This window comes from Phyllobates terribilis, unplaced genomic scaffold, assembly GCF_046119375.1.
Source record: "Phyllobates terribilis strain yellow unplaced genomic scaffold, ASM4611937v1 Scaffold_11__3_contigs__length_659146591, whole genome shotgun sequence".
Taxonomy (NCBI): Eukaryota; Metazoa; Chordata; class Amphibia; order Anura; family Dendrobatidae; genus Phyllobates; species Phyllobates terribilis.
In genome coordinates this window covers 435807650-435879738 of record NW_027362771.1, presented here as the reverse complement: position 1 = coordinate 435879738, position 72089 = coordinate 435807650, and the positions used below count along the sequence as shown (strand labels likewise).

The 72089-nt window shown below is 44.7% G+C and overlaps 1 protein-coding gene across 1 annotated transcript; it reads right to left on the bottom strand.

Moving 5' to 3' along the window:
- Nucleotides 1–19782: 19782 nt before the first annotated feature.
- On the bottom strand, nt 19783–54431 carry ARPIN (actin related protein 2/3 complex inhibitor). Its single transcript, XM_073653223.1, has 6 exons — nt 54196–54431; nt 51368–51443; nt 45634–45766; nt 38757–38963; nt 30695–30861; nt 19783–20502 (listed from the first exon to the last, which is right to left on the bottom strand). The coding sequence occupies exons 1-6, from the start codon at nt 54285–54287 to the stop codon at nt 20494–20496; spliced, it is 684 nt and encodes a 227-aa protein (XP_073509324.1). The 5' UTR covers nt 54288–54431; the 3' UTR covers nt 19783–20493.
- Between the last annotated feature and the right edge of the window lie 17658 nt (nt 54432–72089).

Below are 72089 nucleotides of genomic sequence, written 5' to 3'. Positions count from 1 at the left end.
CTATGATGGCGGGAGGCAGTTCACATCTAAGCAACAGCTCTGGGAGGGTATTCTGTCCTCATGCAAAACAATTGAAGCAGAAACCTTCCAAAACCTGACAAATTCAACGGACGAGAGAGTTCAGAAGCTCCTTTTGAACAAGCGGTCCTATGTGCAAATGTTACATCACCTAGAATAAAGTTTTGAGTTGAAAACTGTTTGATTTCAGTTTGTAATAACCTGCTAATGCTTATAATTTCAAAAATGACCATTTTTTTGTTCTTTATTAAAATGAAAAGGTTGAAAACTCTGCTGTGCAGAATAATTTGGAACATGCATTTTGAGTGCAGTTTATTTTTTTTTAAATATACTGTTATCATAGGCAGTTTGTACAAAAACCTTTCAATTGTACTCTAATAGTTATTTGACTGGAAACTTACAATGACTGCAATTCATATAGGTAATTTGGGAAAATCTGAGAAAATATTATTTGCATAATAATTTGGAACACAGTGTAGTTTAGTGGACAAACCCTCTAAGAATAAATATATTGTTTTATGTAACCAAAAACTGGATTACACAAAAGCAAAATGCATAGTAGTCACATTGTGATTGAGGAAATAACATTCACCACACAGGCACTGGCTCAATATATAAAGGATGGACATTATTAGGCGGTAATGAAAATCAGACAACCTAGAACCATTAATCGGTCCAAGGCATAGTAGATGGCAGCCCACACCGATGATAGTCCAAACTTTCACAGTGTTTTACACTGACAGGCATTTTGCTGCACATCCTTGTAAGATTCAATGTTCAGAACTCTGCCTGGGGCTCGGAGATGGACTTACGCCAAGCATCTGTGCACTGTATGGCAGGATTATCTTTTTAATCTGTGACCAGTTTATTCAAGGAGCTTTTATAGAGTGGAGTAAAAGTCTGAAAAATAATAGTAATTTTCCCATTCTCCACTAACACCTTGAAGCAGAATTTATTGGATTCTTTGTGGATCTGTGACCAAATACCCAGGAGAAATTTTACTCAATTTGTGAACACAACCTTATCTGCAGTGTATGATTGGAATAGTTCCCACAGACCATATAGGTAAAACATATCCTTAGGTCTCCATTCACCCAGTGAAGGTCAAAGAGTGACCTTGTTTGCAGCAGACTACACTCTCCTCTACATAGGGCCACTGCACCCCAATAAAAGCCTCAGACAGTGCGCCCAGAGAGTAGTAATGTGTGATGAAAACGTATGACTTTTCAGACACTGAGTAGATGCCGCCATCTACTGGGCGATATGTAGACTGAACCGAAAGGCTTGCATTACATGTTAGGGGCTATTCACAATGCGATTTCCCAACCTATACCTCCAACATCAAACACCTTTGATGGCGGATTGTTTCATCTGTACATAGAAGGATCCGGCTTTTGAATCCAAATTGCTGCATCCTTCTCATCTCTGACATCATTGTGGGGATCAGATGACTTTAGTTAGTTTGGGGTCTTTATAATTGTGCTCAGAAAAAGGATATGGCAATTTTTTTTTTAACAAAGCACGTTATGTGTTAAGCTAATATCTATATTGCAGAATTGCACTATTATTCCACAAACCATTAAAGTCTTTAATATTATTTATTGTCTCATTTGCATCAATGACAACTTGAAATCTTTTGTGATAGTTGCTCATTTTACTTAGGCTGCATAGACATGTAGCAGAGATGCTGCGACTGAAAACTGCAATAGGTCAGTGCCACTGCGGACTTTCCACTGTATTGCTGCACAATCATTGTATCCTGAAGGGAAACAGCTGTTTCACCCGCAAAACCGCGGGGCCTTTACGGCCAGGTCTTGCTGTTTCACCAAAAGATTTCTAAGTGATAGTGCAGCGAAACAGTAGAAAGACTACAGCTGCGCAGGTCTGCTGCGGTGTTCAGGCGCAGAATGACGATGCATGTGAACTCAGCCTTCGGGCACGAGCGTATAAATTGTACGCGTACTGTCCGATTTTTTATCAGCTATCACACGGACAGCACACTAGACACGTTATTCAACAGGTCTGTTAAGATGAGTTTTTTCTCTGCCGACTTTCCATGAGAAACAGATCGCAACATGCACTAGTTTCTGCCGAGGCTTTGATGAAACTCACCCATTCAAGTCTATGGGTGTGTTAAAAAAAAAAGAAAAACGGATCCCACACGGAACATCTGAGTGACATCTGATTTTTAAGGGATACATTTCTATTATAAATCTAGAAAACTATTTAATCATGTACATTTTTAGTGCAGATGTACGAAAACAGATCGCTCATGGACGTAAAAACGGACATATGGATGGCATGCAGATGAAAATTAGAAAAAAATTGTCAAAAAAATATTTCTGGATGAAACTTGGACAATTTCTCATACACTCGTCTGTAGCCGACCTTAGGTTAAATTCCCATGATGAGTTTTTAATAGGAGTGGGTGATAAATGCAGAATTGGTGACTTGTTTCTATTATACCTTTTCTCTGATTGTTCCTCACCTGGTTTTGACTCCCACTCCTGAGAAAAAATACTGATAGTGGGACCGTATAATGCCCTATATTCTGTAATTGAGCCAGACTTTTGAGTTCTCTCTAAAGTAGCTCAGTGAAATTAGGAAAGGCCACATTCACACTTGTTCTTGCGGTGGTGTTTGTGATTTGGGTGGGTCTCCAGTGAACGGTTTCTGGACTACTCATGCTCTTTATGTTGGTAACTACAAGTTGCATTTAAAGCTGTATTTTTTTGTTTATCAAATAACTCATAGTTGGAATTGTGTCTCAAGACTCTTTGGATCACTAAAATCAATCTCAATCACCTGTGATAATTAGTTTGCCAGGTGAGGCCAATTAAACACTATCAGTATTTGGTCAGTATTTTACATCAGTATTTGTAAGCGAAAACCAGGAGTGGGTGACAAATACAGAAGTGGTGACATGTTTCTATTATACTTTTCCTCTGATTGTTCCTCTCCTGGTTTTGGATTACAAATACTGCTGTAAAATACTGATAGTGTACAAGTGGCCTTACTATGATATCCACTCAAGAACCTCACCTTCCTCAACTTCAGCTTCCAAAAGAACATCTTGGCTTAATACTTCGGATCATTGCCATGTTACTCCCCAGCTTTATAGCTCAGAATAATTTATTTACAGATCTTTTGAGGATTTTGTAGGTTGTGTTTGTTGTACTTTAACCCCTTTATGACCAGAGCATTCTCCATTTTTGCGTTTTCGTTTTTTGCTCCCCTTCTTCCCAGAGCCATAACTTTTTTTTATTTTTCGGTCAATATGGCCAGGTGAGGGCTTATTTTTTTGCGGGACGAGTTGTACTTTTGAACGACTCCATTGGTTTGACAGTATCGTGTACTGGAAAAAGGGAAACAAATTCCAAGTGCTGTGAAATTGCAAAAAAAAGTGAAATTCCACAGTTGTTTTTTTTGTTTGTTTTTTTTTACCACGTTCACTGAATGCTACAACTGACCTGCCATTATTATTTTCCAGGTCATTATGAATTCGTAGACACCAAACATGTACAGGTTCTTTTTTATTTAAGAGGTAAAAAAAAAAGGCGCCATTTTCCGAGACCCGTAGCGTCTCCATTTTTCTGGATCAGGGGCTGGGTGAGAGCTTATTTTTTGCGTGCCGAGCTGACGTTTTTAGTGATGCCATTTTGGGGTAGATCCGATGTTTTGATCGCGCATTATTGCATTTTATTGCAGTGTTGCGGCGACAAAAAAAAACAATTCTGGCGTTTAGAAATTTTTTTCGTTACGCAGTTTACCGATCGGATTAATTATTTTTTTATATTGATAGATCGTGCGATTCTGAACGCGACGATACCAAATATGTCTATGTGTGGGTTTTTTTTATTTTATTTTGAATGGGGCAAAAGGGGGTGATTTAAACTTAGTTTTTTTTTATTTTAATATTTTTAGAAACATTTTTTTACACTTTTTGCATGCTTCAATAGTCTCCATGGGAGACTAGAAGCAGCACTTATCCGATCACCTCTTACACACAGGCGATGGATGATCAGATCGTCTGTATGTGGCAGATTTGCTCACTTGGTATGAGCGCCGACCACTGGGCGACGCTCATAGCAATCTAGCAGTGACAACTACAGGGGTCTCCTGCAGACCCCGGGTTGTCATGCCAACCCATTGGTGACCTGGGATCATGGGACGGGGTCGCCGATGGGCGGGGTAAGTGACGCACATCCGGTTTGTGCAAGTTAAATGCCGCTATCAGAGATACAGCACATGTCAGCCATATAGATCAGCTGTCATGTGCCCGGAACAATGTGGGCTCAACACTGGAGCCCGCGCTGAAGAGGGGGCTATGACGTACCACGTCATAAAGGGGTTAAAGGGAACCTATCAGGTCCCCTGTTAACTCAAATCCAGAAATATTCAGTCAAGTGTGATAAAACCCCCTCCCTGACCAGCCCTGTGTAACATAATTCGGTTAAATACGGTAAATGCTTTAAAAAGGTATTTATAACCTCCGCTTTCCCTATGCTAATGAGAGATTTGACTAGTTGTTGTGACATTAGTTTCCCCAGACTAGTCAGCCCTCTTCCATGTTATTACACCCCTGTGATAATATAATTTGCACGAGCGGCGTCATCACAGCTAATGCAAATCTGTGCAGGCGCGCCACTCATTCCAGCAGCGTCACTGCGTCTCTGAAGCCAGGTGTACACTTCCCAGCTTTAGAGGTGCACTGTGCATGTCCGGAGGTTCAGAAGTTGGCTTCCGGTCATGCGCAGTGCACCTCTGAAGATGGGAAGTGTACACCTGGCTTCAGAGACGCAGTGACGCTGCTGGAATGAGTGATGCGCCTGCACATATTTGCATTAGCTGTGATGACGCCGCTCGTGCAAATTATATTATCACGCACAAAGGGGTGTAATAACATGGAAGAGGGCTGACTAATCTGGGGAACTAACGCCCCATCAGTCAAAGCCCTCATTAGCATAGGGAAAGTGGAGATTAAATGCTTTTTTACAGCATTTATTTAACCAGATTATGTTACACAGGCCTGGTTAGGGAGGGGTTTTATCATACTTGGCTGAATACTGCTGGTTTAGAGGCGACGGGGGACCTGACAGGTTCCCTTTAAATGGCAGTTTTGGGACATTTTTACAGCATTTTGTCCTTTTTCCTGGTTTAAAAAGTCCAACTATGTTTCCTCATAGATCATTTCACAGTTCATCTGCTTCCCCTACAATTCATTAACCAACATAGTCAGTGCTGTAACTGACAGTGCATAACTGTTCTACATCACCAATAAATGCATCAAAAAACTTCAAAACGTGTTTGTTTTTTAAAACCACATGCTTTTAATGTTTAATTGGTTATCCACTGCTGGACCCGGAGAGTGGAGAAAAATACAAATAATTGATACTAACCTCCTGGACCGGTGACGCTCTTCCCGGCTCAGTGCTGTGTTCCCCACCTGTTTCCTGGGAATAGCATCCGGCGGGGATGTCATGTGAGAGCTGCAGCCAGTCAGTGGCTGAAAAATACAGAAGTGGTGATGTGTTTCTATTACACTTTCCCTCTGATTGTTCCACTCCTGATTTTGTCTTACAAGTACGGATATAAAATACTGAACATGTGAACATGGCCTCACAATGACATACTGAAAACAAATTATAAAGTATCCTGTAGACACCTGTGAACAGGAGATATAAGATCTCATTCAGCAGGGACCGGCCACAGGTCTCCTGATCAGTGTCTGACAGCTTCATCTATGTCTATGAGGCTGTAAAAAGCCCCTGCATTACGGTCTGTCATGGACACTCACCTGTTGGAGCAGCGCCATTCCAACGATGTTGGCACTGCTATTCCGGGAGGGTGAGGTGACATTGTTGTCACATCACCACTGCAGTCAATCAGTGACCACTTCGGAAGGTGAGTATACATAGTTTTTATGTTGTATGGGGCCTTGAATTGATTAAGTTCAGTAGTGGAAAACCCATTTAACATACAGGACAGAGGTCTGTTCACACTAGTGTATCCTTCCAGCATCATTTGATCTTAGAAATATTTGTTTTACATTCACAGTGTTTGCCAAAATTTCTAAGTATGCAAAAAGACGCTGTAATATTATATATATATATATATATATATATATATATATATTATAATTTTAAGGGTAGCTTTTTGTTTTTTTTTCTGCATGAAAAAGCACATTATGACTATTTGTCCAACACGCCCCCATAGCCTGCAGAGTCTCCGAACAGTTCTCAAATCTGGGACGTCAGTGGTCGGCAATTGCAAAGGAAGCTGTCAGCAGCAGATCTTGATGATTTTTGAGGCCACATGCATTCAATGAGGCAGAACATTCCTCAGACAACATTAATAACCTCATTGATAACATGCCAAGGTGTGCAAGTGCATGTATTTCTGCATGTGGTGCTCAAAATCAATACGTTTTGAAATTTGGTTTACATTTTTTCATTATTTGTATATCATTAACATGTCTGTCCATCCAGTGATTTCCATAATTCCAAGACTTTTTCTTCTTGGTGTTGTAATTTCAATGTTATGGGATGTGTATATTAAACCCAGAAATATTTGGCATAATTGTATACGTATAATGCACATCAAAGACAGGGACATTATATTTGAAGTACAAGCTCGTCAAAGGTAGTGAAGGGGTTAATCGTGTAATGAGACAGATGGATATATCTATCTATCAAAACTTAAGTTTAGAATCACCATAATCGTACTAACCTGGAGAATCCTGTTGTCTGGTCATTGTTGTGCCCAGTAAGGGATATTCTCTTTTAAGGGTTCTTTAAAAAGGTGTTGTCCAGGACTTAGGATAGGTCATCAATGTCTGATCAATGGGGGTGCGACACCCGGCACCCCCGCCTATCAGCTGTTCCCGATGTCAGCAGGAACTGCTCAGTTATGGAGCTGCACAACACAGCTTCATGGATTGAATAGTGGTTGCGGCTAGGTACTGCACATTCACCCCCAATTGATTTGAATAGGAGGCGGATGTGAAGTACGCATCCGCGGCCACTATACAGTCTACAAAGCTGTGCAGTTCCGGCCGCCGTTACTGGGAACAGCGGATCGGTGAGGGTGACAACTAGTGATGAGCAAGCACTAAAATGCTTGGGTACCCGTTGCTCGGGTCGAGCAAATTGGAATACTCGGGTGCTCGACCTGAGCAACGAGCCCAATGTAAGTCTATGGGAAACTCAAGCATTTCTCAGGCGGCTCCTCCTGGCGGTCTGCAGAGGGCCTAAAAATTGCCCAAATCGATGGGAACAGTGCTCAAATGACATGGGAACAGCATGGGGAAGACTCCTGGAAGCACTTCTGACTCCCAGGTCACTGCTGTCAACAACGTTGTCAGAGTATTACGCCACTTTTACGGACTCACAATAAAACATACAAAAACGAAACCAAAATGGATTTTCCTGGGAAATATGTTAAGGAACATCCTTTCCAGGGTAATGACTGGTATATAAGGCAAAATAAATAACCAAAAATACTCCTCCACACCTTGCACTTTTGCATTGCTTTCAACCAAGACAAATACATTCACCAGGAAATGTCATTTTAACATTTTACAATCTTATCTGGCCATGTGGTGTGTGACACATCATCAGACACATGCATACAGTGCTGAAAAGACATGGGAACAGCATGGGGAAGACCTCTGGAAGCATCTCTGACTTCCAGGTCACTGCCTAAAAGTGTGCCCATCATAAGTGATCCTTGGCGCATGCGAAGATGCCTCCCGCCATGCACCTGTCGTTGCAGACTTGCAACAATCACCGTCCACGTCCTTGTCCCACTGCAGCGTTCAGTTGTCCCTACCCCATTCCTTGGAATGCAAGCGCAAGTATGCAGGCAGCCAGCAATACTATACTGCCAAATTTTTGACAACTGCTTGCACTTGAAATGTGGCCTACTAAGCTCGTGGAGGCTGAAGCTTTTCACAACCTCATGCCGGCGGCGGCCGGGTGTCCATACTCGGTCCCCAGCCGCCACTATATTTCATAGAATCATAGAATGGTAGAGTTGGAAGGGACCTCCTGGGTCATCTGGTCCAACCCCCTGCTCAAAGCAGGATTCACTAGATCATCTCAGACAGATGTCTGTCCAGCCTCTGTTTGAAGACGTCCATTGAAGGGGAACTCACCACCTCTCGTGGCAGCCTGTTCCACTCATTAATCACCCTAACTGTCAAAAAGTTTTTTCTAATATCTAATCTGTGTCTCCTCCCATTTAGTTTCATCCCATTGCTTCTAGTCTTTCCTTGTGCAAATGAGAATAAAGATGATCCTTCTACAATGTGACAGCCCTTGACATATTTGTAGACAGCTATTAAGTCTCCTCTCAGTCTTCTTTTTTGCAAGCTAAACATTCCCAAATCCTGCAACCGTTCCTCATAGGACATGGTTTGCAGACCAGTCACCATTCTGGTCGCTCTTCTCTGAACTTGCTCCAGTTTGTCGATGTCTTTTTTAAAATGTGGTGCCCAAAACTGTGCACAGTATTCCAGATGAGGTCTGACCAAAGAGGAGTAAAGACCGATAATGACTTCACGTGATCTAGACTGTATGCTTCTGTTAATACATCCCAGAATTGTATTTGCCTTTTTTGCTGCTGCATCACACTGTTGACTCATGTTCAGTCTATGATCTATTAGTATACCTAAGTCTTTTTCACATGTACTGTTGCTTAGCTCTATTCCTCCCATTCTGTATATGCTTTTTTCATTTTTATTGCCCAGATGTAGTACTTTGCATTTTTCCCTGTTAAAAACCATTCTGTTGGTTGCTGCCCACTGCTCCAGTTTATTTAGGTCTTTTTGAATCCTCTCTCTCTCTTCTCTATTTCTTGGTATCGCCTCCGCCTTCCACAAGCACGGGTCCCACAACATTACCAGTGCCCTCCCCAGTGCACTTACTGGGAAGGACCGCCTAACCACAAACACGTGGACAGGTGATTGTGGCCAGGGACGGTACGGAGCCAATCCACAACTTTTTTTTGCTGACAGTTGCATTTAGCTCGGTGAAAGGGCTGGCATAGAGGGAAACCCTATCTACCCTGCATGTCATTTCTCACAGGAAGTCCTGTAATGCAGCTTGTTGCAGAAGCAATGGCAGCCCGTCCAACATCAACTCGCCCTTGTCTGTGGTGCTTTGACACACACATATCTTTCTTTGCGCATTTAATTTCTTGAATACAGAGTTGGACAATGGCCTGATCTGTAATGCGGTTTGAGGAATAACATGCATAAGCATGGCCGATCCACATTTAAAAAGCAGCCATAGAGTGTCCGGGAAACTTCCCCCACACTTTTCTTAGCCAGGACTGCTTTTCGGCAGGGTTGGACGGTCCCACCAGAGAATGCTCTGTTGTGCATTGGCTTCAACCTCAGGAAAGTTCATGATAGCGCTAACTTTGCAGCTGCTATGGGGCTCTTGAGCGGGTGAGAGAGGTTAGCCCTCAGAATCAAATCCTCTGGTGGGCACAATGTTTTTCAATCTGAAACAGCTTCTCAGTGGGAGTTGTATTTCACCACAGCCATATTCTTTAGCTCGGTGAAATAATTGTGTTTTGTACTTGTATATATATACTGACTGTATCCCCATATTTAGAATGACGTCCATTTTGGCCGGAGCCGTGCAGTGTACATCTTGCGCAATGTATGCATTCCGTGAGCAACCGCTCGAGGATCCATACTGCTGCGAGAGATGTGAGCATATCGTGCACTTGGAAGCCCAAATTCTGGATCTAAGTGCTCAGATAGCGGTACTGAGGAGCATCGACAACATGGAACGGAGTTTGCTGCTCACCGAGCAGACACTCAATGGGTCAATACTGGGGGTGGAGCATAGAGGGGAAGTGCAGGCTGAACAGGCAGGGAGCTGGATAACAGTTAGGAGGGATAGAGGGAAGAAGTATAGGAAGGCTGGTTCAGAACCGGCATTATTGGAGCACGACAGATCCTCTGACCGCCGGGGGAGTGTATGCTCCAGTAATGAGGAGGAGGGGGGAAGTGTAGGGCAGGCAAGACAGGTTCTGGTAGTGGGTGACTCTATTATTAGGGGGACAGACAGGGCAATCTGTCACAAAGACCGGGATCGCCGAACGGTGTGCTGCCTCCCTGGCGCTCGAGTCCGGCACATCGCGGATCGGGTTGACAGGTTACTGGGTGGGGCTGGCGAAGACCCAGCGGTCATGGTCCACATCGGCACCAATGACAAAGTGAGTGGTAGATGGAGGGTCCTTAAAAATGATTTCAGGGACCTAGGTAGGAAGCTTAGGGCAAGGACCTCCAAGGTAGTTTTCTCAGAAATACTACCAATCCCGCGAGCCACACAGGAGCGCCAACGGGAAGTTAGGGAGGTGAATAAGTGGCTAAAGAGTTGGTGCAAGGCAGAAGGGTTTGGGTTCATGGAGAACTGGGCCGACTTCGCGGTCGGCTACAGGCTCTACCGTAGGGACGGGCTGCACCTCAATGGGGAGGGTGCAGCGGTGCTGGGGAAGAAGATGGCTAATAGGTTGGAGGAGTTTTTAAACTAGAGATGGGGGGGGGAAACCAAGGAAATAGGTGGGATGTGAGGCAAGCAAGGGGGAAGGGGAGAAGTGAATATAATGAGGGTGGAGAGGGGGGTGGGGATAGTACAGTTAGATCGTTAGAGAAGAATAGGATGCTAAATAACCCCAAAGTTTTATCTTGCATGCTGACCAACGCAAGAAGCCTGACCAATAAGGCGGATGAGCTGCAGGCGCTTATATCGGAGGAGAGGTATGACATCGTAGGTATAACAGAGACTTGGCTAGACGATAGCTACGACTGGGCGGTAAATTTATTAGATTATAGTTTATTTAGAAGGGACCGGAAACAGGGGAAAGGCGGAGGATTCTGCTTATATGTAAGGTCACGTCTAAAGCCCAGACTAAGGGAAGATATAGGAGAGGGAGAAGAGGGGGTCGAGTCCATGTGGGTAGAGATAGAGGGAACTAAAAATAATAAGAAAATATTACTGGGGGTCTGCTATAAGCCACCCAATATAACAGAGGAGAATGAGAATCTGCTATTAGGACAAATAGACAAAGTAGCAAAACATAATGAAGTGATTGTAATGGGGGATTTCAACTACCCGGATATTGACTGGGAAACAGAAACCTGTAGATCTCAGAAAGGAAAAAGGTTCTTGACAAATATTAAGGATAATTATCTCTCCCAACTAGTGCAGGAACCAACGAGAGGGAAGGCCGTGTTGGACTTAATATTGACTAATAGGCCTGATAGAATAACTGAGGTACAGATAGGGGGGCACCTAGGTAATAGCGACCATAATATTATCGACTTCAAAATGCCCTTCAGTAGGGTTATCAATAAGGGAACAACAAAAACATTAAACTTTAGGAGGGCGAAGTTTGATCAGCTGAAAGAAAGCCTTCAACTTATTGACTGGGACAAAGTTCTTAATCAAAGGAATACGAATAGTAAATGGGAAACCTTCAAAAGAATTCTGAATACTCAGTGCGAGAGATATATACCGTATGGGAATAAAAGGGCCAGAAATAAGAGGAAACCAATATGGTTGAACAAGAACGTAAAAGGGGCGTTAAATAGCAAAAAAGAGGCATTCAAGAGATTAAAACAGGAAAACAGTAAGGAAGCATTAATGTGTTACAAGGAAAAAACGAGAACCTGTAAAAAACAAATAAAAATAGCGAAGGAGGAAACAGAGAGACGTATTGCTAGGGAAAGTAGATCAAATCCCAAACTGTTCTTTACGTATATAAATAGTAAAAGGATTAAATCGGATAATATTGGACCGATAAAAAGTGAGGAAGGCAAAATCATAGAGAAAGATGAGGATAAAGCTAATCTATTAAATAATTTTTTTTTCGACAACTTTCACAAAGGAAATCGAACTAACAGGAGAAATGAGAAGTGACAAACTTAATCCTCCACTAAGTATGACAAATCTAACCCAAGCTGAGATACAGAAACGCCTCAGTAACATTAAAATAAACAAATCACCAGGACCTGATGGCATACACCCACGGGTACTAAGGGAACTAAGTAATGTGATAGACAGACCGTTATATCTTATATTTAAGGACTCTGTTGAGACTGGGTCTGTGCCACTTGATTGGCGACAGGCGAATGTAGTGCCAATATTCAAAAAGGGAGCAAAAAGTAACACCGGAAACTATCGGCCGGTGAGTCTGACGTCCGTTGTGGGCAAAATTTTTGAAAGCTTCATTAAAGAGGCAATTACGGAGCATCTTGATGCTAATAATCTTTTAATCCCGAACCAACATGGATTCATGAGGAATCGCTCCTGCCAAACAAACCTGATTGACTTCTACGAGGAGGTTAGCTCTCGAGTAGATCAGGGGGAACCAGTGGATGTCGTGTATCTCGACTTCTCAAAAGCGTTCGATAGCGTGCCACATAATAGGTTGGTATACAAAATGAGAATGATGGGGCTGGGGGAAAATGTCTGCAAGTGGGTAGCTAACTGGCTAAAGGATAGAAGGCAGAGGGTGGTTATAAATGGAATATACTCAGATTGGGTAAGCGTCACTAGTGGGGTACCACAGGGGTCTGTACTAGGCCCAATGTTATTTAATATCTTTATTAACGACATAGTCAATGGGATAAATAGTAAAATATCAATATTTGCAGATGACACAAAGTTATGTAAAACAATTAATACAAAAGAGGACAGTGCAGACCTACAGAGGGATTTGGATAAGCTGGGTAGGTGGAGCATTAAATGGCAAATGGTTTAACGAGGAGAAATGTAAGGTCATACATATGGGAAGGAAAAATGGAAGTCACCAGTACTCACTGAATGGGAAATCATTGGGGAATTCAGAGATGGAGAAGGACTTGGGCATCTTGATTGATAGCAAACTAAATTGGAGTGCCCAAAGTCAGGCCGCTGCTCTAAGGGCAAACAGGGTAATGGGATGTATCAGAAGAGGTATAGCTGCAAAGGATGAGAACATTGTTCTTCCACTGTACAAAGCACTGGTCAGACCACACTTGGAATACTGTGCTCAGTTATGGGCCCCAATATATAGAAAGGATATAAATGAGCTTGAAAAGGTACAAAGGAGGGCAACAAAATTAATAAAGGGAATGGAGGGACTGCAATACCCAGAGAGGTTGGCAAAACTAGGACTATTCAGCCTGGAAAAGAGAAGGTTGAGGGGGGACATAATAAATGTGTACAAATATGTTAGGGGAAAGTATAGAGATCTTGCCCGGGATTTGTTCAAAAGGAGGGATATTACGGTAACAAGAGGGCACTCACTAAGACTGGAAGAGAAAAGGTTTCAGCACCAGCATAGGAAGGGGTTCTTTACGGTAAGAGCAGTGAGAATATGGAATTCACTGAGTGAGGAGACGGTAATGTCGGATTCACTACACCAGTTCAAGCGGGGACTGGATGCATTTCTAGATACCAGGCAGATTTCAGCATATACTTAAAAATAAAATAAAATAGTAGGTTGATACAGGGATTTATTCTGACTGCTGGTTTCAGGGTCGGGAGGGAATTTTTCCTCAGGTGAAGATTGGCCAAATCATTTGGGGTTTTTGCCCTCCTCTGGATCAACTTTAGCAATTACAGAACTAACAGGTCGAACTTGATGGACGCAAGTCTTTATTCGGCTTTACAAACTATGTTACCCCGGCTGTCATTTCATCCGTTACCAGGTTCCGCCCATTGTCACACACGACCATGCCTGGCTGTTTGATCAGCGGTGAGAGCCACAGATCAGGCTGCTGTGTTACAGCTTTCAACAACTCTGCAGCGCTGGGCGGTTTGTCAATTAAGCATTAAACATGTTATCTTCAGCACAGCCTGTTGCCGCTTGGCCAAAGCAGTGCTGCAGTGCTGTCAGCTTGTGACTGATGTGGTCATTTCGGAGATGGAGGAGGAGGTGCATGAGCTGAACAATGTGATTACATTGTTGTTAAATTGGTGACGCTGTTTTTTATACTAAAGAAAGATCCTATTGTTTTGGGGTTTTTTTATTTATTTTTTTAAGACAAATGCATTCACTGGGAAATGTAATTTTAACATTTTACAACCTTAGCTGGCAATGTGGTGTGTGACACATCATCAAACACTTCCTGTTTTATTTATGATGGAGGGACTCTGAAAGTCATAAAGCCTATTTTTATAGGGACATCAGACGGCCCTTACTATTCTTAAAAGGCCAGCAGTCGGCCTTAGCTATTGTTAGAGAGCCATCAGCCGTCTATGCTTTGTTGTTCCCATTATTAACAAGTGGGTCTCCTATACTGTTATTGCGTATCCAGTGACTGCAAGGGCTGCCAAAAATTTGGACGCAACCCAATACCTCTTTGAAGAGACATAGAGGAGGGTCTCAGTAAAAAAATAATTTTCCCATTATAAAGGAGCGGGTCTCCTATAAGTGTAATGCCCATACTGTGACTGCAAGGGCTGCCAAAATTTGGGAAAAACCCCACTAAGAATTTAAAGACACATGGAGCAGGGCCACAGTAACAAGGTACGACATGTTCCCATTAGAAAGGAGAGAGTCTGCTATACAGTTATAGGGTATGCAGTGAGTCCAACGGCTGACAATTTTAGGAAAAACCCCACTAAGAATTTAAAGACACATAGAGCAGGGCCACAGTAACAACAAATTCCCATCAGAAAGGAGAGAGTCTCCCATAGTGTTGGCCTGTGTAGTGAATGCAAGGGCTGCCAAAAATTTGCAGGCACTTCAATGCCCCTTGGAAGAGACGTGGAGGAGGGCCTCATAAAAAAATGTTCCTATTAGAAAGGAGCAGGCCTCCTATACTTGTAATGCCCATGCACTAAGTGTATGGGCTGACAAACATTTACCCCTGGGGGGTATACATGAACATACTGTATCAAAAATTTTTTTACGGGCATCATAAACACCCTTTAAAAAAATGAGGTGGGTGTTGCATCACGTACCACGGTCACCCTGGTGATATGGTGGTGGAGGAGAAGGAGGAGGACAAGAGCAAATAGCCAAAATCAGGAAACGTATACCCATGTGTGGGTGTGAAAAGGTGCATGGGAATACACCTCTCAAGAAAAGACACTGGATTGGAGTTTGTTACGCTGCTATCATTCGGTGGTGTTGAGAAGTCTGGCCCAATCCAGCCCTTGTTCATTTTTATAAGAGTCAGCATTTTCAGTTGACAGGCAGATGCGCTTATCAGTTATAATTCCACCAGCGGCACTAAAAACCCGCTCTGATAAAACGCTGGCGGCAGGGCAGGCCAGGACCTCCAAGGCATAGAGAGCCAGTTCATTCCACGTATCTAGCTTTGATACCCAATAATTATAAGGCACAGCGGAATCACAGAGGACGTTGGTACGGTCGGCAAGGTACTCCCTCAGCATCTTCCCAAACTTTGCACTCCTTGTGAGAGTACCCCGGGCCTCAGGGCCTGTCCGATGAGAGGGTCTGAGAAAACTCTCCCAGAACTTTGACAGTGTTCGCCTGCCTCTGCTGGATTGAAGTTGTATCTCTCTCGCCTGTACTCCTTAGTTGTCCAACGAAGTATGCCCTCTGCCGCCAGCGTTTTCAGATGGGATTTTTTTTAATAGTTCCGCAACAAGGGCCTTCTGGTACTGCCCCATTTTTGTAGACCTGTCCGCCTCAGGAATAAGAGATATAAAGTTCTCCTTGTAGCGTGGGTCTAGAAGTGTCACCAACCAGTAATGACTGTCACCCAAAATTTTGAGAACGCGAGGGTCATGGGAAACGCAGCGTAACATAAACTCAGCCATGCGTGCCAGACTACTAACAGGCAAGACTTCCGTGCCCTCACCAAGAGGATGACTGACCATGCTCTCCTCCTCCTCTTCTCTGTCCTCTGGCCATCCACGCTGAACAGACGGTATGACAGCTGTGCAGGTAGTACCGTCTATAGTGCATGAAACTAGCTCCTGTCCTTCCTCCTCCTCCTCCTGCTCTTCCTCATTGTCACCCAATCCACATTGGGATGAGATGAGGCTTGGCTGTGTGTAATCACTCTGTATGGTTCCTTGCTCCATCTCATCGTGCTCCACCTGCAATGCATCCTCTTTGATTGTGAGCAGAGAGCGTTTCAAAAGACAGAGAAGTGGGATGGTGACGCTAATTATGGCATCATCGCCGCTCACCATCTTGGTGGAGTCCTCAAAGTTTTGGAGGATGATACATATGTCTGACATCCATGTCCACTCCTGAGGTCTTATGTGTGGAGTCTGAACTGAATACCGACGGCCTTGTTGATGCTGGTAGTCAACAACTGCCCTCTTCTGCTCACAAATCCTTCCCAACATCTGCAGTGTAGAGTTCCAACGCGTGGGGACATCACACACCAGTCTGTGAGCCGGAAGCAGCAAACGCTGCTCAAACACCGCAAGGGCAGCGGAAGTTGTAGCTGACTTTCTAAAATGGGCACACAGGCGGCGTACTTTAACAAGCAGATCCGGCAGCTCCGGGTAGGATTTGAGAAACCGCTGAACCACGAGGTTAAGCGCATGGGCCAGGCATGGTACGTGTGTGAGCTTGCCTCACCTCAGAGCCGCCACCAGGTTCCGGCCATTGTCACACACGACCATGCCTGGCTGTAGGTTCAGCGGTGTGAGCCACAGATCTGCATGCTCTTTCAGAGCTGTCCACAACTCTTCAGCATTGTGCGGTTTTTCACCTAAGCATATTAGCTTCAGCACAGCCTGCTGCCGCTTGGCCGAGGCAGTGCTTCCAGCTTGAGACTGATGTGGTCATTTCGGAGATGGAGGCTGAAGAGGAGGAGGAGGATGAGGTGCAGGAGCTGTAGACCATGGGGGCAACCCTGATTGACCTAGGGCCCGCAATCCTTGGCGTCGGGAGGACGTGTTCCGTCCCAAGGTCCGACTGGGTCCCGGCTTCCACTATGTTAACCAAGTGTGCCGTCAGCGAGATGTACCGTCCCTGCCCACAAGCACTTGTCCACGTGTCCGTGGTTAGGTGGACTTTACCGGTAACTGTGTTGTTGAGAGCACGGCTAATGTTTTGGGACACGTGCTTGTGTAATGCGGGGACGGAACACCGGGAGAAATAGTGGCGGCTGGGGACCGAGTACCGAGGGACGGCCGCCGCCATCTGGTTGCGGAATGCTTCTGTCGCCACGAGCCTAAAAGGCAACATTTCGAGCGCAAGCAGTCGTGAAATGTAAGCATTTAGTAGAGTGGCCTGTAGGGCGTTGGCTGCATATTTGCGCTTGCGTTCCAAGGACTGGGGTATGAACAACTGAACGCTGCGCTGGGACAAGGATATGGACGTGTTTCCTGATGCTGCTACTTGAGAGTGTGCAACGACAGGTGCAGGGCAGGAGGCATCTTCGCATGCACCATGGACAGGGGTGTATTGGCTTGCATCCACAACAGCGGAAGAAGCAATGGTGCCACCCGCAGACACTGTTCCTGGACCCTGGCGTTTGGCCCACAAAGTCGGGTGCTTTGCTGCCATGTGCCTGATCATGCTGGTGGTGGTCAGGCTGGTCGTTTTGCCACCCCTGCTGATGATGTCCTGGCAGGTGGTGCAAATGGCCTTTTTGGGGTTATTGGCAGAGTCTTTAAAAAACAACCAGACTCTGGAAGACCTAACAGTTGTACTGGCAACTTCCTTCGTGTTGGTGTTACGGGGAACGGTTGCTTGCCTTCTGTCTGCGGCCACCACACTGCTTCTTCCTGTCTGTTGGGGTGCTCTGCCTCCCTCCCCCTGTGTGCTGCTGTCCTCACTCTGCATGTCCTCCTGCCAGGTTGGGTCAGTTACTATATCGTCCACCACCTCGTCTTCCACTTCCGCACCCTGGTCCTCCTCCTCACTTTCTGCCAATTGTGTCTCATTATCGTCCACCTCTTGTGACACTTTCCCACCGTCGCCTTCGTGTAACCGTGGCTGTTCAAATATTTGGGCATCGCTACACGCGATCTCCTCTTGCCCCGCTTCAAGTTGACCGGGCGAGAGGCCCGAATCTATAAATGGAAAAGTGAACAGCTCTTCAGAGTGTCCAAGTGTGGGATCAGTTGTCTCTGGGTACTCGGCATGGTGGGAGGAAGGAGGATCAGGGTAAGGAATATGCGGTCCAGACTCACGGCTACTGAGACTTGACCGTGTGGAAGACAGGGTGGTGGTGGTGGTGGTGGCTAAGTGACTGGAAGTATTATCTGCTATCCAACCAACAACCTTTTGACACTGCTCTGGGTTCAATAGTGGTGAGCTGCGGTCCCCTAGAAATTGGGACAGGAAGGTCAGGCGAGAAGATGTGGGCGTTTGTTGTGGCACAATTTCGGCTTGCCCACAGCCTTGTCCTCGGCCTCTGCATGCACCATTACCGTCACGTCCAGTTCCCCGTCCCTTGTCACGTGCCTTGCCCATTTTAAATGGAGGACAGTATCTTCCACGCTCACTACAAATGACTGAGTTTGGAGCGAACTTATATGTGAGCCGTTTGACGGAGAAAAAAGTTGTTTAAATACCTGGCCTGTAGGTAAGTAGTTTGAACAGCAAACTGCTGTGAATTGCTTCACTGACACACTGAAAATTTTTTTTAATGGAGGCCAGAAATGGCAGTATTTTCTGACAACGTATATGTGATCCGTGTGACGGAGAAAATGCAGTTTTAAATAGCTGGATTTTTAGGGCTCTAATATGGAAAGGACCTGGCTGTATTCTGCAGTGCCAACAAGCAGAAAAATAGTGTTCTCTGGATTGCTTTTTAAGCAAATTATGAGGATTAAGATGCAAAACAATATTTCTAGAAATAGGCCCAGGAATATTTAACAGCAGCAGAAGGCAGAACTGGAATGGAGCCTCTTGTCCTATGTGCACTGCAGTCTGTTATATACACTGCCTGCCTGATATCTCTGCAGATGGATTAGTTAGTCCTCAAAAGGACTGTTTGTTAAGATGGATATGTGTAATGTACGGTTTTTCTCCCTACACTACCTAATACACGATTAAAACTCTCCCTGACACAGCAGCAGCTCTCCCTACACTGATCCGGAGTGACTGTGACGAGCATGGAGGCGCCAGGTCTTATATAGACCTGATGACGCTGTGCGGCCAGCCAATCACTGTAATGCCAACAACCAACATGCATGGCAGGCAATCCCTGCATGTTCATTGGCTCTCTAAAGAGCGCCAAACATGCAGGGAGGGGACCAGAGTTCCCGTCCGAGCAACCCGGAAATACTCGCCGAGCACCATGATGCTCGGGCGAGTACCGAGTAGTGGCGAGCGCGTTGGCTCATCACTATTGACAACCCCTTTCAGATTTATGAAGACTTGAATTCTGTACTTCAGTCGTAATGATTGATGTACTGGAGTAAGATGCGCCTAACTGAGCAGGCGCATCTTATCACTGGCGCGCACCTCACCTGAAATGTTACTCTAGTCAGGGTCTGGAGTATATTTCTGGCGTACGTTTTGAGGCACAACTTTTGAAGAATTTGCCGGGTGGGCTTTGCCATGCCCGTCCATGCTCTGCCCACTTCGGTGAATCTGGGCAGGACTGGCATGAACATGCCAAAGTCGCAGAATGTTTGCACAACTTTGAATTGCACAAAACTTTTGCAACTTTTCAAAGAGCTTAATGACAGAAATCTGGCAAAAACACTGATTAATCACGGCCTATATTTAACAGAAATCAAGGCAATAAGCATTATAATGAGATTACCACAGGATTTGTGCAGCAGCAAACTCTTCTCTCTGAATAACGAGACGCTGAAGTATACAAATGATTTATTTACCTTGTATAAAAATATTACAGATTATCATCACTCACGTACATTTTAGTGCAGATAGTCATTTTTTTTTCCAGAACCGTGTAATTATAAAATCCCAAATTTAGAATACAAAGAATACATTTCACAAAGCTGAAATCCTTATTACAGGGTAGATTAACTACAAGTAAAAACATTGTATATATGAAAGCCTATGGCCCTTATACACTGGGCAGGGCAATGCAGAGCCACTATGCTACCAAAAATGCCTCCTAGTAAAAGGAAAGGTCTATTCCATGAAAGACTGGCAGCAATAATGCAAAGTGAGTGCAGCTCTAAATGTAATTACCAAGGAGGAGAAAGCACCTGGGCACACTATTCTGCACTGTACGGACATAGCCATAGTCTATGAGCCTGAGATTCGCATATAAGTCTGACTCAATTATATATCTATACATACAAAATGCACAAGGGAGCATAAAGGTGTATATAGACAGGCCAAACACTGAAGGATCGGTGCAGGGAGTGACCGCACCTGTCATGCCAGTAACAATATGGCAGGCCAGGTAACACGTAGTGTCAGGCTTCAGAATTCATAAATGGTCATGAGAGAACATAGTAAGAAAAGAACTCCTCCATGAAATGCTTGTCCGCCTTGTTCAGCCTGGGGAGCTGGGTCGTATCTTGGAGCTGTACTCACCCAGCAGCGGGTACTTTAATCATCCTGGAAAGTATACAAACATTAGACCAGAGGCATTAAAGGCGTCGTCCCATCAAGAAAACATATGTTCTTATACCACCAAGCTGGTGGACTCATCTGAACAGCCGCCATGTAATATTCCAAATCCCCTGCAGCACTAGCGGGGAGCAGAACCTGGGGCGATCTGATGAGACAAACCGCTTAGGTTGTCACAGGGAATGTGTTATCAGAAAATGAGCTATTGCATCAGATTTTTGTTTTACATTTTCTTGTTTTTTCCTCTTTATCATTTGTTTGTTAAAAATATAACAAGTAATATTGTAATTTCCACCACTGACTCTTAGACTCATGCTTCCTGTCCTTTCAGGAAGTTTTCAGCAGGCTCATTATCATCAGAGGCAGGATTCCAACGACAGGTAACACTTCTATACACGGCTGATTACATGGGATCCACCAATCACAATAGGTGATGACAATGACTTCTATTGCTAATAAGGTACATGTGGATTTTCTAAAATAAGTTAAAATTTAGAATATCTTCATTGGCCAGTGTTCAAATTGCAACATTTACCGTGTTTATTTTTAATACAGATTGTGATATGGGAAAAATATCATCATTTTTTAGCCCATTTTCTGATTACTCATTCCCTTTAAGATGATGCAAAACTGCATTAATAAAAAGGGTGTTATTTACCTAAGCTAAAAACTAAACTATTGCTCATCAATGTTGTCACTATATTCTGAATATGTTCCTTTTTTTTCACCCTTACTAGTAACATAAATATTCTCTGTGTGTAAGGGGCTTAATAAATATGGCATTCAGTAACATTGTCACACTAGCTATGGGATATGTGCCACTGATCTTCATATACAATATTAGTCCACCCACAATAATAATAAATGGCAGGTAATATTTTTAGGCTGAAAGATCTGTGCTAGATGGCAGATTCTACAATTTTTGTTTGTTCACAGTGAAAGAAAGAAAATATAGTAGAATTAAAAGAAAGTTAAAACATTTAACAGCAGTGCACCTCAGAAATGTTACTCCAGTCAGGGGCTGGCATACATTTATGGTGTAAATTATGCCCCTATGGGCAGCACGGTGGCGCAGTGGTTAGCACTGCAGCCTTGCAGTGGGGTCCTGGGGTCAAATCCCACAAGGACAACATCTGCAAGGAGTTTGTATGTTCTCCCCTTGTTGGCATGGGTGTTCTCCGGTTTCCTCCCACACTCCAAAGACATACTGATAGGGAATCTAGATTGTGAGCCCCAATGGGGACAGCGATGATAATGTCTGTGAAGCGCTGTGGTCCCTTAGGCGGAGCTGGTTGGGACTTGCATAAAAATGCCATAAAGCCACAATTTTTTTTTTGCAACTAGATGCGCAAAATTTTTTCAATATTTAAAGTTTTTTTATGCCAGAAAACTGGCCAAAACACCGTTATGTACATATGGCGTCTTTTTCAGACAAATTCAGCTACATAAACTACTTAAAAAGCCGATCAGAAACGCTCAAAAGCATGAACATATGCTGTGTACATGTTCAGGCTTTTAAACATCTTTTAACTACTTTAGATTTCCAAAAACACCAAGCTGTTAAAAGAAGTGACAGATCCATTCTACAGGCGTTTTCTGAACGCTCTGTACTTTACAATACAAGTCAACGGGAAAGCTCAGAAGATGTTCGAATGTCTTTTGCAACGCTATGCCATAGTTTTGATTAAAAAAAGTAATGATTTTTTCATTAGTCAATGGTGTGAAAAAATAACAGTTAAAAAAAAAAAAACACACATCACAAAAACCATGGGAAAACCCTTCAAAAACCACCAGGAAACAGGAAAAACGCTCTGGAATCGACTGAAAAAATGACACAAAAGATGCCTAAAGAAAGAAAAACGCAAGAGATCCCTGACACCTATTCTGCTTGAAAAACTTAATGGGTTCCCTGAGATGAAAATACGTTCTGTGCATAAACCCAAAGACTTTTGTAGGAAAAGAAAGTCTGGAGGTTCCAAGAAAATCCATTTCTTCTACTGCGGTTTTTAAAATCTGGTTTCTTTAGGCAGTAACTAGTTCCGTGATTCTTGGAGCTGTATGATGGATATCACACAGCCATTTTTTGTAGGAGATCCTGACAAGGCCTATTGATTTACAATGACATTTGCCATTTTTATATTGGTTTTACAAAGTAGACTACACTATTTTGCTTATAAAATTGATTAATATAAGTCTCATGTACACGGCCATATCATAGCTTAAAAGGGTTTTTCCATTATTTTTTTTACCCCCTTTGATATGTTCCAACTCTTCAGAACGATCACTTTGTTAATATACTCATTACCGGTATACTCATGAGCGATATAGTGCACGCTGTTCCCAAGCGCCAGGTCTTACAGGCATCTGTCATCATTGTCCCTGGCTGGCACGGAGATCAGCGTGAGCAAGGGACAATGTTGAGAGTAGTAGTAGTAGTATTCTGCCCCCCCCCCCCCCCTCCCGCAGTATCCAAAACCTGAGCTCACTGAGTGACAGGACACCTCTTGGTGACCTCAGGGCAGATCAGGGGCCCGCTCGCTGGAGCGAATCATTCTCCTCTGCTCCTCAGCGGGTGCGGTCAGATGGATTACAGCATGGGACACTTAGGAGAGGTGAGCATAAGGATTTTTTATTTTATTCTTGTTTAGAATAGCCCCCCTATCAATTAATGTGACTAGAAGACATAAGATACAATTCACATTATATAAAAATGTTAAAATACTGTTATCTGCTACTCTGTATAAGTAGTTGGTGAGTCAGAAAGCATTCAATAGACAGAAAGTCGGAAAAAATATAAAAATATCTGTTGTTCCAAGTAATTCCTCTGCAAACAATGCTGATGCTGCAAGGTTTCTACAGTACAACTGTAGTGTTAGAGGATGGAGCATATAGTTATGACAGTGCTAAAATTACTTATAGGGTTAACTATTGAATAAAAAATATAGACAGTATACGTAATGAAGTTCAGAGCATGATACAACTGCACTACGTGTCACAGTGAGGCCATGGTGGCTCTCCGACAGCTGCTGTGTAACTGATATAGCTTAATCTCAGGATGGACATCCTCGGGAGACAGGTTCCACTGCTCTCACAGTAGCAATGATGGTTTAATCCAGAAAATATATATTTTTTTAATATTCAATGCATTTAACGGAGTCCTCTTGCACATAGTTGTATTACAGCTCTGTAATAAAGCTACATTATCTTTTTTAATTATTGTACCTATGTACTGTACAGACCAAAAGTTTGGACACACCTTCTCATTTAAAGATTTTTCTGTATTTTCATGACTATGAAAATTGTACATTCACACTGAAGGCATCAAAACTATGGAACACATGTGGAATTATATACTTAACAAAAAAGTGTGAAACAACTGAAAATATGTCTTATATTCTAGGTTCTTCAAAGGAGCCACCTTTTGCTTTGATGACTGCTTTGCACACTCTTGGCATTCTCTTGATGATCTTCAAGAGGTAGTCACCGAAAATGGTCTTCCAACAATCTTGAAGGAGTTCCCAGAGATGCTTAGCACTTGTTGGCCCTTTTGCCTTCACTCTGCGGTCCAGCTCACCCCAAACCATCTCGATTGGGTTCAGGTCTGGTGACTGTGGAGGCCAGGTCATCTGGCATAGCACCCCATCACTCTCACTCTTGGTTAAATAGCCCTTACACAGCCTGGAGGTGTGTTTGGGGTCATTGTCCTGTTGAAAAATAAATGATGGTCCAACTAAACGCAAACCGGATGGAATAGCATGCCGCTGCAAGATGCTGTGGTAGCCATGCTTGTTCAGTATGCCTTCAATTTTGAATAAATCCCCAACAGTGTCACCAGCAAAGCACCCCCACACCATCACACCTCCTCCTCCATGCTTCACGGTGGGAACCAGGCATGTAGAGTCCATCCGTTCACCTTTTCTGCGTCGCACAAAGACACGGTGGTTGGAACCAAAGATCTCAAATTTGGACTCATCAGACCAAAGCACAGATTTCCACTGGTCTAATGTCCATTCCTTGTGTTCTTTAGCCCAAACAAGTCTCTTCTGCTTGTTGCCTGTCCTTAGCAGTGGTTTCCTAGCAGCTATTTTACCATGAAGGCCTGCTGCACAAAGTCTCCTCTTAACAGTTGTTGTAAAGATGTCTGCTGCTAGAACTCTATGTGGCATTGACCTGGTCTCTAATCTGAGCTGCTGTTAACCTGCGATTTCTGAGGCTGGTGACTCAGATAAACTTATCCTCAGAAGCAGAGGCGACTCTTGGTCTTCCTTTCCTGGGGCGGTCCTCATGTGAGCCAGTTTCTTTGTAGCGCTTGATGGTTTTTGCAACTGCACTTGGGGACACTTTCAAAGTTTGCCCAATTTTTTGCACTGACTGATCTTCATTTCTTAAAGTAATGATGGCCACTCGTTTTTCTTTACTTAGCTGCTTTTTTCTTGCCATAATACAAATTCTAACAGTCTATTCAGTAGGACTATCAGCTGTGTATCCACCTGACTTCTGCACAACACAACTGATGGTCCCAACCCCATTTATAAGGCAAGAAATCCCACTTATTAACCACTTCGCACCAGAGCCTGTTTTTGCCTTCGTGACCGGGCCAATTTTTTCAATTCTGACCACTGTCACTTTATGAAGTAATTACTCTGGAACACTTCAACGTGTTCCCCTGATTCTGAGATTGTTTTTTTCATGACATATTGTACTTCATGATAGTGGTAAAATTTCTTCGATATAACTTGCGTTTATTTCTAAAAAATCGGAAATTTGGCGAAAATTGTGAAAATTTTGCAATTTTCAAACTTTGAATTGTTATGCCCTTAAATCAGAGAGATATGTCACACAAAATAGTTAACAAATAACATTTCCCACATGTCTACTTTACATCAGCACAATTTTGGAACCAAAATTTTTTTTTGTTAGGGAGCTATAAGGGTTAAAAGTTGACCAGCGATTTCTAATTTTTCCAACAAAATTTACAAAAACATTTTTTTAGGGACCACATCATATTTGAAGTCACTTTGAGGGGTCTTTATGACAGAAAATACCCAAAAGTGACACCATTCTAAAAACTGCACCCCTCAAGGTGCTCAAAACCACATTCAAGAACTTTATTAACCCTTCAGGTGCTTCACAGGAATTTTTGGAATGTGGAAGAAAAAAATTAACATTTAACTTTTTTCACAAAAATGTTACTTTAGACCCAATTTTTTTTATTTTCACAGGGGTAACAGGAAAAAATGGACCCCAAATTTTTTTGTGCAATTTCTCTTGAGCGTGCTGATACCCCATATATGAGGGAAAACCACTGTTTGGGTGCACTACAGGGTTCGGAAGGGAAGGAGCACCATTAGACTTTTTGAATGTAAAATTTGTCTGAATAATTAGCAGACACCATGTTGCGTTTGGAGAGCTCCTGATGTGCCTAAACAGTGGAAACCCCCCACAAGTGACACCATTTTGGAAACTAGACCCCTTAGGGAACTTATCTAGACAATTTAGAACAGAAAGAATAGAGCTTCACACATAGATTAGATAGAAACATGTCAGTCACATATATATGAAGTACAGTGACAGTTTTGCTTACTGTACTTGTCATTTAGTGTAAAGGATTTATTAAAAAAAATAATAGTGTTTTCATGCACCGTCTCTTTAAAAAAGCCGGCCGGCAATTCAGCATCTGTACCCGACAATTTAGAATAGAAAGAATAGAGAATCACACATAGATTAGATAGATAGAAACATGTCAGTCACATATATAATAAGTACAGTGATAGTGTTGATTACTGTACTTGTCATTTAGTGTTAAAATAAAGGATTTATTAAAAAAAAAAATTGGCGTGGGGTTCCCCCTAATTTTAGTCTCTAGCGGAGGTTAAGCAGACGGCTGGGGCAGATGTTTGAAGCCTGGGAAGGGGGTAATACCCACGGAGCTTCCCAGACTACTAATATCAGCCCCCAGCTGAATACCTAGCCTTTACTAGCTATTAAAATGGGGGACCCCCCCCCAAAAAAAATGACGTGGGGTCCCCCCTATTTTAATAGCTAGCAAAGGCTAGGCAGACAGCTGGGGGCTGATATTAATAGCCCAGGAAGGGTGCCATGAATATTGGCCCCCTCCCAGGCTAGAAACACCAGAAGTCAGCCGCCCCAGAAATGGCGCATCCATAGGATGCGCCAATTCTGGCACTTAGCCTCGCTCTTCCACGCTGCCCTGGTGCGGTGGCAGGGGGTAATAGGGTTGGGGTTCATGTCAGCGCCAGCTGCCATGAAGCCCAGGTTAGTAATGATGGGCGTCTATAAGACACCCCCATTACTAATCTACAAAGTGTTAAACAGAAAAAAAAAAACACTACACCCATAAAAAAATAAATTATTTGAAATAAAACACACCATTTTATTTAATTCTTAGTTTACTAAAAAAAAAATAGTTACCTGTCCACGTTCCTGCGCTGATCTCCCATGCACAGCTGTCACATCTGGAGATGGTGACAGCTGTGCATGGCTGCTGTAAGCTCACGCTGCCGGGAACACGTCCGCTCCCGGCAGCGGGAGCCACTGACTGAGGTCACCGGAGTGCATTCAGTCAGCGCAGCTCCGGAGACCTCCTTTACGGCACTGCTGTACCGTGGGAATTTCTCACGGTACAGCAGGGCCGTAAAGGAGCTGACCGGAGCAGCGCTGCCTGAACTCCGGCGAACCCGCTTATGCAGTGACGGGGCTGCTTTACGGCCCCATCATTCTAGCGGCGGCAGCGGTTCAGAGCGGTCACATTCTATGTGGCTGCTCTAAACTGGAGATCTTCGTGGGACACTCGTGGACTACTACGGAGGGGTAAGGATAAGGTTGTGGTTTATTATTTTATATTTTATTACAGGAGATCGATGGCTTCGGGGAATTAGGTGTCTAGGTGAGTATAGGTGTAGTTTTTTATTTTTTACTTTATTTTAGGTGGTGATCGGCGGGGACAGGCAATGTATAAACTAATTTATTTTAGGTAACCACTGGCCACCAATGACATGTATTTAAAATTTATTGGCGACACAGTAGGGCAATTTAAATAGCAGGATCAGGCTGATGGGAACTACTGCTCCCATCGAGCTGATCCTGCTGGCACGAGTGGACGGGGGACAGACATAGGCCAATGGGAGTAGTAGTGTCACATCGGCCTATGTCTGCCTGCACGCACACACCCGCAGACATCGCACAGACACCGCGCACACCCGCAGACATCGCACAGACACCCCGCACACACCCGCAGACATCGCATAGACACCCCGCACACACTCGCAGACATCGCGCACACACCAGTCATGACGGGCTGATGGTCTGCGAGGTGTGGCTGACCTGTGCGGCCGTGGGAAAGTTCATGTGAGTTCATGCAATGCAGTCAAGCATGAACTCACATGAACCCTCTGAGGGCACCGCGGCTACTTCAAATGAACAGCTGATCAGCATCACCTGATACCTCAGCTGTTCATTTGAAATAACCGGCGGGAAAGCGCAGCACAGAACGGGAAAGCCGGCGGTGAAGTCTTTTCACTGCCAGCTTCCCCGCCCGGGTCCTTCGCTCCCCGCTCCTTGGTGCTGTGCTCCCCGCCCGGTCCTAACTTACGATCGGGATGGGAGGTGGCGGGGGGGGGCGGCGGATCGGGGTGGGAGGCGAGTATGGGGAAGAGTGATTGTTTAAAAGCCGGCGGCTTTTTACCGCCCGCCGGCTTTTAAACAATCAGGAGAATTCTCTCACGCTGGGATGGCATTCGGATGACAGGCTGGATCGCAGCTGAGCGCTGCCATCCAGCTTGTCATCCTTCAGAGACACTGCAGAGCGCAGGCATTATGGGAACTTCCGATTCCGGTATTCGATATTGTAAAAGTATCGGAATTAAGTATCGGAATTCCGATACCGCGAATATCGGCCGATACCCGATATTTCAGTATCGGAATGCTCAACACTATTCAGAAGTGCACAAAACTGTGGCCAACCGCACTTTTATGCACGCCTAAAACAAATGACACCGTGGGATCCCAGGCTAGACGGCGTCCACAGTGGCCTATATCTGTCTCATTACAGGGAATCTTCTGTCATGGGTTCCGTCTGAATCACGTATTTCAGAGATTTACACGGAAACTCTGGTGTAAGTGCTCAGCGCAGAGCGCAGGATAAATGTGGGCAGAGCCTTACTGCGATCTTTGGGAGACATAATAAACAAATCAGTAGCAGGTGAAGAATTGGTTTTATTTATTTTTTACGCCGTTCCTAGTGTGATATAACTGATTAGATTACTTTATTCTTCGGGTCGGTGCGATTACAGAGATACCAGATTTATATCGGGTTTTTATGACTGACAGCTGTCACACACTAAAAGACGCTTTTTTTTGCAAAATCTAGTTTTTGCATCACCATATTTTTACAGCTATAATTTTTCCATATTTCGGCCGACAGAGTCATGTGACGGCTTGTTTTTTGCGGGACGACTTGACATTTTTATTGGTACCATTTTTGGGTACGTGACATTTTTTGATCGCTTTCTATTCCGTTTTTTGGGAGGTAAAATTAACAAAAACCAACAATTCAGGAATTGTTTTTTGGAGGTTTTTTTTATTCCGTTCTGCGTGTGGTAAAAGTGATAAGGCAGCGTTATTCTTCGGGTCAGTACGTTTACAGCGATACTACATTTACTGTATATTTTTTTATGTTTTGGCGCTTTTACACAATATTTTTTTTGCATTGCTTTATTCTGAGCGCTATAACTTTTTTATTTTTCGGCTGATGGAGCTGCATGGCGGCTTTTTTGCGGAACAAGATGACGTTTTCAGCGGTACCATTTTTATTTCTATTTTGCTTTTTGATCGCATTTTTTTCCACTTTTTGTTTGGCGATATGATGAAAAAGCATATTTTTTTGCTCCGTTTTTTATTTATTTTTATTACGGTGTGCACAGAAGGAGTTAATTAGTGTGACAGTTTTATAGCTCGGGTTGTTTCGGACGCGGCGATAACAAATATGTGTACTTTTTTTGGTTTTGTAAAAATATACGGATTTATTGGTTTAATATTTTATTTATTTATTTTTATTTATTTTGTGATTTTTTTTAACAGTTTAAAAACATTTTTTTTTTACATTTTTACTTAGTCGCTGTATGGGACATTATTTTTTTTTTCTGATCATTGATCTCATGTAATCTAATAGACATGTATTACATTACATGAGATCTTCGCTGACTGTTTCACAGTCAGAGTCTCCTGCCAGGCTTCAGCTGCAGGCTGAGCCAGGCAGGACACCATATATGGCAGATCTGGAGGAGGTCATGTGACCTCCAGCTGACATAGCAACCCCAGGTCCTGGAAGGTATCAGGGGTCGTCGGAGAGGTAAGTAAGACGACCCCCTCTCCTCTGTCTATCTTCTATATTCCGCGATCACTATAGATCGCGGCATATAGAACATTGCAAATGGTTAACATCACTGGGACCTGATCCAATCAGGTCCCGATGATGTCCCCTGTCAGAGCCAACGCTCTGCACCGGAATAGCAGCGCTTGCAGGATCCTGGGGGTCCTGAGCGCTGCGAGACCACCCACCGTTTTTAAACGTCGCCGCTGCACAGAGCCCAGCAAGCGCCGACGTTTATCTACAGTGGGCCGTCGGGAACCGGTTAAACCTGACAGGGCACACCTGTGAAGTGAAAACCATTTCCGGTGACTACCTCTTGAAGCTCATCAAGAGAATGCCAAGAGTGTGCAAAGCAGTCATCAAAGCAAAAGGTGGCTACTTTGAAGAACCTAGAATATAAGACATATTTTCAGTTGTTTCACACTTTTTTGTTAAGTATATAATTCCAAACGTGTTAATTCATAGTTTTGATGCCTTCAGTGTGAATGTACAATTTTCATAGTCATGAAAATACAGAAAAATCTTTAAATGAGAAGGTGTGTCGAAACGTTTGGTCTGTACTGTAAGTGTCTTATTTCACTCGAAAAACAACTGTGCCATGTTCCATCGGGTGCTGTATCCTGAAGCCATGCTACCATGCCATACAGCATGTCAGTATGTCAACTGTCTGTGGCTTCAAGATAACTAGAATATATGATGTTGTATGTATGTATGTCAATTTTCATGAAGGAAGTGCCCTACCCCTTTAAAAGTATATTGTTTAATGGAAAGGTATTCAAATTTTTATACCCATTCATCATCTTCGGCTCCATCACCTTGGCCACGCGACTCCGATGCGGGCTCAGCACTGTGAGATTTATTGGCCATAATGTTGTCTGTCCATGAAGCTCCGGTCTGAGCATCCCCAGCAAAATTACATTTTGTCACTGTTCCAATGTCAATTTTTGCCAAGGAAACTAAAAGAGAGAAAAGACATTACTTAAGATTGGCTTTGGCAATATCTATGCAGAAAGGAGGTGAATTCTGCTATTAAAACAAGAAGAATGCCTGAATAACGTGGATAATCTGCCAACAACAGCATGGATTTGACAGATTGATAGAAAATCTGACTACTGTTATATTATCAGTCATATTTTATATGGTCTTTACTAATGAAGTCAATAGGCTGGGCTACATTTTACATTAGGCTTAAAAGGCCAATGCTTACAGGTGTTAGATTGAGTTTATAGAAATATCTGGGGAAAAAAGTGTCCAGTCCTCAGTATAAGTGACAAATCATGCACAATAGAATTAAAGAATAAGTTATGTATCCTAGCCAAATTGAAAGATGTTTGAGTAACTTGCTAAATCATAAGGTCATGTACTTACAGCAGCCTCTGCGCAGATTGAAGCAGATTCTGCAGCACAGTGTGTGAGCTGTGACTATAGAAGTCTGCTATCAAGGACAGCAAAGTAGGGTGGTAAGTATAATACGAGCTAGTATACCACTAATATACCAGTATACAGCTATATACAGTGGGGAAAAAAAGTATTTAGTCAGCCACCAATTGTGCAAGTTCTCCCACATAAAAAAATGAGAGAGGCCTGTAATTGACATCATAGGTAGACCTCAACTATGAGAGACAAAATGAGAACACAAATCCTGAAAATCACATTGTCTGATTTGGAAAGAATTTTTTTTCAAATTTTGGTGGAAAATAAGTATTTGGTCAATTAGAAACAAGCAATGATTTAGATGAAGGAATTGAGGGTAAACTGATTAAATTTGCTGATGACACAAAGCTAGGAGGGATAGCTAATACTAGAGAAGAGAGAGAGAGGATTCAAAAAGACCTAAATAAACTGGAGCAGTGGGCAGCAACCAACAGAATGGTTTTTAACAGGGAAAAATGCAAAGTACTACATCTGGGCAATAAAAATGAAAAAAGCATATACAGAATGGGAGGAATAGAGCTAAGCAACAGTACATGTGAAAAAGACTTAGGTATACTAATAGATCATAGACTGAACATGAGTCAACAGTGTGATGCAGCAGCAAAAAAGGCAAATACAATTCTGGGATGTATTAACAGAAGCATACAGTCTAGATCACGTGAAGTCATTATCGGTCTTTACTCCTCTTTGGTCAGACCTCATCTGGAATACTGTGCACAGTTTTGGGCACCACATTTTAAAAAAGACATCGACAAACTGGAGCAAGTTCAGAGAAGAGCGACCAGAATGGTGACTGGTCTGCAAACCATGTCCTATGAGGAACGGTTGCAGGATTTGGGAATGTTTAGCTTGCAAAAAAGAAGACTGAGAGGAGACTTAATAGCTGTCTACAAATATGTCAAGGGCTGTCACATTGTAGAAGGATCATCTTTATTCTCATTTGCACAAGGAAAGACTAGAAGCAATGGGATGAAACTAAATGGGAGGAAACACAGATTAGATATTAGAAAAAACTTTTTGACAGTTAGGGTGATTAATGAGTGGAACAGGCTGCCACGAGAGGTGGTGAGTTCCCCTTCAATGGACGTCTTCAAACAGAGGCTGGACAGACATCTGTCTGAGATGATCTAGTGAATCCTGCTTTGAGCAGGGGGTTGGACCAGATGACCCAGGAGGTCCCTTCCAACTCTACCATTCTATGATTCTATGATTCTATGAAGCAAGATTTCTGGCTCTCACAGACCTGTAACTTCTTCTTTAAGAGGCTCCTCTGTCCTCCACTCATTACCTGTAGTACTGGCACCTGTTTGAACTTGTTAGCAGTATAAAAGACACCTGTCCGCAACCTCAAACAGTCACACTAAAAACTCCACTATGGTGAAGACCAAAGAGCTGTCAAAGGACACCAGAAACAAAATTATAGCCCTGCACCAGGCTGGGAAGACTGAATCTGCAATAGGCAAGCAACTTGGTGTGAAGAAATCAACTGTGGGAGCAATAATTAGAAAAAGGAAGACATACAAGACCACTGATAATCTCCCTCGATCTGGGGCTCCACACCAGATCTCACCCCGTGGGGTCAAAATGATCTCAAGAACGGTAAGCAAAAATCCCAGAACCACACGGAGGGACCTAGTGAATGACCTGCAGAGAGCTGGGACCAACGTTACACAGGCTATCATCATTAACACACTACGCCGCCAGGGACTCAGATCATGCAGTGCCAGACGTGCCCCCCTGCTTAAGACATTACATGTCCGGGCCCGTCTGAAGTTTGCTAGAGAGCATTTGGATGAAACAGAAGAGTATAATAATAATTAATTTTTATTTTTATAGTGCCAACATATTCCGCAGCACTTTACAATTTTAGGGGGGACTTGTACAAACAATACTGAAAAAGCATTTCTCAAATCAACAGGAGTGAGGGCCCTGCTCGCAAGCTTACAGTCTATGAGGAAATGGGGGAGACACAAAAGGTAAAATGTACATATATTGTATAATGCAGCCTTGATATACTAAATAGGATAAATAATAATACATGGACTGGTCGCCAGCCAGTATGTGTACAGTCCTGACCGAGGCTATTAAGTACATGAATGGTATGAACCTGAAATTGAAGAAGATTTTAATATGGGGGAAAGCTGGGACGGACAGATGGTGTGTTTAGGCGATACGCCAGTCTAAATAAATGGGTTTTTAGAGTCCGCTTGAAACTGTGGGTATTGGGAATTAATCGAACTGTCCTGGGTAGTGCATTCCAAAGAATTGGCGCAGCACGCGAGAAATCTTGGAGACGGGAGTGGGAAGTTCGGATTATGGAGGATTTTAGTTTTAAGTCATTGGCAGAACGGAGGGCACATGTAGGGTGGTAGACTGAGACAAGGGAGGAGATGTAGGGGGGTACTGAAGCATGGAGCGCTTTGTGGGTAAGCGTGATAAGTTTAAATTGAACTCTATATTGGATGGGTAACCAATGCAATGACTGGCACAGGGAAGAGGCATCGGTGTAGCGGTTGGCGAGGAATAGGATTCTTGCTGCTGCGTTAAGGACGGATTGGAGAGGGGAGAGTTTAGTAAGAGGGAGACCGATTAGTAGAGAGTTGCAATAGTCGAGACGAGAATGAATAAGAGCTACAGTAAGAGTTTTTGCCGAGTCAAAGGTGAGAAAAGTCCTGATTCTTGAGATGTTTTTGAGGTGTAGATGACATGAACGAGCGAGTGATTTGATGTGAGGAGTGAAGGAAAGATCTGAATCAAAAATGACCGCAAGACAGCGGGCTTGTTGCTGGGGAGTAATGGTTGAGCCACAAACGGAAATGGCAATATCGGGCACAGGTAGGTTAGTGGAGGGAGGAAATACGAGTAGTTCAGTTTTTGACAGATTCAGTTTTAGGCAGAGGGAGGACATAATGTTAGACACAGCAGAAAGACAATAACTGGTCTTTTGTAGTAATGCAGGGGTGATGTCCGGAGCAGAGGTGTATAATTGGGTGTCATCAGCATAGAGATGGTACTGAAAACCGAATCTGCTGATTGTTTGTCCAATAGGAGCGGTGTATAAGGAGAAAAGAAGGGGGCCTAGGACTGATCCTTGAGGAACCCTGACAGTAAGGGGAAGGAAAGAGGAGGAGGAGCCGGCAAAAGACACAGAGACGGAGCGGTCAGAGAGGTAGGAGGAGAACCAGGAGAGAACAGTGTACTTGAGGCCAATAGTGCGGAGCATAGTGAGGAGGATCACAAAGTCTTGATTCCATGTATAAAGGGAATATCTTTTACCAACTAACACAAAAAGCCCTTTTATCTATTTATTATGAAAGATAATCTTTAATAGTCATATTTGACAAATATAACATACAAAAAGTGCCTGTAAAGTGCCCATAAAAAGTGACCTAGTGCAGGCAGAAATATACATTCATCATGATTAATTTTTCCTATTTTCACACCTTCTTACTGAAGACGATAATCTTTCACTACTTGATATATAATATATAGGTGTGAACTTGAACAAAAAACAGCCTATACATAATAGGTCACTAATCTTAAAAACAGCAGGAGAAGGTTATTGTAGGTGGGACTTATGAATACATATCTATTATTTCCCAAACTGCATCAATATACCACATACATAGTTTGGAGGAATGATGGGGGCAACCTAAATACATATTTCAGATAAGTCCTATTTTTGATCATGTTATTGTCTTGAAAAAGTATTTTGGAATGGAGTATCAGCTTATCATATAAACTCAAACTGTGAGGGGGATTAGCACTGTTAACCTTGTGAATATCATACTGTAATATGTGTAAAGCATCTGATTAAGGACTCCATATATAGGGTTGAGCCCTTGACATGTATGTGGTATATTGATGCAGTTTGGGAAATAATAGATATGTATTCATAAGTCCCACCTACAATAACCTTCTCCTGCTGTTTTTAAGATTAGTGACCTATTATGTATAGGCTGTTTTTTGTTCAAGTTCACACCTATATATTATATATCAAGTAGTGAAAGATTATCGTCTTCAGTAAGAAGGTGTGAAAATAGGAAAAAATAATCATGATGAATGTATATTTCTGCCTGCACTAGGTCACTTTTTATGGGCACTTTACGGGCACTTTTTGTATGTTATATTTGTCAAATATGACTATTAAAGATTATCTTTCATAATAAATAGATAAAAGGGCTTTTTGTGTTAGTTCATAGTGAGGAGGAGCAGGTGATCCACAGTGTCGAATGCAGCAGAGAGATCCAGGAGAATCAGCAGGGAGTAGTGACCATTAGATGTAGCTGTTAGTAGATCATTAGAGACTTTAGTGAGGGCAGTTTCAGTAGAATGTAAAGAGCGGAAACCAGATTGTAAAGGGTCAAGAAGAGAGTTGTCTGAGAGATAGCGGATTAGACGGGAATGGACCAGGCCTTCCAGGAGTTTAGAGATAAATGGAAGATTGGAAACAGGTCTGTAGTTGGCCGTGCAGTTCTGGTCAAGGGATGGTTTTTTAAGTAATGGATGTATGCTGGCGTGTTTAAAAGAAGAGGGAAAGATACAAGATGAGAGGGAGAGGTTGAAAATTTTAGTTAGGTGAGTGGTGACAGCTGGAGAAAGGGACAGAAGATGTGAGGGAATAGGGTCACTGGTGCAGGTGGTAGGGCGAGAAGATGGAAGGAGCCTGATTACTTCATCTTCCGTGACTGGTTCGAAGTCAGAAAGTGAGCAAGATACAATGTGGCGGGGGAGAGCATGCATAACGTTTGGGGATTGGGAGAAAATTTCCTGTCGGATATGGTCAATTTTTTCTTTGAAATAATTGGCCAGATCGTCAGTGCTGAGGTCGGTGGTCGGGGCCTGTGCTGTTTGATTGAGGAGAGAATGAAATGAGTCAAAAAGTCGTTTAGGATTATTGGAAAGTGAGATTATGAGGTTGTTAAAGTAGGTTTGTTTGGAGAGGTGAAGCGCAGAGTTATATATTTTCAGCATAAATTTATAATGGAGGAAATCTTCGGGCAGGTTAGATTTTCTCCACAGCCATTCAGCGCACCTGGAGCACCTCTGGAGAAGACGTGTTTGAGGCGTGTGCCAGGGTTGTCGCCGTCTATGCTGAATTGTTCTTTGTGTAGGAGGTGCGGCTTCATCCAGGGCGCACAGCAATATTTCGTTATAATGCTTCAATGCAGAGTGGGGACATGAGAGGGAGGAGATTGAGGCCAATGATGATTGCAACTTTTTCATAAATTTCTGGGTAGTAATGGCGTGTATATTTCTATAAGTGTGGAAAGTGGGGGGGGTCTTGAGTAGAGTCACAGTTCTTGACAGAGAATGAAAGAAGATTATGGTCAGAGAGTGGAAGGAGAGAGTTAGTAAAGTCATGTACTGCGCAAAGCCGGGAGAAGATCAGGTCCAATGTGTTCCCATCTTCATGTGTAGGAGAATTAGCAAGCTATGAAAGGCCGAAGGAGGAGGTTAGGGATAAAAGATGAGCGGTAGATGGGGAAAGAGAATCGCAAATTGGGATGTTAAAATCTCCCATCATTAGAGTGGGGATGTCGCAGGATAGAAAATTTGGAAGCCAGGCAGCAAAGTGATCCAGGAACTGACGGGAGGGACCTGGAGGGCGATAGACAACCGCCACTCGCAGGGAGAAGGGCCGGTAGAGTCTGACTGTGTGGGCCTCAAAAAAGGGAAGATAAGGGAGGGTACTGGGGGGATAACCTGAAAAGTACATTTTGTTGAAAGAAGCAGACCAACACATCCCCCTGATCTGTTGTCAAGTCTCGGGGTATGAGAGAAGTGTAGGCCGCCATAGGAGAGAGCTGCAGAGGCGGTGGTGTCTGACTGCTGGATCCAGTTTTCGGTGAGAGCCAAAAGGTTGAGGGAATTAGAGAGGAAAAAGTCAGAGTTTATTACATGCTGAGCGCGCATTCCAAAGGGCACAGTTGAATGAGACAGAAGATATGCAGGGAATATTAATGAGATTAGCAGGGTTTCTGAATGTAACAGGGAAAGAGTTTGTGCTATTATTACTGGGGGGTCCTGGATTAGGAGAAATATCACCTGCGACTAAGAGAAGGAAGATACAGAGAGTGAGCAGATGGTTGAGTGATTTGTGAGAGCGTTTCCTGTGTTGTATGGTGGGAATGAATGGATCTGTGTGGTATAACATTGTGAAGAGAGCATGACAGCTGTACATAGGAGATGAGAGGAGAGAGGGGTTAATATAGATGAACTGTGCCGAATTTGTGGGAGAACGGTGAATGTGGATGATTGTAGCAGCCAGAATATAAATGGCACAAATACAAATGGTGAATACGGTTTGCAAAACAGATGACCTGGAAACAAGTTTCTTTAATTGTCTTGCATGTCTTACCTGTCTCCTGCCCTGTCCAACTGCCATATCTAACTGCCGTGGCACTTTGATAAACTATGGCACTTTGATAAAGTATGCATAAATGCTATATGCATAAATGCCCCCGCATTAGGAGAATGTCATATGGTCAGATGAAACCAAAGTAGAACTGTTTAGTGGAAACACAACTCGTCGTGTTTGGAGGAGAAAGAATGCTGAGTTGCATCCAAAGAACACCATACCTACTGTGAAGCATGGGGGTGGCAACATCATGCTTTGGGGCTGTTTCTCTGCCAAGGGACCAGGACAACTGATCCGTGTACATGAAAGAATGAATGTGGCCATGTATTGTGACATTTTGAGTGCAAACCTCCTTCCATCAGCAAGGGCATTGAAGATGAAACGTGTCTGGGTCTTTCAGCATGACAATGATCCCAAGCACTCCGCCAGGGCAACAAAGGAGTGGCTTCGTAAGAAGCATTTCAAGGTCCTGGAGTTGCCTAGCCAGTCTTCAGATCTAAACCCTATAAAAAACCTTTGGAGGGAGTTGAAAGTCCATGTTGCCCAGTGACAGCTCCAAAACATCACTGCTCTAGAGGCGATCTGCATGGAGGAATGGGCCAACATACCAGCAACAGTGTGTGCCAACCTTGTGAAGACCTACAGAAAACGTCTTACTTCTGTCATTGCCAACAAAGGATATATAACAAAGTATTGAGATGAACTTTTGTAATTGATCAAATACTTATTTTCCACCAAAATGTGAAAAAAAATTCTTTCCAAATCAGACAATGTGATTTTCAGGATTTGTTTTCTCATTTTGTCTCTCATAGTTGAGGTCTACCTATGATGTCAATTACAGGCCTCTCTCATCTTTTTACGTGGGAGAACTTGTACAATTGGTGGCTGACTAAATAAATTTTTTCCCCACTGTATGTGTAGCAGCTGATGGTCAGGCTTTATAGATTCGAGCCAACAATAAAGCAGTTAACAAAGCAAAAAGAATCTAAGATGTTGGAGAAGTTAGGGAAGCGCTTCTGCAGAGAGTATTCTGTATTATTAGGGCAATGACCTTACATATGAATGGTCCGTCTCCCAGGGTTTTCACTCGTAGCTGTTCACCAAACTCAAGCTCGGTCTTCTCCATTTCGGCTTCTGGCAGCCAAAATGCAAAGCTGTCTTTGGGGGTAAACCTCAGACTGATTTTCAGCAACTCCTCCTTGTTAATAAGACGTTGCAGCTCTTCTGTCTGGAGTCTGTCGGTCTCACCTTTTGCTTCCACCTCTAGTAAAGAAAATATAGTTATTACTGTAAACGATTGTGACACCTCATTTCAATACTGTAGAGGATTTACATTATGGAGATTTCTGCTCTCTACACTTCTAATAAGTTGTGAAAATATGTTCATGTAGACCAGTATTGTCAAACTCAAACACACAGCGGGCCAAAATGAAAAACTTGGACAAACTGGTATACAGAATAATGGACCCCACATAGTCCTCCATAGAGAATAATGGGCCTCACATAGTCCTCCATACAGTATAATGGGCACCACATAGTCCTCCATACAGTATAATGGGCCTCACATAGTCCTCCATAGAGAATAATGGGCCTCACATAGTCCTCCATACAGTATAATGGGCACCACATAGTCCTCCATACAGTATAATGGGCCTCACAGTCCTCCATACAGAATAATGGGTCCCACATAGTCCTCCATACAGAATAATGGGTCCCACACAGTCCTCCATACAGTATAATGGGTCCCACATAGTTCTCCACACAGTATAATGGCCCCAAATAGTCCTCCATACAGTATAATGGGCCCCACATAGTCCTCCATACAGTATAATGGGCCCCACATAGTCCTCCACACAGTGTAATGGGACCCATATAGTCCTCCACACAGTGTAATGGGACCCATATAGTCCTCCATACAGTATAATGGGCCTCACAGTCCTCCATACAGAATAATGGGCCCCACATAGTGCTCCATACAGTATAATGGGCCCCATATAGTCCTCCATACAGTATAATCGGCCTCACACAGTCCTCCATACAGTATAATGGGCCCCACAGTCCTCCATACAGTCCTCCAAACCAGGGGAGGAGTCCTGAGGAGATAATTTGCATATTCCCACTGCATTTTAGGGTAAGTGAAGAGTCTCCGCGAGCTCAAAGAACACTGGATTTTGGCTGTTGGAGCTGAAAACAGGACATCGGTAAACCAAGCATTTTGAAGCTTTTTTTTTAAGCTTTTTTCACTGTTTTCAGAACATTAACAATAAGAACATGGAAGAGTCCAGGAGCCATTTGGTGAGCTGCATATCCTGCTACATGTTCACAGACTTGCCAGTGGAAAAGCCAAACTTCACATGCCAGAAATGCAAGCTTGTGTCCCTGTTGGAGGAAAAGTTGCGAAATCTAGAAGAGAGGTTAACTACCTTGAAAATCATTAAGGAAGGTGAAGAGTTCTTAGACAGAGCAGAATTATCTCTTCATGATTCAGAAAGAGAAGAAATTCGAACTGCACCTGACGAAACAGAGGAATGGAAGCATGTGACCCACAGAAGCAGGAGGATCGAGAGGCAGTCAGCACCCATACTGCTCAGGAACCAGTACCAGGCTCTCACGCAGGAGAAACACGAAGAAATACAGCAAGATAAGACTTTGTCCACAATGAATAACCTTGTAAGCCCTCAGAATCCTCCTGGATGGAGAAAGAAGAATGTTGTGAAGAAAAAACGGAGAGTGGTGGTCATGGGGCATTCCCTGTTAAGAGGAACAGAGGCCGCTATCTGCAGACCAGACATAACCTCAAGAGAAATGTGCTGTCTTCCAGGAGCAAAAATTAAAGATGTGTCTGACAGGATATCAAGACTCTTCAGACCTACAGATCACTACCCATTCCTGCTAATACATGTGGGGACAAATGACACCGCAGGAAAGGACCTGGAAACCATCTGCAGTGACTTTGAAGACTTAGGCAAGAAAGTGAAAGAATTGGGAGCGCAGGTGGTCTTCTCATCCATCCTCCCAGTGGATGGCCATGGAACAATGAGGTGGAATAAGATTCTACAGGTGAACAACTGGCTACGTCGATGGTGCCGTCAACAAGGATTTGGATTTCTGGATCACGGAATGAATTACCTATACCATGGACTACTTGCTAGAGATGGGGTGCACCTTACGAAGACTGGAAAACATGTATTTGGAAGTCGCCTTGCTACACTCATCAGGAGAGCTTTAAACTAGAACAATGTGGGAAGGGAAGCAAAAGGCCAGAAAAAGCCATACAGCTGACAAATACTATTGAGATCTCTGCTACTGGAAGTGGAAAGGAAGAACAAAGACAAAACAATTTAAATAATAAAAATATGGGAGGAAGAGAAACCAATCACAAACTAAAATGTTTTTATACAAATGCACAAAGCATGGGCAACAAACAAGGAGAATTGGAACTACTAATGCAGGAAAAGGAATATGATGTCATTGGAATCACTGAAACTTGGTGGGACGATACACATGATTGGAATAAAAGGCTAAAAGGCTACAACTTATTTGCAAGAAACAGACTTGATAAACGAGGAGGAGGTGTCGCATTGTATGTTAGAAAAGCGTATATCTGCACAGAGATTGAAGCTTCAGAGACTGGGAGTTCTGTGGAAACTGTTTGGGTAAGAATACAAGGAGAGAACAACGGAAAGGACACCATTGTAGGCATTTACTACAGGCCACCTGGGCAAGCTGAAGATATGGATGAACTCTTTATGTATCAAACGACCAAGTTCTCCAAAAAATATGACGTAGTGGTCATGGGAGATTTCAACTATCCAGACATTTGTTGGGAATCTCTCTCAAGTAAAACTAACAGGTCAAGCAAATTCTTATCCTCTCTTGCTGACAACTTTATCTTCCAAAAGGTAGGGGAGAAAACAAGGGGATCTGCTACTTTGGATCTAATCCTTATAAACAGGGAGGAAATGGTTGAGGAGGTAAAGGTGGCTGGGACCCTAGGAGGCAGCGATCATGCTATTATAGAATTTTGGATAACTAGAGGAGGAAGACATGTGAAGACTCAAACTTCAAGGTTTGATTTTAGAAAGGCAGATTTTAAGAGACTCAGAAAGAGAATAGGAGGAATCCAATGGCTGGATGTCCTTAAGGACAAAAATGTCCAGGAAGGATGGGAAATTTTTAAAAATGAGATTCTCAAAGCACAATCGTTAACAATCCCGAAAAGTAGGAAGAATGGGAAGCATTTAAGGAAACCAGGATGGATGAACACAGAACTTAAACACATGCTAAAAAGAAATAAAGAAATGTTTATTAAATGGAAAGAGGGAGGCATATCTAAAGAAGATTATAATGCAGTCTGCAGATCCTGCAGGGCACGTATCAGGTTAGCTAAAGCTGACAATGAATTAAGGCTTGCAAGAGATGTCAAAAGCAATAAAAAAGGATTTTGGGGGTATGTCAAAAGTAAAAGAAAAGTCAAAGATGCTATAGGATTTTTACAGGATGAAAATGGAGAAATGGTAAGAGAGGATGTTGAGAAGGCCGAACTTTTTAATTCCTATTTTGCATCTGTTTTCTCTCAGAAAGAAAATGTAACATCAACTGATCTTCACTGTCCTTTTAAAGGAATAGAGGAATCCAAGTTATCTGTAAACAGAAAGATTGTGAGGGAATATTTAGCTAACATAAATGAGTTCAAGTCTCCAGGTCCAGATGAATTACACCCCAGAGTACTGAAGGAGATCGTAGAAGAAATTTTAGAACCACTCTCCATAATCTTTGAAAATTCTTGGAGAACAGGAGAAGTCCCAGAAGACTGGAGAAGAGCAAACGTTGTTCCTATCTTCAAAAAGGGGAAGAAGGTGGACCCAGGGAACTATAGGCCGGTGAGTCTGACTTCTATACCAGGAAAGATCTTTGAACAAATTATTAAACAACATGTATGTAAGTACTTGGATAAGAATGAAGTGATTAACCAGAGTCAGCATGGGTTTGTAACTAACAAGTCATGTCAGACTAATTTAATTTCCTTCTATGACAGAATCACTGACTGGGTGGATCAGGGAATGCTGTAGATATAGTATATCTTGACTTCAGCAAAGCATTTGACAAAGTATCTCACACCATCCTTATTGAAAAAATGACCAAGTATGCAATGGACCAGGCAACTGTTAGGTGGATTCATAACTGGCTTAGTGATCGGACTCAAAGGGTGGTTGTAAATGGCTTCACATCCAGCTGGATGAATGTCTCAAGTGGGGTACCACAGGGCTCCGTCCTGGGACCTGTATTGTTCAACATCTTTATCAATGATTTAGATGAAGGAATTGAGGGTAAACTGATTAAATTTGCTGATGACACAAAGCTAGGAGGGATAGCTAATACTAGAGAAGAGAGAGAGAGGATTCAAAAAGACCTAAATAAACTGGAGCAGTGGGCAGCAACCAACAGAATGGTTTTTAACAGGGAAAAATGCAAAGTACTACATCTGGGCAATAAAAATGAAAAAAGCATATACAGAATGGGAGGAATAGAGCTAAGCAACAGTACATGTGAAAAAGACTTGGGTATACTAATAGATCATAGACTGAACATGAGTCAACAGTGTGATGCAGCAGCAAAAAAGGCAAATACAATTCTGGGATGTATTAACAGAAGCATACAGTCTAGATCACGTGAAGTCTTTATCGGTCTTTACTCCTCTTTGGTCAGACCTCATCTGGAATACTGTGTACAGTTTTGGGCACCACATTTTAAAAAAGACATAGACAAACTGGAGCAAGTTCAGAGAAGAGCGACCAGAATGGTGACTGGTCTGCAAACCATGTCCTATGAGGAACGGTTGCAGGATTTGGGAATGTTTAGCTTGCAAAAAAGAAGACTGAGAGGAGACTTAATAGCTGTCTACAAATATGTCAAGGGCTGTCACATTGTAGAAAGATCATCTTTATTCTCATTTGCACAAGGAAAGACTAGAAGCAATGGGATGAAACTAAATGGGAGGAGACACAGATTAGATATTAGAAAAAACTTTTTGACAGTTAGGGTGATCAATGAGTGGAACAGGCTGCCACGAGAGGTCGTGAGTTCCCCTTCAATGGAGTCTTCAAACAGAGGCTGGACAGACATCTGTCTGAGATGATCTAGTGAATCCTGCTTTGAGCAGGGGGTTGGACCAGATGACCCAGGAGGTCCCTTCCAACTCTACCATTCTATGATTCTATGATTCTATACAGTATAATGGCCCTGCATAGTCCCCCATACAGTATATAATCGGCCTCACACAGTCCTCCACACAGTATAATGGCCCCACATAGGGGTGGCGGTTTTTGTGTCGCCGGCCAAAAATAACCACCCTGTGGGCCAGATTTGGCCAATGGGCCAGAGTTTGACATGCATGATGTAGACACAGACCTAAGTGACATATATGAACTCTGCACGTTCTGAATTTAGAGCCTCCGCTTTTGCTTGTTTTATAGCCACAAATATGAATTTACGTGCCTATTTTATAAAATGTTAAACGCCCAAAATTGTAATGTGCGAGGTGGTAATTTTACAATGTGTTGTGAAAAAAAATCTTATAGGGGTTATACAATTTTCAGATTTTGCACTCCGATAGATATGAGACCCAGCAAATGGTTCACTGACCCAGCGCTCATCTACTGCACAAATCTGACACGTTCAGAAAATTCTAAAGTGTTAGGATAGGTTCACACATTTATGCAGATTTTTTTTTCCCACAGAAAAAAAATGTAATCACCTGGAAAATCTGCATTAATAGCAGTGTTGTAATGTGTCCGCTGATGGGCTGGAGCGCTCAAGTGAGTATATGGCTATTTTTATTTTAAATGGGGGACTGTAGCATTTAAAAAGGGGTTGTCCACTGACCTAGATATTACAATGTTAATGGCTTATGCAAATTTGTATAAAGAGGGATTTTTAAGCTGATTTGGGGACAGTAGTGGGCAGAATGGGACGAGATCTTAAATTTTCTCTTTTACTTTGGTTTTAATTGTTGTCAGGTATGTTGAGGCTTAAATAGAGAAACCTCAATGACCACAGAAAGTTGGAGATGTAGCATCAAAAAAATATCTGACTATTAGTTTATATCCAGAACACTCAATACCACTCCATATCTTTGAAGGGAATCTTTCCCCAGGTTTTTACTACTATGATGTCAGTGCAAAGAACCTGATTCTAGGGATGTGTCACTTACTGGGTTACTTGCTGTCCCATTTGATAAAATCACTGTTTTATCTACTGCAGATAACTTACTGCACTTTTGATTAAAAACTGATTTATCTGCTGCAGATCTACCGATTCTCTGAATGCTGAACTCTGTATAACCCCACCCACACCACTGATTGGGAGCTTTCTGCCTATGCACAGTGTACACAGAAAATGGCCAATCAGTGTAGGGGACCGGTTATATAGAGCCTGTGAACATGGAGGACTACATGCCGACAGGTTTACTTGTCCTCTAGACTGGAGTGATAATATCTTGTTGATAAAACAGAGATTTTATTGAAACTACAGAAAGCAGCCCAGTAAGAGATACATCGCTGGAATCAGGGTCTCTGACTGTACATTATGCTAGCAAAAACCTGATGACAAATTCCCTTTAGGCCAAGTTCCCACAAGTATTTTGTGAGTTTTTGATGCCGCAGCATCACTGCACCTATTAGCTAAATTTGGTTACTTGCATTTTTTTCATTGCATTTTTTTGACACTTCAGTTTTGGTCTCTTTTTAGCCTGTCATGTTTTAAATAAAGCTACTAAAGATACTAAACCCTTACGTAATCTTAGTGACTGCCTTTCCTTCTCAGTAGAATGAATACTAGGTATGATTTAGTAAAAATATTTTTTTACAGTTATAGTTACAATATATAGTATTACTCAATAGTGCTAAAATTAATATTAGTGTGTAATACCTACTGTAAGACGACATGAGATGGCCAGTGTTCACCTTCTTTGTGTCACTAAAGTTAGGCTCAATTTCGTTCCCTTTACTGTCAAACTTCCTTCGATGTATCGTGCTTGGTCTCATGTAGAGAATGTACCATCGTTCCTAGTATACCAGAAGATAAGAAGGACGGTCATATCAAAAACACAGGGATGAAAGCCATACCTATCTATCTTCTATCTATATAAATAAAAATGTAAATGTTTGTTTGTTCAAAATCTTAAATCTCCGAAAGTTCTTCACCGATTGCTTTGAAATTTTGACACAATGTTGCATTCGAATACACGCATGTTTTATATACCCAAGGCTAAGCCAAACCTCCGACTCCTCAATTTCCATGACTCCACGACTCCGACTCCCTCATACATGGCTCATGTTTAAGTGTTAAATCTACTGTAGCACAGATTCATCTCAGCTAAAAGTCTAGACCCTTAGATCAGGCATAGGACATTTCAGAACTTTCCCAAATTGTTATGAAAAAATATTCCCCACAAACTGCATTGAACTACTGTACCCAATTTATTATATAAAATTTTAGGAATAGGAGTCGGTCCATTTTATACCGACTCCACAGCCCTGTATATACCTACTATGTTTTTATATACCAGCAATGCACAATGGCGCACAAAAAAAAAAAGAAAAATCGCTCGAGGCCCTTCAGCGATCATTGCAAGATTTACGTGGAAACATCAGACCATTTGGGAACGCATTAATATTGCTTGCAGGAGATTTCAGGTAAACGTTACCTGTAATTCCTCGATCGACACCAGCGGATGAAATAAATGCTTGCCTGAAATACTCTACTTTGTGGCGACACATAAAGACGTTAATATTAACTACAAATATGCGTGTCCAGCTGCAAAACGATCAATCAGCTGAAAAATTCTCACATCAATTGCTGGAAATTGGGAACGGAAAGGTGTCGGTTGATCTGACCTCAGGACGAATTTCATTGCCTCATAACTTCTGCAATTTAGTGACGTCAAAAGAACAATTGGTTGAAAAAATATTATAAGAATCACGATTGGCTGAGAGAACGAGCCATTCTTGCGGCCAAGAACAAAGACGTCTACGAACTTAACAATATTATTCAGTCTAACATTCAAAGCGAGGCAGTCACGTATAAGTCCATCGACACTGTTGTGGAAGCAGATTAAGCGGTTAATTATCCAGCAGAATTTTTGAACTCACTCGATCTGCCAGGGATGCCACCGCACGTACTGCAATTGAACATTGGCGTGCCAATTATCATGCAGCGAAATATCAACCAGCCAAAGCTTTGCAGCGGCACACGGCTTGCAGTAAAACAATTAATGAGCAACGTCGTTGAAGCAACAATCTTGACACGACGTTTCAAAGGTGAAGATGTCCTCATTCCTCACATTCCTATGATTCCAACAGATATGTCATTTCAATTTAAGAGATTGCAATTCCCAATTCGATTGGCGTTTGCAATCACCATTAACAAAGCTCAGGGCCAATTTTTAGAATTGTGCGGTTTATATCTAGACACGGATTGCTTCTCACAAGGACAATTATATGTTGCGTGTTCTAGAGTCGGCAAACCAGACAATCTCTATATCTACACAGACAATGGAACAACAAAAAATATTGTATACCGACAAGTATTGTGAAATTAAATATTCACGCGCTGTCAGGATTCTCCCATACCGGAGGCAAAACCGGGCGGTTGCATACTTCCGGCTGCATTCTGACTAGACGTGTGTGGCCTTGTTCAATTCACTTGTAAAACGTACGTCTAGTTGGAATGTGGTGGGGTGTATGCATATTGTATACTTGCGATCACATGACCGCCCGCACCCAGCACCAGAGAATCCTGACAGCGCACACTGAGGATTCACAAATCGGCAATCACATATAGTGACTGTAGATTTTCTTGCCAAACCCGGCAACCCCTTTAAAAAGGAGTTTGCCCAGAAATGTCTCACTGGCTGTGGATTTCCCAATCTCTTTAGGCATTTTTGTTTCCTTTAAATTGAGAGTTAACCTGACACTAACACCGAGGGTGCTTTCACACTTACCAAATTTATGCATGTAGCATGTCTATAGTAGATTGTGGCGGGAGTATGCAAAAAATATATTTGTCACAATTTTTTAAACCACTCAAGTATGGCTTCAAAAATTATGGCGTATTCTGCAAAAGCAACATTGCCATCTGAAATCTATAATGTGGGCGCTCTATCCCAGACCCGGGCAAAGTGTGGCCCACAGGCCACATCCGGCTCTCTGACTGTTCCAGTCTGGCCCGCGGACTGAGACAGCCGAAGGGCGGAAAACACTGGCCTACGGGTCGCACAATGCAGCCGCCCTCCCCCGCCCGGCATCCCGATGACAGCACTGTCTACATCTTTAGGATTCAAATACCAATGAAAATAATGATGGAGGAGGGAGCCACTAGGTCCTTCTTCCATCATTCAGAGTGGGCGACTGAGACAGCAGACGTGATTATATCACTACATCACGTCTGCTGTGCGGAGAGTCAGTGCACACAGCAAAGATCGAAGCAGAGCGCCGGGGAAATGGGAGTAAGGTATAAGGGGTTTAGTTTTATGTGTGTGAATGTGTGTCTGTATATAGGGGTGCAGTGTGTGGGCTCATACGGTATATAGGGGTGCAGTGTGTGGGCTCATACCGTATATGGGGGTGCAGTGAGTGGGCTCATACCGTATATGGGGGTGCAGTGAGTGGGCCCATACCGTATATGGGGGTGCAGTGAGTGGGCTCATACCGTATATGGGGGTGCAGTGAGTGGGCCCATACCGTATATGGGGGTGCAGTGAGTGGGCTCATACCGTATATGGGGGTGCAGTGTGTGGGCTCATACCGTATATGGGCTCATACTGTATATGGGAGTGGTGTGTAGGGACTCATACAGTATGTAGGGGGATGTCAGCATACTTAATTCTGCTCAATATTACGTGATACAATTAATATGTTAATATTAATATTGAGTAGAATAAATTTTAGCCTATTGGTTCAGCCTCCACAACAGTCACGGTCTCTCATGTGGCCCCTCAGGAAAATTAATTGCCCACCCCTGCTCTATCCCATTATTGTGTGTCAATGACTCTGTGAAGCTGCCGTCAGCTCGAACAATTCAGAAAACTTATTTGCATCTCATTTTACTTATGAAAAAGATGATTACAGGACCTAGTTCCCCATCGCTGGGCCGATGTTATATCCAGAACAGACTAACACCATGCTCAATTTGAAGCGCTTAGTTTGATCTCTGTCTCGCTAGTCCTGGACCACCATCACCCATCTCTGCTTTTCACTGGTATCACGCCTACAAAAGCATGACGGACAAACCAGCGTAAAGAGGAGGAGAAAAGGGAATTTTTTTTTCCAGACAGCACTTAAAGGGGTGGTCCAGTACGTTATATCCCCCCTCCCCAAGGATTTTTGTAATTACCTTACGTTGCAGATACTGCCTGTGAGGGGCGCTATCACTGGCCGCTCACAGGCATCATGTAATCCCCGGCTGCAGCTGGCGCTGACATCCGCTGACGTCACGACAAGTCCTGGCAGCAGCCAAGGGTCTTTGCATTCCGCGTTCCAGGTGGCTGCTGGGTTGTGGGTGGGGTTACCCCCCCGCTTCACACCCAGCATCCACCGCGCGCTCTGCCTCTCCCCATTCATTGGGAAAGCGCACTGGGTGTGACGCAGGGAGCAACCCCACCCACAGCCCAGCAGCCACCGCGGGGACCCCAGTGCTGAGACACGCCTCACTTGTCGTGACGTCAGTGGGGGGTCACGTGATGCCACCGATAGCGCCGCTCACAGGCATTATCAGCAACGTAAGGTAATTACAAAAATCCTCAGGGGCCCTGGGGGGATACATTAGGGGGGGGGGGGTAATATAAAGTACTGTACAACTTCTTTAACATTTACTTGTAATAAAGGCATGATTAAAAACATTATTAGGTGTCTGATAAAGTGCCCCTCATGCATTAAAGGGGTAAATCCCCATGGCAGATTCACTTTAATACATATAGAAATAAAAAAAAAAAATAAAACAAACAGCAAAAAAACAAAAGAACATGTCAGGCGAGTGAACATCAGAGAACACACAAGTGATTGCTTGTAAGCAGTAGAATTGATCTTCCTGGCTCAGCAGCGCCGTATTCACTGTGCCATTTACAAACTCATGTAGATGTCATTGTACAGCGAAAAATCAATAAAACATACTGACGCCTGACTGCAAGACATCTGAAATACAAAAGAGGACTATTTGGGTAAACCTAGCCTCCTTAGTGCAATCTGTAGACCTCACTCCAGTCCTGATTAATCACTATTCCAGCTGAACACTGAGCAAACAACCTTTGTATGACAGAGCCGTACAGAGGTACTTCTAGCAGGGGCCCATACACCAGAATGTGCCCTATAACCCCAACTACCCAGGAGAATGGAGAGAAAGCCGTGTCCGTGTACCGCACAAGCTGCACATAGGAAAAGCCAGATAACAAGGTTGATGGACAATCTGATGGCCCCTAATGGATAATTAGAAAAGAAATCAAACTTTTCTGTTTTCCCTATACTGCTTATAAATGAGTATAACTATGCCAAGGAGGACATCTAAGATCATCATCTGCCCTGTGAGCATACACAGGGTTAATACTCCATAATTGGATGGAGTCGTGTGAAAATATGTCCATGGGCATACACACGGTGAGTGAGCATGGTGTTATGGACCCTCATGGTGAAGTCAGCAACAGGAATCTGTCAGCAGGATAGCACACCGTAGCTTTTTCAAAGACAAGTCCAGCAATACATTGATATAGCCAGTTCGTTCCTTCATTACTGAGAAATCAGTGCTTAAACTGATATGCAAGTGACGCTTAAGGGCTATGGTAGATATGATGCCTCTGTCACTCCAGCTCTATTCTCCACCCAGCACCACCTCCTCTTTCTTAACCAGTAGGTAGCTCCTTGTTGACAGAGGAGAACGGAAGAAAAGAAACTGCTCTGCCAATGTGACGTCACCGGAAGCAACAGAATTACCAGTAGGAGCGGCCCATGACCGCTGTGAGCCGGCAGAGATCAGCGCCAGGCAGGTAGTTAGTAACTACCTGCCTGTACATTCTTAGCCCCAAATGGGAAAAGTAAGCAAAGTCCTGGATTACCACTTTAAAAGGAACCTGTCAAATTCTCTGACTGTCTCCAATTGCTACTATAGCGGTGCAGTTGTAGATTTCTTCCTTCTAATAAGGTGTTTTATGCGATTATTAATGCTGCTGTGTGTGAGGAATTAACTTTTCTCTGCAGCGTTGCATATGCACATAACTAGGACTAGTCAGGTGGACTAGTCAGGTGGGGCATCTCTTTCCCTGGACTAATCCTGTTGGATCTTCTAACCATTCTTTCATAGCCTAATCGTGATTAACCACCTGCATGATGGTCCTACCAAGACGGAGACTGAATGAAAACTGTCAATCATGCCCAGGGGGGCGTACTTAGAAGATCTGAGGTCAGGCTAGCCTAGGAAAAGTGACACCCGGCCAGACTAGTCCTGCCTCATTTACATATGTGATGCTACAAATAAAATATGGATAAAATGTCATTCTTCAAACACAGCAGTGTTCTTTACCGTAAATCAAATAAAACACCTGCTCAGAGGAAAGCCCCCCATACTGCTGTAGAAGCGGCGGAAGATAGTCGGAAGGATTTAATGAACGGTCTGCTCACCTTCTTCCCACTGATGTCTGTGATACTATGGCGAGAGTAATCCACTAGTGCCCCTTCCAGAAGAATGCCTGGTCCACTAGAAAACAAAATATACAGGTGACAATAATCCACAGCGAATATACATCCTGCATTTATGGAAACATTAGTTCTCCTGTTAACCTGTCAGATAAATCCCATGAAGAGTCTACTTTACATAGGGGTGAGCTGACAGTAAATGATGGGGTGGGGGCGATAGTAGATTGGGGGATGGGGGATGGGGGGGACCGACAGCAGGATTGGGTTTCATTATGCCTGAGCCTTTGTTGCCTCAGAGAGTAAGAGCTGCTGGTAGTGGCCTTTGCCTCTCTATGCCAGTATATGCACGCTTGGCTGATGTGACGCTCAAGTTTATGGGGAAGTAGCATTTGGATGACAGCTATCTTCTATGTATGAACATATACATATATATATATGATTGATTAATGAATACATGAGCTCCAATATTGCTGTAAATGTTAAAAAAGTAAAGACTTCGTACAAGGTGTTCCTAAATATGGAGGGTCTCTATCACTAATATCCTACTACTCCATGTGCCAAGTCAGGTCTCATCTAAACTTGGTCAAGTGAAGGGACCAGGCACACCGCTCACAATTACAACCTTTCTGGGAAAGATGTGAGGATAACACTAATGTCCAGGTGCATCAATGTGCTGTGGCCATATGCAAACATTACTAAAGTAGTGCGGGTCCTTTTTTGTAGTATATATTGGAGAATGCGGCCCCTCCAGCGCTGTTATCTGCCCATCCTTCCCAGACAAGGATGCAATTGGGAGCTGTGTCTGGTTTTGTTTCACTCCCCCAGCTCAGATGACGCCTGGTTTGGCACATGGAGAGGTTAGGACCTTAGTGATAAGGATCATCCATATTTAGTGGATGGTTGGATGTTTTTTGAACAGCAAGAGTGGAGTTTACGTATTCATTAATCGCAGAGTGCGGACACATCGTGTATGAATATGTTTGGTCTCTAATTGCACATAAAGCTTGTGGGCAGCACAGTGGATCAGTGGTTAGCACAGCAGCCTTACAGTGCTGGGGTCCTGGGTTCAAGTCCCACCAAGGACTCTCCGGTTTCCTCCCACACTCCAAAGACATACTGATAGGGAATCTAGATTGTGAGCCTCAATGGGGACAGTGCCGATAATGTCTGTAAGCGCTGAGGAATATGATAAGCAATGCATAATGATACATAAGCTTAGTCACTGTCAGCGATCTCATATGCAGACACATCTGTGGCACTGTTCTTTAGCTGTCATTTGTCTGACATTGGACATCATGATTGCCATATGGCTGTGGGGTCCTGATCTATGGGCTCATTCGGGCGACCGTACAACCGATCTGAGCACGGACTAGCCGCGGCGGCTCTCCCTACCCAAGCGTGACAGGTTCACATCTCTGAGGCTGATGAGCCATGGCCAGACTACCCACCGTGCACTGTAGTCCGATATGGGACCGGCACCAGGCGTCTGCTGACTGTATAAAGGTGTTCTGCTAATCTCTCCCACAGCCCAGGAGACATCACTTTCATTTAGTCACTTGTCTCCAGCTCATTTTTGCATTTGAGCCTTTTTTTGTACAGTTTTTGGGGTTTTGTTTCGCCTGTTTAATTTACACCTTATTCTTCTTTCCATTAGTGACCATAGTCCTAGTTTCTATGTGTCACGTGACTTTCTTCTCGTTTAGGAATTCTAGATTTTTTTTCACCTGATTCATCAATTGCAAAATAACCTTCAAAAAGGCGCAGATGCAGCAAATGTCGCCAAAAGCGGAGGCGAAGGCAATAAGTAATGGGCCCCCTGGTCTGCGGACACCTGGGCGGCCGCCCCCTTTACCCGGGCAGCTCGTCCTCATACCTGTGATGGGCGGCCGCCCCCTGTACCCGGGCAGCTCGTCCTCATACCTGTGATGGGCGGCCGCCCCCTGTACGCGGGCAGCTCGTCCTCATACCTGTGATGGGCGGCCGCCCCCTGTACGCGGGCAGCTCGTCCTCATACCTGTGATGGGCGGCCGCCCCCTGTACCCGGGCAGCTCGTCCTCATACCTGTGATGGGCGGCCGCCCCCTGTACGCGGGCAGCTCGTCCTCATACCTGTGATGGGCGGCCGCCCCCTGTACCCGGGCAGCTCGTCCTCATACCTGTGATGGGCGGCCGCCCCCTGTACCCGGGCAGCTCGTCCTCATACCTGTGATGGGCGGCCGCCCCCTGTACCCGGGCAGCTCGTCCTCATACCTGTGATGGGCGGCCGCCCCCTGTACCCGGGCAGCTCGTCCTCATACCTGTGATGGGCGGCCGCCCCCCGGACCCGGGCAGCTCGTCCTCATACCTGTGATGGGCGGCCGCCCCCTGTACCCGGGCAGCTCGTCCTCATACCTGTGATGGGCGGCCGCCCCCTGTACCCGGGCAGCTCGTCCTCATACCTGTGATGGGCGGCCGCCCCCTGTACCCGGGCAGCTCGTCCTCATTCCTGTGATGGGCGGCCGCCCCCTGTACCCGGGCAGCTTGTCCTCATACCTGTGATGGGCGGCCGCCCCCTGTACCCGGGCAGCTCGTCCTCATACCTGTGATGGGCGGCCGCCCCCTGTACCCGGGCAGCTCGTCCTCATACCTGTGATGGGCGGCCGCCCCCCGTACCCGGGCAGCTCGTCCTCATACCTGTGATGGGCGGCCGCCCCCTGTACCCGGGCAGCTCGTCCTCATACCTGTGATGGGCGGCCGCCCCCCGTACCCGGGCAGCTCGTCCTCATACCTGTGATGGGCGGCCGCCCCCCGTACCCGGGCAGCTCGTCCTCATACCTGTGATGGGCGGCCGGCTGCCAGGCCCCGGGCACCCGCTCATCGTGCACCGGCTTATTCTGCAGGGCGCTATCGTGATAGATCCTGCTCATCGTGACAGCAGTTCAGGACTGAGAGAGGCTGCGGTCAGAGGCCGGAGGGAGCAGGGCAGTGATCCGGGCGGGTGTGGAGGTGACAGGAGCCGGATGTGCACATAACATTAGCACTGGTGTACACCCCGGGTATTACGTCACCACACTCAATATATAGGCTGGAATGTCATGTATACATATATATCATGATATACTGTCTGTAACACGTCACATGACTCCCCTACTACTGAGCGCACATAGTACGGTCTGATCACATTCCTTCCTTCCTGGACTGGAGGCTGCTGGAGAATCAGTCAGAGAGGGGGATATACAGAGTATACATGTATACAGGGGGCTGCAGGAGAGGGGGATATACAGAGTATACATGTATACAGGGGGCTGCAGGAGAGGGGGATATACAGAGTATACATGTATACAGGGGGCTGCAGGAGAGGGGGATATACAGAGTATACATGTATACAGGGGGCTGCAGGAGAGGGGATATACAGAGTATACATGGGGCTGCAGGAGACGGGATATACAGAGTATACAGGGGGCTGCAGGAGAGAGGATATACATGTATACAGGGGGCTGCAGGAGAGGGGATATACAGAGTATACAAGGGGCTGCAGGAGAGGGGGATATACAGAGTATACATGTATACAGGGGGCTGCAAGAGTGGGGGATATACAGAGTATACATGTATACAGGGGGCTGCAGGAGAGGGGATATACAGAGTGTACATGTATACAGGGGGCTGCAGGAGAGGGGATATACAGAGTGTACATGTATACAGGGGGCTGCAGGAGAGGGGATATACAGAGTGTACATGTATACAGGGGGCTGCAGGAGAGGGGATATACAGAGTATACATGTATACAGGGGGCTGCAGGAGAGGGGATATACAGAGTATGCATGTATACAGGGGGCTGCAGGAGAGGGGATATACAGAGTATGCATGTATACAGGGGGCTGCAGGAGAGGAGATATACAGAGTGTACATGTATACAGGGGGCTGCAGGAGAGGGGATATACAGAGTGTACATGTATACAGGGGACTGCAGGAGAGGGGATATACAGAGTGTACATGTATACAGGGGGCTGCAGGAGAGGGGATATACAGAGTGTACATGTATACAGGGGGCTGCAGGAGAGGGGATTTACAGAGTATATATGCATACAGGGGGCTGCAGGAGAGGGGATATACAGAGTGTGCATGTATACAGGGGGCTGCAGGAGAGGGGATATACAGAGTATACATGTATACAGGGGGCTGCAGGAGAAGGGATATACAGAGTATACATGTATACAGGGGGCTGCAGGAGAGGGGATATACAGAGTATACAGGGGGCTGCAGGAGAGGGGATATACAGGGGGCTGCAGGAGAGGGGATATACAGAGTATACAGGGGGCTGCAGGAGAGGGGATATACAGGGTATACATGTATACATGGGGCTGCAGGAGAGGGGACATACAGAGTATACATGTATACATGGGGCTGCAGGAGAGGGGATATACAGAGTATACATGTATACAGGGGGCTGCAGGAGAGGGGGATATACAGAGTATGCAGGAGAGGGGATATACAGAGTATACATGTATACAGGGGGCTGCAGGAGAGGGGATATACAGAGTATACAGGGGGCTGCAGGAGAGGGGATATACAGAGTATACAGGGGGCTGCAGGAGAGGGGATATACAGGGGGCTGCAGGAGAGGGGATATACAGAGCATACAGGGGGCTGCAGGAGAGGGGATATACAGGGGGCTGCAGGAGAGGGGATATACAGAGTATACATGTATACATGGGGCTGCAGGAGAGGGGATATACAGAGTATACAGTCATGGCCAAAAGTTTTGAGAATGACACCAAAATTATATTTTCACATGATCTGCTGGCCTCTGGTTTTTATTAGTGTTTGTCTGATGTTTATATCACATACAGAAATATAATTGCAATCATATTATGAGCACCAATAGGTTATATTGACAGAATGAGTTAATGCAGCAAGTCAATATTTGCAGTGTTGCCCCTTCTTCTTCAAGACCTCTGTAATTCTCCCTGGCATGCTCTCAATCAACTTTTGGACCAAATCCTGACTGATAGCAGTCCATTCTTGCATAATCAATGCTTGCATTTTGCCAGAATTTGTTAGTTTTTGTTTGTCCACCCGTCTCTTGATGATTGACCACAAGTTCTCAATGGGATTAAGATCTGGGGAGTTTCCAGGCCATGGACCCAAAATCTCTATGTTTTGTTCCATGAGCCATTTAGTTATCACCTTTGCTTTATGGCAAGGTGCTCCATCATGCTGGAAAAGGCATTGTTGGGTGCCAAACTGCTCTTGGACGGTTGGGAGAAGTTGCTCTTGGAGGACATTCTGGTACCATTCTTTATTCATGGCTGTGTTTTTAGGCAAGACTGTGAGTGAGCCGATTCCCTTGGCTGAGAAGCAACCTCACACATGAATGGTTTCAGGATGCTTTACAGTTGGCATGAGACAAGACTGGTGGTAGCGCTCACCTCTTCTTCTCCGAATAAGCTGTTTTCCAGATGTCCCAAACAATCGAAAAGGGGATTCATCAGAGAAAATGACTTTGCCCCAGTCCTCAGCAGTCCACTCCCTGTACCTTTTGCAGAATATCAGTTGGTCCCTGATGTTTTTTCTGGAGAGAAGTGGCTTCTTTGCTGCCCTCCTTGAAACCAGCCCTTGCTCAAAGAGTCTCCGCCTCACAGTGCGTGCAGAAGCACTCACACCAGCCTGCTGCCATTCCTGAGCAAGCTCGGCACTGCTGGTAGTCCGATCCCACAGCTGAAACAGTTTTAAGATACGGTCCTGGCTCTTGCTGGTCTTTCTTGGGCGCCCTGGAGCCTTTTTGACAACAATGGAAGCTCTCTCCTTGAAGTTCTTGATGATGCGATAGATTGTTGACTGAGGTGCAATCTTTGTAGCTGCGATACTCTTCCCTGTTAGGCCATTTTTGTGCAGTGCAATGATGGCTGCACGTGTTTCTTTAGAGATAACCATGGTTAACTGAACTGAAACAATGATACCAAGAACCAGCCTCCTTTTAAAGTGTCCAGTGATGTCATTCTTACTTAATCATGACTGATTGATCGCCAGCCCTGTCCTCATCAACACCCACACCTGTGTTAATGGATCAATCACTAAAACGATGTTATCTGCTCCTTTTAAGGCAGGACTGCAATGATGTTGAAATGTGTTTTGGGGGTTAAAGTTCATTTTCTGGGCAAATATTGACTTTGCAAGTACAGTAATTGCTGTTAAGCTGATCACTCTTTGACATTCAGGAGTATATGCAAATTGTCATTACAAAAAATGAAGCAGTAAACTTTGGAAAAATTACTATTTGTCTCATTCTCAATACTTTTGGCCATGACTGTACATGTATACATGGGGCTGCAGGAGAGGGAATATACAGAGTATACAGGGGGCTGCAGGAGAGGGCATATACAGAGTATACATGTATACAGGGGGCTGCAGGAGAGGGGATATACAGAGTATATATGTATACAGGGGGCTGCGGGAGAGGGGATATACAGAGTGTATATGTAAGCAGGGGGCTGCACGAGAGGCGATATACAGAGTGTACATGTATACAGGGGGCTGCAGGAGAGGGGATATACAGAGTATACAGGGGGCTGCAGGAGAGGGGATATACAGAGTATATGTATACATGGGGCTGCAGGAGAGGGGATATACAGAGTATACATGGGGCTGCAGGAGGGGATATACCGAGTATACATGTATACAGGGGGCTGCAGGAGAGGGGATATACAGGGTATACATGTATGCTGGGGGCTGCAGGAGAGGGGATATACAGAGTATATATGTATACAGGGGGCTGCAGGAGAGGGGATATACAGAGTGTATATGTATACAGGGGGCTGCAGGAGAGGGGATATACAGAGTGTGCATGTATACAGGGGGCTGCAGGAGAGGGGATATACAGAGTACACGGGGCTGCAGGGGAGGGGATATACAGAGTGTACATGTATACAGGGGGCTGCAGGAGAGGGGATATACAGGGGGCTGCAGGAGAGGGGATATACAGAGTATACATGTACAGTACAGACCAAAAGTTTGGACACACCTCATTTAAAGATTTTTCTGTATTTTCATGACTATGAAAATTGTACATTCACACTGAAGGCATCAAAACTATGAATTAACACATGTGGAATTATATACTTAACAAAAAAGTGTGAAACAACTGAAAATATGTCTTATATTCTAGGTTCTTCAAAGTAGCCACTTTTTGCTGCTTTGATGACTGCTTTGCACACTCTTGGCATTCTCTTGATGAGCTTCAAGAGGTAGTGACCGGAAATGGTCTTCCAACAATCTTGAAGGAGTTCCCAGAGATGCTTTGCACTTGTTGGCCCTTTTGCCTTCACTCTGCGGTCCAGCTCACCCCAAACCTTCTTGATTGGGTTCAGGTCTGGTGACTGTGGAGGCCAGGTCATCTGGCGTAGCACCCCATCACTCTCCTTCTTGGTCAAATAGCCCTTACACAGCCTGGAGGTGTGTTTGGGGTCATTGTCCTGTTGAAAAATAAATGATGGTCCAACTAAACGCAAACCGGATAGAATAGCATGCTGCTGCAAGATGCTGTGGTAGCCATGCTTGTTCAGTATGCCTTCAATTTTGAATAAATCCCCAACAGTGTCACGAGCAAAGCACCCCCACACCATCACACCTCCTCCTCCATGCTTCACGGTGGGAACCAAGCATGTAGAGTCCATCCGTTCACCTTTTCTGCGTCGCACAAAGACACGGTGGTTGGAACCAAAGATCTCAAATTTGAACTCATCAGACCAAAGCACAGATTTCCACTGGTCTAATGTCCATTCCTTGTGTTCTTTAACCCAAACAAGTCTCTTCTGCTTGTTGCCTGTCCTTAGCAGTGGTTTCCTAGCAGCTATTTTACCATGAAGGCCTGCTGCACAAAGTCTCCTCTTAACAGTTGTTGTAGAGATGTGTCTGCTGCTAGAACTCTGTGTGGCATTGACCTGGTCTCTAATCTGAGCTGCTGTTAACCTGCGATTTCTGAGGCTGGTGACTCGGATAAACTTATCCTCAGAAGCAGAGGTGACTCTTGGTCTTCCTTCCCTGGGGCGGTCCTCATGTGAGCCAGTTTCTTTGTAGCGCTTGATTGTTTTTGCAACTGCACTTGGGACACTTTCAAAGTTTGCCAAATTTTTCGGACTGACTGACCTTCATTTCTTAAAGTAATGATGGCCACTCATTTTTCTTTACTTAGCTGCTTTTTTCTTTCCATAATACAAATTCTAACAGTCTATTCAGTAGGACTATCAACTGTGTATCCACCAGACTTCTGCACAATACAACTGATGGTCCCAACCCCATTTATAAGGCAAGAAATCCCACTTATTAAACCTGACAGGGCACACCTGTGAAGTGAAAAACATTTCCGGTGACTACCTCTTGAAGCTCAACAAGAGAATGCCAAGAGTGTGCAAAGCAGTCATCAAAGCGAAAGGTGGCTACTTTGAAGAACCGAGAATATTAGACATAATTTCAGTTGTTTCACACTTTTTTGTTGAGTATATAATTCCACATGTGTTAATTCATAGTTTTGAAGCCTTCAGTGTGAATGTATAATTTTCATAGTCATGAAAATACAGAAAAATCTTTAAATGAGAAGGTGTGTCCAAACTTTTGCTCTGTACTGTATACATGGGGCTGCAGGAGAGGGGATATACAGAGTATACATCTATACAGGCGGCTGCAGGAGAGGGAATATACAGAGTATACATGTATACAGGGGGCTGCAGGAGAGGGGGATATACAGAGTATACAGGGGGATGCAGGAGAGGGGGATATACAGAGTATACATGTATACAGGGGGCTGCAGGAGAGGGGGATATATAGAGTGTACATGTATACAGGGGGCTGCAGGAGAGAGGGATTTACAGAGTATACATGTATACAGGGGGCTGCAGGAGAGGGGATATACAGAGTATACATGTATACAGGGGGCTGCAGGAGAGGGGGATATACAGAGTATACAGAGGTCTGCAGGAGAGGGGATATACAGAGTATACATGTATACAAGGGGCTGCAGGAGACGGGATATACAGACTATACATGTATACAGGGGGCTGCAGAAGAGGGGGATATGCAGAGTATATATGTATACAGGGGGCTGCAGGAGAGGGGGATATGCAGAGTATACATGTATACAGGGGGCTGCAGGAGAGGGAATATACACAGTATACATGTATACAGGGGGCTGCAGGAGAGGGGGATATACAGAGTATACAGGGGGTTGCAGAAGAGGAGATATACAGAGTATACATGTATACAGGGGGCTGCAGGAGAGGGGATATACAAAGTATCCAGGAGGCTGCAGGAGAGGGGTTATACAGGGGTCTGCAGGAGAGGGGATATACAGGGGTCTGCAGGAGAGGGGATATACAGAGTATACATGTATACAAGGGGCAGCAGGAGAGGGGATATACAAGGGTCTGCAGGAGAGGGGATATACAGAGTATACATGTATACAGGGGACTGCAGGAGAGGGGATATACAGAGTATACATGTATACAGGGGCTGCAGGAGAGGGGGATATATAGAGTGTACATGTATACAGAGGTCTGCAGGAGAGGGGATATACAGAGTATACATGTATACAGGGGGCTGCAGGAGAGGGGGATATACAGAGTATACATGTATACAAGGGGCTGTAGGAGACTGGATATACAGACTATACATGTATACAGGGGGCTGCAGAAGAGGGGGATATGCAGAGTATACATGTATACAGGGGGCTGCAGGAGAGGGGGATATGCAGAGTATACATGTATACAGGGGGCTGCAGGAGAGGGAATATACACAGTATACATGTATACAGGGGGCTGCAGGAGAGGGGGATATACAGAGTATACAGGGGGTTGCAGAAGAGGAGATATACAGAGTATACATGTATACAGGGGGCTGCAGGAGAGGGGATATACAAAGTATCCAGGGGGCTGCAGGAGAGGGGATATACAGACTATACATGTATACAAGGGGCAGCAGGAGAGGGGATATACAAGGGTCTACAGGAGAGGGGATATACAGAGTATACATGTGTACAGGGGGCTGCAGGAGAGGGGGATATATAGAGTATAGATGTATACAAGGGGCAGCAGGAGAGGGGATATGCAGAGTATACATGTATACAGGGGGCTGCAGGAGAGGGGATATACAGAGTTTACATGTATACAGGGGGCTGCAGGAGAGGGGGATATATAGAGTATAGATGTATACAAGGGGCAGCAGGAGAGGGGATATGCAGAGTATACATGTATACAGGGGGCTGCAGGAGAGGGGGATATACAGAGTATACATGAATACAAGGGGCTGCAGGAGAGGGGATATGCAGAGTATACATGTATACAGGGGGCTGCAGGAGAGGGGGATATGCAGAGTATACATGTATACAGGGGGCTGCAGGAGAGGGGATATACACAGTATACATGAATACAGGGGGCTGCAGGAGAGGGGGATATGCAGAGTATACATGTATACAGGGGGTTGCAGGAGAGGGGGATATACAATGTATACATGTATACAGGGGGCTGCAGGAGAGGGGATATACAGAGTGTACATGTATACAGGGGGCTGCAGGAGATGGGATATACAGAGTATACATGTATACAGGGGGCTGCAGGAGAGGGGATATACAGAGTATGCAAGTATACAGGAGGCTGCAGGAGAGGGGATATACAGAGTGTACATGTATACAGGAGGCTGCAGGAGAGGGGATATACTGAGTATACATGTATACTCTGGGCTGCAGGAGAGGGGATATACAGAGTATGCAGGGGGCTGCAGGAGAGGGTATATACAGAGTATACAGGGGGCTGCTTGAGAGGGGATATACAGAGTATACAGGGGGCTGCAGGAGAGGGGATATACAGAGTATACAGGGGGCTGCAGGAGAGGGGATATACAGAGTATACAGAGGGCTGCAGGAGAGGGGATATACAGAGTATACATGTATACATGGGGCTGCAGGAGAGGGGATATACAGAGTATACATGTATACAAGGGGCTTCAGGAGAGGGGATATACAGAGTATACATGTATACAGGGGGCTGCAGGAGAGGGGATATACAGAGTATATATGTATACAGGGGGCTGCAGGAGAGGGGGATATGCAGAGTATACATGTATACAGGGGGCTGCAGGAGAGGGGGATATATAGAGTATAGATGTATACAAGGGGCTGCAGGAGAGGGGATATACAGAGTATACATGTATACAGGGGGCTGCAGGAGAGGGGGATATACAGAGTATACATGAATACAAGGGGCTGCAGGAGAGGGGATATGCAGAGTATACATGTATACAGGGGGCTGCAGGAGAGGGGGATATGCAGAGTATACATGTATACAGGGGGCTGCAGGAGAGGGGATATACACAGTATACATGAATACAGGGGGCTGCAGGAGAGGGGGATATGCAGAGTATACATGTATACAGGGGGTTGCAGGAGAGGGGGATATGCAGAGTATACATGTATACAAGGGGCTGCAGGAGAGGGGATATACAGAGTATACATGTATACATGGGGCTGCAGGAGAGGGGATATACAGAGTGTACATGTATACAGGGGGCGGCAGGAGAGGGGATATACAGAGTGTACATGTATACAGGGGGCTGCAGGAGATGGGATATACAGAGTATACATGTATACAGGGGGCTGCAGGAGAGGGGATATACAGAGTATACAAGTATACAGGAGGCTGCAGGAGAGGGGATATACAGAGTGTACATGTATACAGGAGGCTGCAGGAGAGGGGATATACTGAGTATACATGTATACTCTGGGCTGCAGGAGAGGGGATATACAGAGTATGCAGGGGGCTGCAGGAGAGGGTATATACAGAGTATACAGGGGGCTGCTTGAGAGGGGATATACAGAGTATACAGGGGGCTGCAGGAGAGGGGATATACAGAGTATACAGGGGGCTGCAGGAGAGGGGATATACAGAGTATACAGAGGGCTGCAGGAGAGGGGATATACAGAGTATACATGTATACATGGGGCTGCAGGAGAGGGGATATACAGAGTATACATGTATACAAGGGGCTGCAGGAGAGGGGATATACAGAGTATACATGTATACAGGGGGCTGCAGGAGAGGGGATATACAGAGTATATATGTATACAGGGGGCTGCAGGAGAGGGGATATACAGAGTATACATGTATACAGGGGGCTGCAGGAGAGGGGATATACAGAGTATACATGTATACAGGGGGCTGCAGGAGAGAGGATATACAGAGTATACATGTATACAGGGGGCTGCAGGAGAGGGGATATACAGAGTATACATGTATACAGGGGGTTGCAGGAGAGGGGGATATAAAGAGTATACATGTATACAGGGGGCTGCAGGAGAGGGGTTATACAGAGTATACAGGGGTCTTCAGGAGAGGGTATATACAGAGTATACAGGGGGCTGCTTGAGAGGGGATATACAGAGTATACAGGGGGCTGCAGGAGAGGGGATATACTGAGTATACATGTATACTCTGGGCTGCAGGAGAGGGGATATACAGAGTATGCAGGGGGCTGCAGGAGAGGGTATATACAGAGTATACAGGGGGCTGCTTGAGAGGGGATATACAGAGTATACAGGGGGCTGCAGGAGAGGGGATATACAGAGTATACAGAGGGCTGCAGGAGAGGGGATATACAGAGTATACATGGGGCTGCAGGAGAGGGGATATACAGAGTATACATGTATACAAGGGGCTGCAGGAGAGGGGATATACAGAGTATACATGTATACAGGGGGCTGCAGGAGAGGGGATATACAGAGTATATATGTATACAGGGGGCTGCAGGAGAGGGGATATACAGAGTATACATGTATACAGGGGGCTGCAGGAGAGGGGATATACAGAGTATACATGTATACAGGGGGCTGCAGGAGAGAGGATATACAGAGTATACATGTATACAGGGGGCTGCAGGAGAGAGGATATACAGAGTGTACATGTATACAGGGGGCAGCAGGAGAGGGGATATAAAGAGTACACAGGGGGCTGCAGGGGAGGGGATATACAGAGTGTACATGTATACAGGGGGCTGCAGGAGAGGGGATATACAGAGTATACAGGGGGCTGCAGGAGAGGGGATATACAGGGGGCTGCAGGAGGGGATATACAGAGTATACATGTATACAGAGTGCTGCAGGAGAGGGGATACACAGAGTATACATCTATACAGGGGCCTGCAGAAGAGGGGGATATACAGAGTTTACATGTATACAGGGGGCTGAAGGAGAGGGGGATATACAGAGTATACATGTATACAGGGGGCTGCAGGAGAGGGGGATATATAGAGTGTACATGTATACAAGGGGCTGCAGGAGAGGGGGATATACAGAGTATGCAGGGGGCTGCAGGAGAGGGGGATATACAGGGTATACATGTATACAGGGGGCTGCAAGAGAGGGGGATATACAGAGTTTACATGTATACAGGGGGCTGCAGGAGAGGGGGATATACAGAGTATGCATGTATACAGGGGGCTGCAGGAGAGGGGGATATATAGAGTGTTAATGTATACAGGGGGCTGCAGGAGAGGGGATATACAGAGTATACAGAGGTCTACAGAAGAGGGGATATACAGAGTATACATGTATACAGGGGGCTGCAGGAGAGGGGGATATACAGAGGTCTACAGGAGAGGGGATATACAGAATATACTTGTATACAGGGGGCTGCAGGAGAGGGGGATATACAGAGTATACATGTATACAGGGGGCTGAAGGAAAAGGGGATATACAGAGTATACAAGGGGCTGCAGGAGAGGGGGATATACAGAGTATACAAGGGGCTGCAGGAGAGGGGGATATACAGAGTATACAAGGGGCTGCAGGAGAGGGGGATATACAGGGGGCTACAGGAGAGGAGATATACAGAGTATACATGTATACAGGGGGCTTCAGGTGAGGGGATATACAGAGTATCCAGGGGGCTGCAGGAGAGGGGATATACAGAGTATACAAGGGGCTGCAGGAGAGGGGGATATACAGAGTATACAGGGGGCTACAGGAGAGGAGATATACAGAGTATACATGTATACAGGGGGCTTCAGGTGAGGGGATATACAGAGTATCCAGGGGGCTGCAGGAGAGGGGATATACAGAGAATACAGGGGGCTGCAGGAGAGGGGATATACAGAGTATACATGTATACAGGGGGCTGCAGGAGAGGGGGATATACAGAGTATACATGTATACAAGGGGCTGCAGGAGAGGGGATATACAGGGGTCTGCAGGAGAGAGGATATACAGAGTATACATGTATACAGGGGGCTGCAGGAGAGGGCATATATAGAGTATACATGTATACAGCGGGCTGCAGGAGAGGGGGATATACAGAGTATACATGTATACAAGGGGCTGCAGGAGAGGGGATATACAGGGGGCTGCCGGAGAAGGGATATACAGAGTATACATGTATGCAGGGTGCTGCAGGAGAGAGGACATACAGAGTATACATGTATACAGGGGGCTGCAGGAGAGGGGATATACAGAGTATACAGGGGGCTGCAGGAGAGGGGATATACAGAGTATACATGTATACAGGGGGCTGCAGGAGAGGGGATATACAGAGTATACATGTATACAGGGGGCTGCAGGAGAGGGGATATACAGAGTGTACATGTATACAGGGGGCTGCAGGAGAGGGGGATATACAGAGTGTACATGTATACAGGGGGCTGCAGGAGAAGGCGATATACAGAGTGTACATGTATACAGGGGGCTGCAGGAGAGGGGATATACAGAGTATACAGGGGGCTGCAGGAGAGGGGTATATGCAGAGTGTACATGTATACAGGGGGCTGCAGGAGAGGGGAAATACAGAGTATACATGTATACAGGGGGCTGCAGGAGAGGGGATATACAGAGTATACAGGGGGCTGCAGGAGAGGGGATATACAGAGTATACATGTATACAGGGGGCTGCAGGAGGGGATATACAGAGTATACATGTATACAGGGGGCTGCAGGAGAGGGGATATACAGAGTGTACATGTATACAGGGGGCTGCAGGAGAGGGGGATATACAGAGTGTACATGTATACAGGGGGCTGCAGGAGAAGGGGATATACAGAGTATACATGTATACAGGGGGCTGCAGGAGAGGCGATATACAGAGTGTACATGTATACAGGGGGCTGCAGGAGAGGGGATATACAGAGTATACAGGGGGCTGCAGGAGAGGGGGATATGCAGAGTGTACATGTATACAGGGGGCTGCAGGAGAAGGGAATATACAGAGTATACATGTATACAGGGGGCTGCAGGAGAGGCGATATACAGAGTGTACATGTATACAGGGGGCTGCAGGAGAGGGGATATACAAAGTATATAGGGGGCTGCAGGGGAGGGGATATACAGAGTATACAGGGGGCTTCAGGAAAGGGGATGTACAGAGTATACAGGGGGCTGCAGGAGAGGAGATATACAGAGTATACAGGGGGATACAGGAGAGGGGATATACAGAGTATACATGGGGCTGCAGGAGAGGGAATATACAGAGTATACTTGTATACAGGGGCTGCAGGAGAGGGGATATATAGAGTATGCATGTATAAAGGGGGCTGCAGGAGAGGGGGATATACAGAGTATACATGTATACAGGGGGCTGCAGGAGAGGGGGATATACAGAGTGTACATGTATACAAGGGGCTGCAGGAGAGGGGATATACAGAGTATACATGTATACAGCGGGCTGCAGGAGAGGGGGATATACAGAGTATACATGTATACAAGGGGCTGCAGGAGAGGGGGATATACAGAGTATACATGTATACAGGGGGCTGCAGGAGAGGGGGATATACAGAGTATACATGTATACAAGGGGCTGCAGGAGAGGGGATATACAGTATACATGTATACAGAGGGCTGCAGGAGAGGGGATATACAGAGTATACAGGGGGCTGGAGGAGAGGGTGATATACTGAGTATACATGTGTACAGGGGGCTGCAGGAAAGGAGATATACAGAGTATACATGTATATAGGGGGCTGCAGGAGAGTGGATATACAGGGGGCTGCAGGAGAGGGGATATACAGAGTATACATGTATACAGGTGGCTGAAGGGGAGGGGATATACTGAGTATACATGTATACAGGGGGCTGCAGGAGAGGGGATATACAGAGTATACATGTATACAGGGGGCTGCAGGAGAAGAGGATATACAGAGTATACATGTATACAGGGGGCTGCAGGAGAGGGGGATATGCAGAGTATACATGTATACAGGGGGCTGCAGGAGAAGGGATATACAGGGGGCTGCAGGAGAGGGGGATATGCAGAGTATACATGTATACAAGGGGCTGCAGGAGAGGGGATATACAGAGTATACATGTATACAAGGGGCTGCAGGAGAGGGGATATACAGAGTATACATGTATACAAGGGGCTGCAGGAGAGGGGATATACAGAGTATACATGTATACAGGGGGCTGCAGGAGAAGGGATATACAGGGGGCTGCAGGAGAGGGGATATACAGAGTATACATGTATACAGGGGGCTGCAGGAGAGGGGATATACAGGGGTCTGCAGGAGAGGGGATATACGGAGTATACAGGGGGCTGCAGGAGAGGGGATATACAGAGTATACCTGTATACAGGGGGCTGCTGGAGAGGGGGATATAAAGAGTATACATGTATACAGGGGGCTGCAGGAGAGGGGTTATACAGAGTATACAGGGGTCTGCAGGAGAGGGGATATACAGAGTATACATGTATACAAGGGGCTGCAGGAGAGGGGGATATACAGAGTATACATGTATACAGGGGGCTGCAGGAGAGGGGATATACAGAGTATACATGTATACAAGGGGCTGCAGGAGAGGGGGATATACAGAGTATACATGTATACAGGGGGTTGCAGGAGAGGGGATATACAGCTTATACGGGGGGCTGCAGGAGAAAGGGATATACAGAGTATACATGTATTCAGGGGGCAGCAGGAGAGGGGATATACGGGGGCTGCAGGAGAGGGGATATACAGAGTATACAGGGGGCTGCAGGAGAGGGGATATACAGAGTATACATGTATACAGGGGTCTGCAGGAGAGGGGGATATAAAGAGTATACATGTATACAGGGGGCTGCAGGAGAGGGGATATACAGAGTATACATGTGTACAGGGGGCTGCAGGAGAGGAGTTAGACAGAGTATACAGGGGTCTGCAGGAGAGGGGATATACAGAGTATACATGTATACAGGGGGCTGCAGGAGAGGGGGATATACAGAGTATACATGTATACAGGGGGCTGCAGGAGAGGGAATATACAGAGTATACATGTATACAAGGGGCTGCAGGAGAGGGGGATGTACAGAGTATACATGTATACAGGGGGCTGCAGGAAAAGGGATGTACAGCGTATACAGGGGCTGAAGGAGAGAGGGATATACAGAGTATACATGTATTCAGGGGGCAGCAGGAGAGGGGATATACGGGGGCTGCAGGAGAGGGGATATACAGAGTATACGGGGGGCTGCAGGAGAGGGGATATACAGAGTATACATGTATACAGGGGGTTGCAGGAGAGGGGGATATAAAGAGTATACATGTATACAGGGGGCTGCAGGAGAGGGGTTATACAGAGTATACAGGGGTCTTCAGGAGAGGGGATATACAGAGTATACATGTATACAGGGGGCTGCAGGAGAGGGGGGTATACAGAGTATACATGTATACAGGGGGCTGCAGGAGAGTGATTATACAGAGTATACAGGGGTCTGCAGGAGAGGGGATATACAGAGTATACATGTATACAGGGGGCTGCAGGAGAGGGGGATATACATGTATACAGGGGGCTGCAGGAGAGGGGGATATACAGAGTATACATGTATACAGGAGGCTTCAGGAAAGGGGATATACAGCGTATACAGGGGGCTGCAGGAGAGAGGGATATACAGAGTATACATGTATACAGGGGGCTGTAGGAGAAGGGATATACAGAGTATACATGTATACAGGGGGCTGCAGGAGAGGGGGATATAAAGAGTATACATGTACAGTACAGACCAAAAGTTTGGACACACCATCTCATTTAAAGATTTTTCTGCATTTTCATGACTATGAAAATTGTACATTCACACTGAAGGCATCAAAACTATGAATTAACACATGTGGAATTATATACTTAACAAAAAAGTGTGAAACAACTGAAAATATGTCTTATATTCTAGGTTCTTCAAAGTAGTCATCTTTTGCTTTGATGACTGCTTTGCACACTCTTGGCATTCTCTTGATGAGCTTCAAGAGGTAGTCACTGGAAATGGTCTTCCAACAATCTTGAAGGATTTCCCAGAGATGCTTAGCACTTGTTGACCCTTTTGCCTTCACTCTGCGGTCGAGCTCACCCCAAACCATCTCGATTGGGTTCAGGTCTGGTGACTGTGGAGGCCAGGTCATCTGGCGTAGCACCCCATCACTCTCCTTCTTGGTCAAATAGCCCTCACACAGCCTGGAGGTATGTTTGGGGTCATTGTCCTGTTGAAAACTAAATGATGGTCCAACTAAATGCAAACCGGATGGAATAGCATGCCTCTGCAAGATGCTGTGGTAGCCATGCTGGTTCAGTATGCCTTCAATTTTGAATAAATCCCCAACAGTGTCACCAGCAAAGCACCCCCACACCATCACACCTCCTCCTCCATGCTTCATGATGGGAACCAGGCATGTAGAGTCCATCCGTTCACCTTTTCTGCGTCGCACAAAGACACGGTGGTTGGAACCAAAGATCTCAAATTTGGACTCATCAGATCAAAGCACAGATTTCCACTGGTCTAATGTCCATTCCTTGTGTTCTTTAGCCCAAACAAGTCTCTTCTGCTTGTTGCCTGTCCTTAGCAGTGGTTTTCTAGCAGCTATTTTACCATGAAGGCCTGCTGCACAAAGTCTCCTCTTAACAGTTGTTGAAGAGATGTGTCTGCTGCTAGAACTCTGTGTGGCATTGACCTGGTTTCTAATCTGAGCTGCTGTTAACCTGCGATTTCTGAGGCTGGTGACTCGGATAAACTTATCCTCAGAAGCAGAGGTGACTCTTGGTCTTCCTTTCCTGGGGCGGTCCTCATGTGAGCCAGTTTCTTTGTAGCGCTTGATGGTTTTTGCAACTACACTTGGGGACACTTTCAAAGTTTTTCCAATTTTTCAGACTGACTTACCTTCATTTCTTAAAGTAATGATGGCCACTCGTTTTTCTTTACTTAGCTGCTTTTTTCTTGACATAATACAAATTCTAACAGTCTATTCAGTAGGACTATCAGCTGTGTATCCACCAGACTTCTGCACAACACAACTGATGGTCCCAACCCCATTTATAAGGCAAGAAATCCCACTTACTAAACCTGACAGGGCACACCTGTGAAGTGAAAACCATTTCTGGTGGCTACCTCTTGAAGCTCATCAAGAGAATGCCAAGAGTGTGCAAAGCAGTCATCAAAGCAAAAGGTGGCTACTTTGAAGAACCTATAATATAAGACATATTTTCAGTTGTTTCACACTTTTTTGTTAAGTATATCATTCCACATGTGTTAATTCATAGTTTTGATGCCTTCAGTGTGAATGTACAATTTTCATAGTCATGAAAATGCAGAAAATCTTTAAATGAGAAGGTGTGTCCAAACTTTTGGTCTGTACTGTATACAGGGGGCTGCAGGAGAGGGGTTATACAGAGTATATAGGGGTCTGCAGGAGAGGGGATATACAGAGTATAAATGTATACAGGGGGCTGCAGGAGCGGGGGATATACAGAGTATACATGTATACAGGGGGCTGCAGGAAAGGGGATGTACAGCGTATACAGGTGGCTGCAGGAGAGAGGGATATACAGAGTATACATGTATACAGGGGGCTGCAGGAGAGGGGATATACAGGGGGCTGCAGGAGAGGGGATATACAGAGTATACAGGGGGCTGCAGGAGAGTTGATATACAGAGTATACATGTATACAGGTCGCTGCAGGAGAGGTGATATACAGTGTATACATGTATACAGGGGGCTGCAGGAGAGGGGGATATACAGAGTATACATGTATACAAGGGGCTGCAGGAGAGGGGATATACAGAGTATACAGGGGGCTGCAGGAGAGGGTATATACAGAGTTTACATGTATACAGGTGGCTGCAGGAGAGGATATACAGTGTATACATGTAGCCAGACATGAATCTTTCAATTCTTGTTGAGGTATTTTCTTCCTTAAAAAATTCTTCCAGATCTGTGAGATTCCTGGGTCGTCTTGCATGCACTGCTATTTTGAGGTCTTGTCACAGATTTTCAATGATGTTCAGATCAGGGGACTGTGAGGGCAATTGTAAAACCTTCAGCTTGCACCTTTTTTACAGATGATGTTATGTTTGCATCAAGAATTTGTTGAAATTCCATTGAATTCATTCATCCCTCTACCAGTGAAATGTTCCCCCGTGCCATTGGCTGAAACTCAACCCCAAACCCCCATGCTTAATGGTTTGGCAAGATGTTCTTTTCCTGAAATTCTGTGCCCTTTTTTCTCCACACATATCTTTGATCATTGTGGTGTGGCAAAGAGTTCTATTTTAACCTCATCGGTCCAGAGGACTTGTTTCCAAGATGCATCAGACTTTTTTAGATGTTCTTTTGTATACTTCTGATGCTGAATTTTATGATGTGGACACAGGAGAGGTTTTCTTCTGATGACTCTTCCATGAAGGCCATTTTTGTGCAGGTGTCTCTGAACAGTAGAACAATGTACTACAACTCCAGAGTCTGC

Bases quoted from the DNA above. Each gene is read 5' to 3' on its own strand.
- ARPIN (XM_073653223.1), bottom strand. From the start codon at position 54,287: ATGAGCAGGATCTATCACGATAGCGCCCTGCAGAATAAGCCGGTGCAC. The intron at 45,767-51,367 runs GTGAGCAGACCG...CTGGTATACTAG, and splicing joins CAGACATCAGTGGGAAGAAG to GAACGATGGTACATTCTCTA. The intron at 38,964-45,633 runs GTAGGTATTACA...TTTCTTTACTAG, and splicing joins CCATCTCATGTCGTCTTACA to AGGTGGAAGCAAAAGGTGAG.